We start from the raw sequence: 72,089 nt of genomic DNA on the forward strand, positions 1-72,089 counted from the left end.
GACACGTGTTGATGCGCACTTCCTAGAATCTGATGGAATGAAAAGGATAGCCATTTCTGGAGAAAGAGGGTCACACAGTTTTCTAATTGGATGGGAATCCCCTACAACAGCTGTTGTGCAGCAGGTAATACTTCCCAGTTCTATAGGACCCACAATTTTGGTACGTTTGACATCTGTTTGGTCCATCAGGCACGCTTTCTCATGTTCATCCTATGACCCAAAAATCATCCCAATTCACAACTCGAGCGAGTCACACCACAGGGAACAATGTCAAATCACAACTAAAACTTTTAAGTCATATCGTGTGGCCCACCTGGGTTTTGTATCAGTCTGATTTTTAGAGTGTATATTCATCCTGGTGCTGCACACCAGATGAATGGATTGGATCGAAAACTTTCCCAGTGATGGCCCACAATTAAACGTATGGTTGGCATCTTCTACCCATGGTTACATCACACATGTGACCCACTTCAGTTGTTTGTTAGACTGATTTTTGGCACCAATGACCAGGGCCTAACATCGAGTAGCATTTGATGGACGGATTGGATGTCACAGGCACAACATACTTGCCCCATGGAGCCTGGGTGTTTCACCTGCTGCCTACAATCGAGGACTCGAGTCCAAGAATTGCCGGGATAAGAATGGATTGGCATGGCTACTTGAATTTTGTAAAGGCGGTTGGTGATGGAACGGCCTCTTTCTTTCTTTTACAAGTAACTTTACCAAAAAGAAATATTCCATACGGTCACAAGTTTATTGGAAGCGGATTAGCAGTGACCGTGGACACGTAGAGATGACAGTGACCGGGCCTGTGTGGGGTCCACATAGTTGTCCATGACAAATCCACTACGTCCATCTGTTTTGAATGACCATGATATGATACGATTCTAAAAATCAGGCAGATCCAAAACTCATATGGGCTACACCAAACGAAAAAGTGGGAACCGAAACCTCCACCGTTGAAACATTCCTTGAGCTCACTATGATGTTTATATGCCATCCAAACCGTTCATACGGTTATGACCACTCAGATAAACTGTAAACAGAAATATCATCCTAATACAAAACTTCTGTCAACCCCAGGCGTTCAATCCCCGGTATCGTCCACATGAGTATTATGGTCTTGCAAAGCAGATTGACAGAATGGATTTGTCACAGACGTCTATATGGGCCCCACACAGTCCTGATCACAAGAATATCTCTGCCTGGGTCACAGGCAATCAGCTTGGAAGTTTATCAGAGACATGATACCCTAGATTTAGGGGTGGCGATGTGTTTTGGCTGGGTCGGGGTCAGCTCATGCCCGACCCATTTACTAAACTGACCAAGAATTGTAAGGCAAAAAACCCGAATTCATGATCCATTTATTCACTTCTAATGGGACGCAACCCGTGTAACATTTATCAAGCCTGACCAGATCTAACCTGACCCATTTATCTCTAAATGGGTCGCGTCAAGCTAGACCAACCTACTATGACCCAATTATCAGTTTTAAAAATAAAATATGAGGCCAATGCCATGCACTGCGTTACCCAGCCAATACATAAAAAAATAAAAATAAAAATAAAAAAAATCATCTATGCTTTTTATCTTTATTGTGTTTGGGATTTCGTCGGTACAGGTCTGATTGGGTCATCTAGCCCATTCCATTGATAACCTATATGGGTAGGTTCGATTGAGTAGGGTTCAACCAAGGCTGAACCATGTACTCAATCCGTTCACATTTCTTGCTTGAACTTGACCTGTTGCCAATTTATTTATTTATTTATTTTCGGAAGAGGAAATGAATATATTATATGTGAAGAAGCATTACGAAATTTTGGGTGGCCCCAAGACAAAAAGAAAAAAGGTCTGGGCCGCTTATCATATCCATATATAAAAAAGAGAAACAAAAATTCCCCCTATTCAAAGACATGATCAAACATTAGCCTCTCTAATCGCACCCGAATCAACCTTATCTAAAATATATATACCTCTAATATAGCGAATTAAGTAAATCATTAATATACCTGAATAAATCATTCCCTTGAATCGTTGCCCCGTCCCTAGCCAGCCCGTGATCTGCTGGCCCATTTTAGCTAGGCCAGAACCTACCTCAAAAGCTGGTTGGGCCAATTGGCCTACTAAGTAACTGACACAAAGAAGAACATAAAGAGATAAATAGAGAGATTACCGGCTTTCTCAAGTGATAAAAACCTTGAATCCACGAGAATATCTTATTGAATCCGTAAAAATAAAGAGATAAAACTTAATGTAATTTTTTATTCAAACAATGTATAATTATTTTTTATTATTCCATTACATCACTAATAAATAAGAAAGAATAAACTCTAATTCGTAATTACCAAAAATAAATAAATAATCCTAACCGTAATCAAGAGTCCTAATTCAACTAAAATAAAATTTATCCAAAATAATAAATTTGGACAAAATAAAAAATCTAGATAAATCTTACTAAATGAATCCTAGCACGAATATGAACAATTAAAAAATAAAATAAAATCCTTAAACTCTAAAAACAAGTAAACATGACAAAAATCAAAATTACTAATAACAATATATATATTAATTTTCTTTTTAAAAATAACTATGCACATTTTCTTGCAAAATGAACTGATGCGACCTGCTAGAGTCTGTTTACTTCAGATGGCTTGTTACAGTAAAGATTATTGGGTTGTGTGTCCCGTAACAATACCTGATCAAAAGTCATGACCAAATTACAGTTCACCTTTTTCTGGTGGACCCATGCTAAGAATGTGCCTGTGCCAGGTCCTAGCTACGTCACTAACCCAACCTATTCCCTCCCCTAACAGACTGAAAGAACCATACTATGGTAGAGCCACCTCTCTACGTTGCTGGTTATCCAGCAATCTAAAGCGTACGTCCAACTAGGGAACCTCACTCATCGGAAGATATATAGATGAGCTTCCAAAAGTCACACTCATCGGAAGAACATAGCCATTAGTTATCTTTACTTTCAAGCACTTAATGTTGAACAGTTTTGGTTTCTCTCCGGTCTATTGAAGGGCACTGTTTAGACGGTTATGATCATTTGATCTATGAATATTTGAATCAATTTCCATACATAGTGGGTCTAATCAGATGGACAATTTGCCATCTAATTTAGAAAGATGGATCTACTATCATGTCGACTGTATCATCTCCCTTTTGTTAAGTGGGTCCATGGTTTAGTGGGTTCTAGGACCCACCATTGATAGATTGTGGCCAAAGAAACTCCCTGATGCAACATTACTGACCCTTCTATCACGTACATAAGGGTCTCCATTTCCAAAAGAAAAGCTGAGATTGGACAACCAAGGTCATATGATGTTTCATTCATCAGTGGAATGCCACGGAGTTCTATGGTAATATTTCACAATGCCGTTTTCATTAATCCGAGCATAGCATTCCAATGTTCAAGCACTACAAGAGTTGTGAGATTTCTAAGCTATCATGATGAATTTACAGTACTTTTTAAACCTTTAATTCTTTAAATAACATATCACTATTTATTTTTTGATTTAGACATATATTTCTGAGAAAGAGCTGGTTGCACAAACTTTCATAGCAAAGATAGACCAAAGAAGAACTGACTGAAGGTGGAAGTGATCCAGACTGTCAAAACCTTAAATTAGTAGTATCTCGCAAATTAGGGTGAGTTTTGACATATTACATATGATTTTGGGTAGAAGAACCTACTTAAGCCAGCCAACCCCGCTGTGCTGGCTGTGCATGCCAGATTTGCGAGATTCCATTAGGTTGATGTTTAAAAGTCTTGTTTAATTTTGTTTTTACTATAAATAGTAAGTTTTAGTTCGAGAATAACTTTTGATCATTTGAGTTGTAGAAGTCGTGCCCAACATGAAAAAGGCTTAGAAAAGTTAGGAGAATAATTAGGTCAAATTGGACACTTACTATTTTTTACCGAAAATCATAAAGTCTAATAGGAAAAGAGGCCATCTATAAATAGTAAGATTACTATTTATAGTAAGTCACATTTTTAGGGTGTTTGAGTTGGAGTCTAAGTCTAAAACTCTATCCTAAGTTTGAGTTCTTTATTTAAAAAGTTGTAATATCATTTTTTTTATATCATCAATTAAATTATTTCGAATTTATTAGGAATTAGTCATGCTTTTATCCCTCGTAGATTCAACGAAGCTCTGTGAGGAGTCCAGAAAGCCTTGTGGATTCAGAGTAGTTATCCCATAAGGAAGACAATGATCGACCTCATCACGTCCTTCCCCACGTTAAGTGGTATTAAAGCGAGGACTTCCCTTGGACCAATGACAACTAACAATGGAATGAACTACAATCATGTATATGGTAATTTGGGAACTCATTATCTATTGGAAAGAATAGAAACTTTCCATCTAGAGAGTTAATTGACCATGTAAGGGTTTCAGGCAACCTTTAATTGTATTGCGGATATGTTAATTCGATCCCGAGCCCAAGGCGATGTTTAGTTGCCTGTGATCACTATGCTACACAACCCCATTTTTCGTAAAGAGCTTCCAGAGGCAAATTGTAGGGTTATCTCAAATGAGTTAAACTCCAACGACAAAGACATTGGTGGTGTCGTTGCCCGATGGTCGATTTGTGATGACAATCGACTATATCATGCTGAAAGAGACTATTGAGGTAAGGTCGAGGTTCTCAATTTTAATAGCTTATTGTGAATAGAAGACTTCCTCGTTTGGTTAGTCTAAATAGAGCGATTAGACATGCCGGAAGAAAAGAAATTGAAGTTGATTGCGTACAAATTGAAATTCGGTGCTTTTTCATGGTTGGAGAAATTACAGCTCTCACATGCCTGACAAAATAAGGTGCCCATCCGATCATGAACGAGGATGGGAAGCCTTCTTCAATCATGATTCCTCCCTAGTGATTAGGAGCATGTGTTGTTCTAACAATACTAAAATTACCAGTAGGGGAATTAAACCATCATAGATTACATTGATGAATTCCAGTGATTTTTAACGTGGAATGATTTCTTAAAGATTGAATCGCAGAAGGTAGTGCGATTCATAGGTAGTTTACGACCGATAATTTAGGATTGAGTTCATATGCACTTAGTTACAACCATGGATGAAGTGGTTTAGTTGGCAGGTAGGGCGGAAACCTAACTTGCAAGATCTCTTACTTGGCCTTATCCTTCGAGTCGGGTGCCTATGAAGGGTTGCATACAGGATTCATGCTGGGCGTCTTCAACCTCATACAACCACAAAATGTGACATGAAGAGCGATCCATGTAGGCCTTAGCATGCGACGCCCACAAATGAGGGTCCAAGCAGAATTCTAAATCCTTATGGTTGGCCAAGGCCGGACTAATATTGTTTTCACTGTGGCCAACCAGACCACTATTCCAATGCCCTCAATGCCCCACAATCCACTTGGCTATTAAAGGGGGAACTTAAGGTAAGACAGTGGAAGAGGACCCTGAATTTGATAAGAATAAATAATCCACTGAAGGAGCTGACGACGAAGAATGGTTGGCCGAGGATCATGGCGAATCCTTGGTCTTGAGGCAATTATTGTACACTCCAAGGAAGGAGGTGCACCCACAATGGCATAATATATTTTGCACGCAGTGTACTGTCAACAACGACGTCTATGATGTAATCATATACAATGACAGTAGCGAGAACATCATCTCAAAGGTTATAGTCGACACGTTATGACTACTTACAACAAAGTGTCATTCTCCTTACTTGATTGGTTGGATAAAAAAAGGTGAACGAGATCAAGGTAATTGAATAATAATTGAGGTTTCAGTCCATGCCCGAGTGGTAGACTCCGAGAACTCTCAACACGAGGTCTTGGGTTCGAAACCCATATGTGGTGAAATCCTACTATAGCGTGTGTGGGTGTGTGGCGAGTGCGTGTGTAAAAAAAAGGGTAATTGAATAATACTCTATCTCATTTTCAATTGGTAGGAATTATAACGACTAAGTACTTTTTGACTTGGTCGAGATGGAAGCATGCTAAATATTGCTCAATTGACTATGGTAATCGGACCGTGATACGACTCACCGAGGATGAAACAATGTCTATGTCTTCATTAAGGGCGGTCGTAAAACGATACTTGCCCCTATGGCACCAGAGAACCACCTCGAAGCTTCTAAAGTGGAGGGAAGCTCCCTTCTGACCATTCAGAATTTTGTATAGGAATCCAATGAAACTGTTAAATGTACGCCATGGTGGTAAATGACGAGGAATCTAAGCCCTTAAACATTCCTCTAATTTTAAGACTATTGCTAAATGAATTCAAAGAAATCTTACTTGAAGAGTTAATTGATTGATTGCCTCTTATGCAGACATGCAATATCACATAGGCCCCATCCCTGGGGTTGGCTTACCTAATTGCTCGTACTATCGGATGAGTTTGAAAGAGTGTGAGATATTTCAGGGGCATGTGAATGAATTGATTCGTAAGGGTCTTCTAAGAGAGAACATGAGCTCATAAGCGATGCCAGCTTTATTAATGCTGAAGAAATATTGGAGTTGACGTATATGTACTGATAAGCGGGCAATTAATAAGATCACCATTAAATATCGGTTCCTGATACCTTGGTTGGACGATATACTTGATATGATAGAAGGTGCTAAGGTGTTTTCTAAACTAAATTTGAGGAGCGGGTACTATTAGATTAGTATCTGACTCGGTGATGAGTGAAAAATAACATGCAAGACCAATGAATGGTTGTATAATTGTCTAGTTATGCCCTTCGGTCTATCGAGCACACCGAGTATTTTTATTCGTCTAATGAATTAAATGTTGAAGCTATTTATTGGCCGGTTTGTGGTAGTATATTTTGATAATGTCCTGATATATAGTCAGGATTAGACAGAGCACATAGAACATCTCAAGCAAGTGCTACAGGTTCTGCCAGTTAACAAGTTGTACCTCATCTTGAAGAAGTCATGCCCAACATAAAATTGACTTAGAAAAATTAGAAGAATAATGTGGTTGGATCAAATTGGTCATTTACTATTTTTCGTCGAAAATCATAAAGTCCAATAGAAATAGAGGCATTCTATAAATAGTAAGGTTACTATTTATAGTAAGTCACATTTTAAGGGTATTTGAGTTGGAGTCTAGTCTAAATCTCCGTCCTAAGTTTGAGTTCCTTATTTTAAAAGTTGTAATTTCATTTTTTATCATCAATTAAAATGATTTCAAATTTATTAGCAATTAGACCTTTTATCCCTCCAGAATTTGAGGAAGCTCTTTGAGGAGACCAGAGAGTTCTATAGATTTGGGGTAGTTATCCAACCTTGTTACGTCCCTCCCTGCATCAATTTCACATGGAACTAGTTGTAGATGAGAAATTCATACAACTAATTGGGTGTGGTGTCACCATCATGTGTGCATGGCATACAACCGGTTGAGCATGGTCACGCCACCTGGAAAATGACAATTCAGAAATTGAGCCATTCTAACCATCAGGTGGGCCCGCACGATGAATTAGGTGGTTGTCCGTTGGTTTCCATGGTGTGGCTGATCTCATTGTTGGATCTTGCCTGATTTTTGCCGCATGTAGTTTTCATGGAGGGTGAACGTAATTGGCGAGTTAGATGTCATACACAAAGTTTTTTTATAGAAAGAGAATTTCATTGAAAAAAGGGGAGAATATACAACGGTACTCACAATTAGGGCAGGCCTAGGACAAAAAACCCAAACAACCCACCTTATTTATTTATGAACGAGGGTTTGTTTTTTTTTTTTTTTTTTTTTCTTTTACCGTGGTATTTGTTATTCTTATTATTATTTAGGCCACAAGCAGTAGGCTGATCACTATACAAGCACAAATGCCCCACTAGTACTACAAATGGTTGCTTTGTGAAAAGTTGGTCCTTGTTAAATGTGTTCTTGAGAATCTTCGACAATGGACATTCGTCTTCTTTAAATGTGTTCATGAGAATCTTGGACAATGGACATTCCACGTAAGGAAGATTGGGATCTGCTAGTGTATGATGAAAAAATTGATAAAAAACTGACGGGAGCGTAGCACCTACCTTTGGAGGTACACATTTTTATATAATTTGATTGTCTGCCACATGTTGTTCGGATATATTACATTAGATTCTAAATTAAATTAGTTCAGATCTTACATTATCTAAACAAATTTTAGGATAATGTAGGATCTAAACTAGTCTGATACAGGATCTAATGTAATCTATCCTATCACCATATACATGGAATACTTGTAGGATGATCCAAATGAGGCATTGTGTTCTTAGCTTAATAAAATTTGGCTTTGATTGTGATGGTGTAATGTTACGTGGAAGAGGTCCCTGATGTTATGTATTTGAGTGCATGTCTTCTATCTTTGATGCTTCTATTGGATACCATTCCTTTTTGTGATGTTAGGGTTGTTTCTGAGTAAGCCTGTCAACAGGCCAGGAGGCCCAGATTTTGAGCTCTTTGGGCTGAGCCGGACGGCCACCCCTATTCAAACACTACCAAAAAAACGGGCAAAGCCGACGGACTTTGGGGGGTTTTAGCTACGGCTAATATCCGTCGGTATCACCGACGGCTTTTAGCCGTCGGTGAAAATCGATAATCCGTCGGGGAAACTTCAATTTTGGATGGTGGACGTCCAACCGTCTACCGTTTTCCCATTTTGTGGTCGCCGTGAGACTTTTTTAATTCTCATTTTTGGTGGCGTAGCCCAAAATGATGTTGTGAAATGTATGGACGGCGTGGATGAAGTATATCCATCATGGTGGGGCCCATAGATCCCTCCCCTTTCCAAAGGTATGTTTACCGTTTTTTGCTTTCTGTAAAAACTGTGAGTTTTAAGCAGAATTTAAAATAGTGGTGATTCCTTTATAAAAATAATGGTAATTATATAGAGTTATCCAGACCATTCAAATAATCCGTTTGGTTGTAAGTGATTAATATTTATAATTTGTTATGTAATATAATTTTAGGCATGCAGAAAATGGTCCCTCTTGCATGTACGACTATTAATAGGCGTTTTGTTATAAACAGTGGTAGACGCACAGAATATCGGATTTGAACTGTTTATCCGATTTAGAAGAGGAATTCCGAAATAACGAGCGCTCATCTGCTCTTTCGCCATTTTCATCGAGCGGGTCCCTCTCAGAGCTCTCTTTTTTCCCATTTCATCGAGCGGGTCCCTCTCAGAGCTCTCTTTTTGCCATTTTCATCGAGCTTTCATTGAGCGGGTCCCTCTCAGAGCTCTCTTTTTGCCATTTTCATCGAGCGGGTCCCTCTCAGAGGTCTCTTTTTGCCATTTTCATCAAGCGGGTCCCTCTTAGAGCTGCTTGCGTTTCTATCTTCTAAATGTGATCCGAATCTCAGCAATGGAAGCGTTAGATCAAAGATTGAAGATCTAAACTGGGATCCATGCGGGAGTTGCTGGGAGATTCACGGACTGATGCGATTCCCCAGTAGGTTTTTGCTTTTCACCCATGGACTTCTTTGATAGGTTTCTAATTTCATCAGGAAGTGGGCTTCCTGACATGGAGGGCTTGTGTTTGAGCTTGTTGGCTGTATTTCTAGCTTAGTGTAGTCTTTTCTCTTTTCAGTTGCTTTTGTTTTTTGTTTTTTGTTGCCTTTTGGCTGTTGTCTAATAAAATCGTCACCTTTCAAAAAAAAAAAAAAACTGTCATGTGGGCCAGAATGTTAGAAAGTAGCAGACAGCGTAGAAAAACATGCCAAGTTTTTTTTTTCCCTGTGACTTTCCATTTGTTTCATAAACTGTGGCCCACATGATCAATTTAGTAGCCTTGAATTTGGGTGAGGGCATCATATCTTGTGGGATCCACCTGATGGTCGACTTGAAATTGGGTGGTGCACATATACATCGAAAACAGGCTGTTAGTTGGCCCCTTTTAACCGTCCACTGTCTTGTACACATGCTGCTTGATGATCAGCAGGCAAAAATATGAGCTACTAAACATTCATCATGGGGCCGGCATGATGAATAGCGTGGAACTACATGTAGGTGCTGTTGTAGGCATGGGTGGGATAGTTATGCATATGCCAATCTGCGGCTAGGAATATTTATCCTCAATGACCTGACTTGAGAAACCTGACTGATGTGTTGGTGTTATTTTATTTTGGTTTGCAGGTGAATCTTGCCTTCTGCTAAACTGGTGAACCCTGAACTAGTGGCACGGTCAGAACCAGTTGCTGAGTTGCTTGATTTGGATCTGAAAGAGTAAGTGACTTCACTTGTGCTCCTGGATAGTGTTGCTAGACTTTTGGTGCCATGTACAAAGCAATTTAAATTGCTAAAACCTTCAGAATCTCTCTCAACTTGTTTACCCAGAGGCCAGAGCTTCTATGTGAATAACCAAAACTCTGTGACCTCACCTTTTTGCACCATTGTTTACTTTACTTTTGATTTGATGGAACATGGGCTTTTCCATCTTTGGGAAATTGGGTCTCTCTGTAGATGTGGTTGCAACTAGTGAAGTCAGTATTTTGTTGGCATTGGATCCCTCAAAGAATTTGCACAAAGAATCAATTCAATAGCAGGCAAGCATAGGAGCTTAAGATCGTGACATTTCATTGAGCTGGTTACGTTCTGTCATCACTTATTGCTGTGTCCAGCATTTGGTATATTTGCATTCTGTGAATAGATTCCGGCGCCGATGCTGTAATTCACTAGTATGCAGCCAAGTTTGCTATCATTAGCTAAATATAGCTGTGAGGTTTGTTGAATGAGGAAAATATGCAGGCCTCACCATGGATGGCCCATGGGATAAAAATCCGTACAGATTGGGAGATCCAAGAACTATGTTATTTGGCCCTTTTTGTGGTTGAATGTGAAGGATAGTAGTAATTCTTTCTTGACTGCCTATTTGTTGGCAACTACTACAAGGGTTGGGATTTCTCCAATCTGGGAGATTTGCTGAATGGGACATCCATAGTGCAGCCCCGGATTTCGACTATTGGGATCAATGAACTAGGGACCACATTTTAGCACTCTTACAATCTGAAAACTTGAAACAGTTTTGCAACACTCAGCCTGCCACTTCAGAAATGTTGTAATCTTAATGTTGTTTCAACCATGTGTCTTTTCCTTTGGGATTAGATTGCTACAGTATGAGGATGTATTAGATGTTAAACGCCGAATACGGAATTAGTTATTCAACCTTTAATCACCACACACATGGTAGGCATATAAAAGATTCTGAATCTTGACTGTTCATCTTTTTTAGAATATGTGTAAATTTATTTTTATTTTTATTTTTTTGAGTAGGCAACAACATAGCCATTAGCCAGAGCATGGCATTTGTGTAGGAAGGTGGACAACCATGGAAAAGAAAATGATTTCCCCTGATATGATAGTTTCCCTGTTTGGGAAACCAAAAAAAAGGGGGTAATCAATTTTGTTTCCTAGATTTTATAAAAAAAATGAGTAAAATCATTTCCACACACAAGCGAAAAAAGAAAAAAAGAAACCATTAAATGTAGATTTTCAAATGTCATATTGACTTAGGGAAACATCAAGGAAACATGGAAAAAATGGTGGAATTTTTCAATGATAGTTTAGGAGATGCTAACATACACATTTGCATATTTAAGAGTCGAATAATAGCAAAAAATAAGTAAATTTGTATATTTAGGGATCAAATGATAAATTTCCCTTTAATGGGGGGAGTAAAAGCATGCGTCTTTGATTCGAGGAAACATTGGGGAAACATGGGAAAATTGGTGGATCCATCCATACATCCAACGATGCATGCACATGCATAGATACAAACACACATTCATGATCAATCCATCCATCCATACAATCATTCATGCATGCATGCATGCATACAATGACACATACATATGTATACACATGCATGATCCATTCTTTTCTATGGTTAGCATGAATTTTATTTAAAGAAAAAGAAGAAAAATATCATACAACATCCATCAAGTAAATGGAGAAGAATGCCTAGATGAACATAGTTGAGATGCACCTTATTTTGCTACCCTATTTGCCTGATCATTAGCCTCCCAGGGAATGAGGTTAAATTTGGTGCTTACCTAAGCTAACAATTCTCTAATCTGCTTTGGCTGTTCTTCTTTTTTCTTTCATGCCAAGGAAATTGCACTCCTTGAATCACCTTCTACAATCAGTTGATGGTTCTCAATCATTCTCCTGATGTGTTTAACGAATTATCCTTTCTCTTCAACATATTAGTAGAGTTTGACTCTTTTATTGGCAAAAAAAAATTCTGCTAACAAAACTTCTAGAAATATAATTTTCCAGTGTTAAAGAGAGGGCAACTTGGACGACCAAGCCGCTTTTTTTTCCTTGGGTTCAAATAAGAACCCATATTGAGTTACAAAAAGGAAAAAAGGTAAATCAAGAAAGGGAAATGCAAATATGGTACCCAAAAACCTTTAGGGGTTATAATTATTCTTCGACATCATGGTTTTGTTTGATACTTGGAAATTGTAACAAGGTTTTCCTAATATCTGTTCACATGTTAACACAGACAGCTCTCCTTTTTTCTGGTATATGGTACACATGTATTTGATTATTTCCATTTAACATTCGTCAATAATAAGACTTGGATGATTTGTTAAGTGGACAATTTGAGTTGATCTTTTAACATTTCCATACAAAACAACCAAACAATGGAATTAGTATTGGAAACTGTTAAATGTAAATTTTCACTTGTTATATAATTTGAGTTGACCTTTTGACACTTTCATAGAAAACAACCAAACAATGAAATTATTGATAGATTTTGCAATTTTCTATTTCTTGAAGATTTCATAGGGGTTTTCAACATCCATATTTTGAATTCTCTCTACCTAAACAGGTTTGGATAAACCAGTTTTCCCCAGTTGGTATTTAAAATTTTACTTCCTTTTGGAAGGCTGACTTGGGTCCCTTGGGGTCTTTTCCATAGTAGAGGTTTTCAAATCATTGTACCAACAACATGTGATCTTATAAAAGGCTAGTTTGCCCTTTCTATTTTCCTTCATTAAAGTCCATGTGCATTGGTTGAAACTAAAAGGGAAATGCTTTGCTAGAGGGATTCATCCAAACTTTCTCACTGGGTAGGATGGTAAAAGGGAAAAATATCAATGGACCTCATTTAAATGCATGGTTCTTAAATCATAGAGGGACTTTTTGGCATCAAATCTTATTTCAATCATGACATGTACATTTATATTGCCGAAAAACAAGTTCATTCAAGAAATTCATGCTAAGGGAGAGAACCCTTCCTCCAAGAGTATTACATCCTATTTTTGTTTGAGGCCTTTTGTTTTAAGGTGTCTAAGATGTAGTGGTTTTCTTATTTCTTATTTCTTTTTTCTTTTTTATTTTTTACAGGGGTTGTCGGCTGGATTGCTTAGGCAAGCTACATACACAATAGCACGACTTGGGTCATTTAGGTGAAGCTCTTACACATGAAGTACAAATATGTTAGATTGTGTATGGTGTTTTTGAGATAAATATGTTTTCTTGGTGCTAACTTCTTTAAAAAAAAGAAATCATCCCTAATTCTTTTCTTTTTAGTGTAGTGGTCAACTTATTTCAAATATTAATGATGCATTTTGACAACGTAATGGATTCTGTGGTGCATTAAATGCTTCCATAGAATGCTAAATGCCATTTTAATCAAATCAACCATATATCTGTGATGTTTTGATATAGCTTGAATTGAAAGATGGTGCTTGTTTTGTTTCAGGAATATAATCTTATTTGTTAGACGTTCACTTCTCTTGCTGCAGATAAGAACTTGCTTCATCAGGTATAATTTGTATTAATTCAACTTATAACTCCTCAGAACCCGCTCTGCTGTAAGATATTACAGTGTATGACGGTTCCCAGTAGGTTAAGTTGTAAGTTGTTACATAAAGTTGGTTGGATATCTTTTATTTTTATAAATGTTGTCAATAGTTAGTTGGATGATGAATTAGGTGTATAAATGTGTGCTTACCTACTGTCTTGCTTAATTTATATTTATATTTCTTCATTTATATTCTTTTGTATTAATTCAACTTGTAACTCCTCAGAACCCGCTCTGCTGTAAGATATTACGGTGCATGACGGTTCCCAGTAGGTTAAGTTGCAAGTTGTTACATAAGGTTGGTTGAATATCTTTTATTTTTATAAATGTTGTCAATAGTTAGTTGGATGATAAATTAGGTGTATAAATGTGTGCCTACCTACAGGTGATATCCAATGGACTCTAGGGAGTGGATTACTCTACATTACCCGGACCCACAATTTATAGATGGTATGATGAGCTTTGTGAAGTTTGTAAAAGAACATCTTCCTGGTAGAGAAACAATTCATTGTCCATGTACCAGATGTAGATGTTTACGTTTACCTTGCACAATCGATGATGTGGTGATAGATCTGATTAAATATGGATTTAATCCAACATATAGGGTGTGGAACATGCACGGTGAGCCTGAATCACCCAAGTGTACCGAACGCACTTCTCACCAATATCATAGTGTGGCAGACATAAATAACATTGTCAATGCGGTTGTTGAAGACCTCGGTTGTAATAACCTTGACCAAGTTATTCAAGATGAACCCAATGTAGCCCTCGAAGCTGAAGACATTGTCGGAGATGCTTCAACCAATGAGTTTGAAGCAAATGTACGAGATGCGATGACTGAGCTCTATCCTGGTTGTCACAATTTCACTGTGCTAACTTTCATTGTACAACTTTTTAAATTAAAGGTGAACCATGGATGGAGTGAACAAAGCTTTACGGCTCTTCTTCAACTACTCCAGAATGTCTTGCCATCCGATAATAAGACCCCAACTAATACCTACCAAGCGAAGAAGATCATTACAAAGTTGGGTCTTGATTACCAGAAGATTCATGCATGTCCAAATGATTGCATGTTATACTGGAGAGAGCATGAGACGAAGATTAGTTGTCCAAACTGTGGTACTTCTAGGTATAAGACCCATGTTAATTCCAAGTTGAAACGAGCTAAAGTACCTGCTAAGGTGCTAAGGTATTTTCCATTAACACCAAGGCTACAAAGAATGTACAGTGTGCCATGGGTGGCAAAGGAGATGACCTGGCACTCAACTAGAAAAATGCAGAGTGGAAAGATGGGGCATCCGGTGGACTCCAACACATGGAAGTTTCTTGACAACAAGTATAGGGATTTTTCAGTAGAGTCTCGCAATGTTTGATTAGGTCTAGCTACAGATGGGTTTAACCCCTTTGGCACTCTCAGCACGTCGTACAGTTCCTGGCCTGTTATGTGTGTGACGTATAACCTTCCACCAAAGTTATGTATGAAACCGCAGTTTACTATGCTCACTTTGCTCATTGAGGGACCACGACAGCCCGGGAAGGATATCGATGTTTATTTGGAGCCATTGATTGATGAGTTACAAGACTTGTGGCGGAAAGGGATCATGACATTTGACGCATACCATGGAAACATGTTCAACATGCGTGCCATCTTGTTGTGGACAATTCATGACTTTCCTGCATATGGTAATGTTTCTGGTTGTAGGACTAAGGGTAAGTATGGTTGTCCTGCATGTGGTCCCCACACAGATTCCTTACGATTACACCATGGAAAGAAACACGTTTATATGGGTCACAGACGGTGGTTGCCTCTAAACGATAAAGCCAGAAAAGATACAAGTGCAGGAACCTTCAATAAGAAGGGGGAGTTACGACCACAACCGATTCGTCTGACTGGGGTTGAGGTGGAAAGCATCATTTCGAAACTAAATGTGCAGTGGGGTAAGATCGGAAAGAGGAAACAAAGTGGTACAGGAGGACGGGAACAAAATGATGATGCAGAATCAACATGCTTCTTGAAGCGATCCATATTATACGATCTGGAGTACTGGAAGGATATTCCCGTACGCCATAACCTTGATGTTATGCACATTGAGAAGAATGTATGTGAAATCCTTATTGCACTAATGTTGAACACAACGGGCAAAACCAAGGATGACGCTAACGCACGCAGAGACTTGAAGCGGCTAGGAATTAAGAAGCGTTTATGGTTAGAAAATACTGATGGCAAAGTGATTCAAAAACGAGGTCCTTTCTTCCTTCGAAAAGAAGAAAAAAAACATTTCATCCAGACTTTACGTGAGCTTCGTGTTCCGGTTGGTTTTAGTGGGAATTGGAAGAACATCGTAAAGGAAGATAGTGTTGATTTAAAGGGAATGAAGTCTCATGATTACCACGTATTGATGCAACATCTGCTTCCAATTTTGATCCAACATGCATTCAAGGATAATAAGCCTATGCGCACTATAATTAGAAGCTTCAGTACATTTTTCAATGCCCTATGCTCGCGAATCATAGATATTGAAATGTTAATGGCTCTCGAGAAGGGCATGGCTAGGACTTTATGTGAGCTTGAGATTACATGTCCTCCTTCAATTTTTGTTGTGATGATGCATCTGCCTATCCACTTGGCTTACGAGGCTCGCGTATGTGGTCCTGTTTACTATCGATGGATGTATCCATTCGAAAGGTATAATATGATTTTAATATGAATAAACTGATCCAACATCTGCAATTACATTTTCTAATGTGTTATTAACTCTTTTAGGTTCATGAAGACGTTTAAGGCGTACGTCCGCAATATGACACGACCTGAAGGTTGTATAGCAGAACGATACATTCAAGAGGAGACACTTATATACTGCAACCAGTATAGAGGGAAAAATAACACGAGCCTCTTGGAGAAATTGGAAAAGCGGTTAGACGGATCAATTTCATTCATGCCGAAGTTACAAGATATTGTTGACGACTTCGATGTTGACGTGGTTGGCCCAGTTGGCCCTGGTCAAAGTGTCGTTTTAGAAGGTATTGAGTACGAACAGGCTCGCACCTGGGTACTGAAGAGTCATCCTAACTATGAGACATGGCAAGGGTACGAACTGGACTTAGCTTGTATGTATGTCTTTTTTTTTTTTTTAAATTTCAAATTTGATTCAACAACATTGTAACAACATTTATGAAAAAAATTGTCAATTTTGTAACAACCTTCTTAACTTGCAGGAGATATGCAAATTTCTTAAAGCAACGCAATATAGTTGTTGGGACTAGGACTAAGGTGGCGAGTGATGATGAGTTCATACCTTGGTTGAAGAAACAGCTAGACTTGAGTGAATCAAGTAATGAAGTCTTCAGAGATATAGTTAGGGGACCAAAGGCTTTTGCGATGCAGTACAATAAATATTGTATCAATGGTTTCCTCTTCGTCACCAAGGAATACGAAGAGAATAAAATGAACCAGAATAGCGGTGTTAGCACAGAGAGTATGACCACCTTCCGATCTAGTGCTAAGGATAAGAATCCAGTGGATGAATCTGTACCTTATTACGGAGTCCTCCGCAAAATCATCCAACTGGAGTACCGAGAAGGGTACAAGCCAGTTCTACTAAAGTGCGATTGGGTGAAGGTGACGCACCAAGGTGTTTCTTTCGATGCAGTAGGGAATTTGAGACTGGTGAATTTGTCTAATCTTCTCAGTTCAGACCAAGTGGGTGATGAGCCATTTATTCTTGCGGAGCATGCCGTGCAAGTTTTTTATTCTAGAGATCCAAAACATCCTAATTGGCATGTGGTCTTGGAGGTTCCAAGAAAGATTTTCGTTGAAGATGAGACAAGCATTTTATCAGAAACACGGGTTGTAACTGAGGCTGAAGTAGGACCTGATCTCATCGAAGTAGACATGGGTGGCGAGTTGTTATTCAATGACAGTGAAGATATTTGTGTGGTTGTTGAAAAGAAAAAGAAAAGAAAGAGAGCTGGGAAAAAATCCTGATTTGTTGGTTATATTATGCATGTAACGAAACGATTTTGATTTATGCCCTTTTTGATTTTTCTATTATCATATTAATGTGATAGAAAAAATTTATGAATTAATTTACTCGTCTCTTTATTATACTTGGTACTTTGCTATTTGGATAGAAAATTTTATAGTAATTACGTTACAAATTAGATCTTAAAGATGGATCTAGAGGCAGAGCCGCTCGGGGATGCATCCTATAAAGATGCCAGGGGTAATAACATAGCTCTTGTTATCCGTTTAGATTTAACATTTCTTTTAAAATGATCTTTCACTTAGAGGCACTGTCATTGGGCGCAGAGTCGCTAGGGGATGCAGCCCCTGAAGATGCTAGAGGTAATAAGATAGCCTTTCGTAATTGTTTAGATTTAAAATTTCTTCTATATTGGTGATGATGAAACATGTGTGTAGCTATTTTTCTTTTTATGCCAGGGGTAATAACATAGCTCTCGTTAGCTGTTTAGATTTAACAATTCTTTTAAAATGATCTTTCACTCAGAGGCAGAGTCATTCGGCGCAGAGCCGCTAGGGGATGCAGCCCCTGCAGATGCAGACCCTGAAGATGCTAGAGGTAATAAGATAGCTTTCCTTAATTGTCTAGATTTAAAATATCTTTTATATTGGTGATGATGAAACATGTGTAGCTATTTTTCTTTTTATGCCAGGGGTAATAACATAGCTCTCGTTAGCTGTTTAGATTTAACATTTCTTTTAAAATGATCTTTCACTCAGAGGCAGAGTCATTCGGCGGAGAGCCGCTAGGGGATGCAGCCCCTGCAGTTGCAGACCCTGAAGATGTTAGAGGTAATAAGATAGCTTTCCTTAATTGTCTAGATTTAAAATATCTTTTATATTGGTGATGATGAAACATGTGTAGCTATTTTTCTTTTTATGCCAGGGGTAATAACATAGCTCTCGTTAGCTGTTTAGATTTAACATTTTTAGAGGCAGAGGCATTCGGCGGAGAGCCGCTAGGGGATGCAGCCCCTGCAGTTGCAGACCCTGAAGATGTTAGAGGTAATAAGATAGCTTTCCTTAATTGTCTAGATTTAAAATATCTTTTATATTGGTGATGATGAAACATGTGTAGCTATTTTTCTTTTTATGCCAGGGGTAATAACATAGCTCTCGTTAGCTGTTTAGATTTAACATTTCTTTTAAAATGATCTTTCACTCAGAGGCAGAGTCATTCGGCGCAGAGCCGCTAGGGGATGCAGCCCCTGCAGATGCAGACCCTGAAGATGCTAGAGGTAATAAGATAGCTTTCCTTAATTGTCTAGATTTAAAATATCTTTTATATTGGCAATGATGAAACATGTGTAGCTATTTTTCTTTTTATGCAGGCAGGTCTTCATCTTCATCGTCTAAGAAGAGAGGTCCTACCCGAGGTTCAGAATTACATGAGAGGACTTCAGTGAAAAGGGTCATTGGGATTAATGAATTTGGGCAACCGAATATAGGGGATGCAAATCAGATCGCATTCAATTCAAGCATTGGTGTTCTCACCCGTGCACACATTCCGATCACCTACACAGACTTTCGGTTGGTGCCTCCACAATACATTCAGAGGGTCAGTGATATCCTGGCATGTAGTTATGAATTTCAGGATAACCAAGAAGCGTGGTCACCATACATTCGTGATCGCTGTAAGGCTGCTTGGAGAAATTTCAAGAACACTTTGCATGCAAAGTATATTAAGGACAAGGATCCTGCAGTTGTGAAATCTTATCCTGCCCCTATTGGTGTCCCTATTGAGGATTGGATGATCTTCGTGGATTATTGCAATACTGATAAATTCAAGGAATCAAGTGTAAGAAATGCATCCAATCGGGCCAAACAAGTTGGCCCTTCTACACTTGGTCGGCGTAGCATGGCTGCCACACGTCATGAGATGGTACATGTCCTAAACTAACAAAGTTCTACTTTATTTATGCTGATTATTTCAATTTATTAGTTGTTTAATTCCATTATTTATGTGTTTTGGCATGGATGTTATGGGGAAAAGGCAATTGAGAGGAATCTTACTACTGATGCCGAGGTTGGTAGGGCTGAGGTGTACATCCGAGCCCATACAACAAAGGAAAACAAAGTGCAGTTTCCAGAAACCTTTGTAAGTGCAACCCTTGTACATCCTTTCATTATCCATGTGAATTTTAAATGCTTCTTTCCCGCACTATAATTTTTCTTTTGGATGTTATCATAGGAAAAAATAAAATCGATTCAAAGTAGTAATCCCGCATCTCGGATGACCAGTGTAGATGATGCCCTTACACAGGTATATATGCATGTCCTTCAAATACTTGAGTTTATTTAGACTTATGCATTCTCTGATAAATCTAATTGCAATTCTGTTTACAGTCAATTGGGAGTGATAGTAGAGGGCGCATGCGGGGGATAGGTGGAAATGTAGGCAAGATTACATTGAAGAAGACAATGCCTATTGTACATAAGCTCGGCGTGGTGTCGCGGGAACGAGATAATTTGGTAGATAAATTAGATGAAATGCAGAAAAGCCTAGGAGATCTCCACCAGAAGTTTCAATGCTTTGTAGATAAGCAAGGGGAACAAGGGGATGTGGCTCCACCGACAATTCCTCCATTTAAATCTAGTCATGCATCGTCGGTATGTATGCGTTTCTCTAATACTAATTTAAGCTTATGATTATATGCACTTCCATTTAAAAATACTAATGACATGTTATATGTGTACATGTAGCCTGATTTGGTAAATCTTGGCAAGAGATGCGATCTCTGTGATTGGAAGAAACGGGTAATTGCTCGTGGTGAGGTGCATGCAGTGGATCCAAAAACCTGTGTCCATGGAGCAGAAATGGGCGATGGAAATTTTAGTGTTGTCCTGATGGAGATTATAGCTCCGCAATCAGAGCTATGGAAGGAAGATGGTTATCATGATACGCTTGGAGAGGTCGGTGTAGGAGGATTTGTCGTATGGCCCAAGCTATTTCTAACCATCTATCCATGATGTTTATGAATATTAGACATTACAATAACTAACACAATTAACTTTTATTTTTAAACTATACAGTAACATAGACAGATGCATGCATATTATGGAATCGAATGAATTTAACACTCACTTCAGATTACACCCACATATATTGAATGGAATGGATTTAACACCCACATTTATACATTGATATATTTGGTTGGCATTTCAATTTTCAGCCTCCATTTGAGGAATTGAAAGATTTGTAATAATTTTCACTTCTTTAAGTGTAATTTGCACTTGAGAGAGAGAGAGAGAGAGAGAGAGAGAGAGAGAAGTGTAGGGAATTTTCATCATCCATGGCAGCTGTTGCAGAGAATGCGCCACCAGCAGGTGTACAGAAATTACACTTCAAACAGAGTATCATCTGCTGTAGTTACTTCAAGGGTAAATGGTTTTACTCTGGCTATCTTAAAATCATTTAAATAGCAAGATGCTGATGCTAGAGGTACTCTTATTTGCAGGATCTGGTTTTGAGTGTTGCAGGATCATCTGGTGAAGTTGCACTGGCTGGTTCTCACCCCAAAGGTACTATTACATTTTTTTGATGCCTCAATTGCTAAGTACACATTAGGGACTGATCTAGTTTCCGTTGTTGCAGGTTGGTGTAGGTGTCACTTCAAGGGGAGTTAACCAGATAAGTTTATATTTTTCTTTTTGGTTGCATTTGAGTGTCTAATTACCTGCTTGCCTTTTTTCTTTTCTTCTTTCTTTCTTTCTTTTAATTGTAATTCTCTTTAAATGTTTTAGATCAATAAGGGACGTCCCTGTATTCAAGGAACGGTTTCAACATGACAATGAAGGTAAACTTAACTCTAAATATCACCTTTATAATCAGAATTTGTGCTCTTTATTGTCTGTTTCCTCTGGCCAACCTCAGTTTTGAATTTGGCAGCCAGGTGAATCTGAGGGGAGCACATGATAAATGTTTTGAAGGTCACTTACAGAATACGTGGGCCCTGAAGTGAGTCTTGGAGGTCAAGCTTAACTTACAAGCTTTTTTGTGGATCCTGTTTCCATTTCCTACGCCAAAGGCAAACGGGAAAGAAGTCTCCTTTTTTGTTTTCATATTAAATATTATGACTTCGCTTAGTTTAGTTGTTGTAGTTGATTCCTTAATATTGCAGTCAAATCTGACCAGTTACTTTGCTGATACAGGAGATTGATGTACTAACCAAACAACGGGTTGAAGAACTGAAGGAACAAGTGAAGAGCATGCTCTCTGATGTCAATGATTGTTTGCAAGAATTGAATTTAATCAATGAAATTCAACGTCTTGGGGTTGCCTATCACTTTGAAGCAGAGATTAAAGATGCATTACATAAGATGTATGATGCCCATATTAACGGCAATGATGTTAGCGATGATCTTCATGCCACTGCTCTTTGGTTTCGGCTCCTAAGGCAACAAGGGTATAATGTGTCATCTAGTAAGTTTTTTTTGCCAACACTTAATTTCATCATTCTTAGAAATATTGTATACATACATGAGTTTATGTAGATATGTATATATGTGTATGCATTTACTCATTTCATTCTTCTCTGCGTGTACACATGTGTGCACAAATACCATTTTCATGTTTGTACAAATTTTGCTTGACTAGAAGTCCTGATTATGGAAGCTGATTGGCTGGTGTACCACACACCACCGACCTGGCTGGTGTGTTGACATTACCAAGTTCTGTTGGTCGCATCACGAGCTCTGTATTATATCAAAACTGTCAGTCCATTTGGAGAGCTCATCATAACTCTTGAGTCTAAAAATAAGACAGATCCAAAAATCAAGTTGACCACACTGCAAAAAGAAGTGGATGATTGAACATCTGGCATTGAATCCCTTTTGGGTGTCACAGAAGTTTTGGATCAATATGATATTTATTTTTCCTCTTCTTCCTAGGTCTGTGTGACATTATGAATGTATTGAATGGAAAATAAATGCTAAGGTGGGTCCTATGAATGTTTTAATATATTATCCAATTATCAGGTGGACCACACCGAAAATAGCAGTGGGACAATGATTCTCACCGTAAAAACATTCATAAGGCCCACCATAGCATTTATTTTGGGATCATCATCCAAAATGATATCTCCAAATGATGAACAGTGTGGATATAATAAATACATCATTGTGGGGTCATGTAACTTTGATCTCATTTGAACCGTTTTTACACCTAGGGGCGTAAGAGGTCGTCTTTGAGCCACACGTACCCACACCTTTTAGCAGAATGTTTTCCTTCAAACAAGACCAGTGTAATTTGCTTGAGAGTTTTCAACGGCGAGAGTTTAGTCCCCATTGTGTAGTCTGCTTGATCCTTGTATCTAGCTGATTTTTGTTTTTATATCCTAAAATGATGCTAAACAATGGATGGACAGTGTGGATAGGACGCATATATCATGGTGGCCACTCAAAGCTGCTTACTGTTCTAGTTGGAGATGCGCCCATCTGTTTTGTTAGCTTATTTTAGGACATGGGATAAAAAATGAGCAGAATCTAATATTCAAGTGGGCTGAAAAATGTGAGGATTGAACGTCTGCTGATGAAATATTCATGAGGCTGCAGAAGTTTTGAATTAGGGTAATATTTGTGTTCTCATTTCATCTCAATGGAATTGAGGTTATGAACTGTACGTATGGCATTTAAACATCACTGTCGACGAATCCTTACTCTTGCTCGAGGTAGTCTCTCGAGAGTTTGGTTTAAGATTACTTAATCACTTCAGCTTAAAAAGTAGAAACCAAGATAAGTAGTCATGTTTGAAACAAGAGTCATCACTCATGTAAATATGCATTTCTTTTAAGACAGTGATTTGATTTTATCGAAGACAATTGAGTTACATAGGTATTTAATGTATAAGTGGCTATAGGATGAAGGAATGGCAAAATCAGTGTCGGCTTTGAGCAGAATCCTTGCCTATTCAGATAAGACATTTATATTGCATTTTGTGAATATAAATCCCTTTCATGAGAAAAGAAAATGTATGAAATCCCTCCTCAAAAGAAAAAAAAAAAAAAAAAAAAACTGTATTCAATACCTTTAAAAGCCATGACCAATGAAATGTGATTCTTGAATCTTGATACTTTGAGTTAAAAAAATCAAGCTTTTCTAATTATTAGCTTCCTTTTTTGGTTGATCACATTTTGATGCAACTTGGTTATCAAGGCAATGGTTAATCACATTTTGATGCAGTTTGGTTATCTGGAGCATAAATGTGAGCACGCATGGAATCAATTTCAAAATTCTTAATATCTTTTGTTTTGTTTTGTTTTGTTTTTTTTTTTCATATTGGCCATCTCTAGACTATTTTTTTATATGTATAGTAACTCAGTTACTGAAAAATGTAGATCTTTAGCATTGATTAGATAAGTGCTTATATTTTGGTTTAGTGCAGCAAAGATCATGGCTTGTCTACTCACATCTCAAAGGAGGAAAAGATGCAGGAAAATCTAAAGCCGTTGTAGGGTTTTTACAGGTGAAATCTAAACAACAGGAGCAAACCTCAACTTCCTTTAAAATGTCTTATCATGTTCTTTAAATATTCTAAGTTGTCTTTTCAAGGGACTGAGGAGCATTTTAGATAATTTTCTGATAGTGGTCATGGACCCCACGGATGCTGTAATGATGGTTGAAATGAAAAACTGTGTACAAACAGCTTCAACCAACCAGGGCTCAGGATTTGAACAAAATTGCATATACTGGGTCCCACCAACTGAACAGTTTGGATTTATTACTTGTAAATGCACAACGGCTGGGAGTGCATTCTGCCAGTGATTATATTAAATAACACCAGCTTTGGATCGTGTACGGAAGCTGATTGTGTGTAGGTTCTCTTGAACCAGGTCCCACAATCTTCTCCTGCGTGGGTTGGGAGGTCCGATTGAAGCAGGTCCCACCTCTCGTAGGGACGGGATTGCTGAGTGACCCAACCTGACTCTGTGGGACCCACTGATGTCTGTGTTTTATCCGTGCCATTATTCGTTTTGCCAGCTCATTTTACGGCATGCATCGAAAAATGAGGCAGATCCAAAGCTCAAGCGGACCACACCCCAGAAACAGTGGGGATCGAATTCCTACCGTTGAAACATTCTTGTGGGCCACAAGTTTTGGATAAGCTTAATTGCCTACTTTGTTTGTAATAGGGTGGTACATTGAAAGGATATACCCACCATCATTTGAAACTATTGAGAAGAACACACATGCGTTATATCTAAACTGTTCATTTATTTTGTAACCTCATTATATGGCATGGGCTTAAAAATGAGGCAGATCCAAAACTTATGTGGCCCCAAAGAAGTTTTCAATGGTAAGTATTCAATAGCCGTTGCTTTCTATAGTGGGGTCCACTTGAGCTTTAAATCTACCTGATTTTTTGGTCCATGCTCTAAAATGATCTCGAAAAATGGGTGGATGGTGTGGATAGCCCACACATCATGATGGGACCTACACAACTTGCTAACATTGAGTGAAATTGGCACGGGACCCAATACGATTCCATCTAACCTACTTCCTAGCTATTCCACTCTTCCCAAACATAGAGTGGAATTGGCACATGACCAGATGCAATTCCATCCCACCTAAGCCCGTGTAATCCAGCCGGACAAACAGGCCCCTAGGGTAGTAGAATGTTTCTTGTACATTCTCTTATGACCTTCCAAATACATTGGTGTTTTCAGCGAATGGCACCAGCAAAGCAGGCCAAAATGATGCAAGAATTCCAGAAGCAGTCAGCACAAATGGACATTACGGTAATTTTTGTTGATACTAATTCCTACTCGAGCTTTCAATACTCATTATATTTATTAGCTTACCCTACATTTCGATGCACGTGTAAATTGAATTGTGAATATTTCATTTAGTACTCCCAGCGAGGAAATTGCCCTCAAATTTAGAACATGGTACATCCCACATGGATACAACATACATGTCATTTGCACGATGAGTGCAATGATAAAATAGAAGGTATGCATATTGACACAGGTATAAAAAATCTCAATGGATGAAGTGTCCATAAGCTTTTGACGCTTTATAATATATACGCATTATTCTGGAGACATTTTGTGGAAATACAGAAATATGAGAAATATGAAAAGAAACAGATATGTGGGTTATCAGAATCAAAGTGTCCATGAGGTTGTCGAAGTTTAGTAGAAATATTTAAGAAATGAAAATGCATGTATTGTGACACATCACAGCCTAATTGTCCCTGAGGTTTTTGTGATGTCCATGTGGTCATCATATCAATGCTCCAGATCACTTAACCATCTGTCCCACTTGCATAGATCATTAGAGTTGAAGTGCCTGGAAGGTTCTTGCAGAATGCATGGTGGGTCCATCAGATCAACTGCACGTCCCTAAAATTATGGGCCCCCCACTTGTACTCTTTGTATCAGAATTGAAGCGTATGTGAGTTTTTTGTGGCATCCATGTTAGGGCCCATCAGTTGAATGTTAAAGCCAAAGAGTTCAAGAAAACCCCCACAGGGATTAAACTAATGCAATTTTGTTAAACTTCTCTCTTGTTTCTTTTTTTAAAGCATATATCCAATCCAAATATTTGGAATTTGGATGATATATTTGATTTTGATTTCTTCCTTTTCTATTATTGTGTAGACTTGCCTTCTCCAATAGGTTGGTTTGTTCAGAGCTTTGGAGAAATGGGTATATTTAGTTTTGGATGTGTGTGCTGATTAATTCACATCCATAACTAGATATGCCAATTTCTCCAAAGCAATGAACTAACTCATTTGAGTAGGAAAAGTCTACACAAAAGAAGAAATCAAAATCATATATATCATCTAAAATTTTTATTTTTTATAAATTTATGAGAATCACCGACGGATTTTAGCCACCGACAACGCCGACGGTTTTTAGCTGCCGACAACACCGACGGATTATAGCCGCCAATAACACCGACGGATGTTAGCCGCCGACAACTCCGACGGATGATAGCCGCCGACAACGCCGACGGATATTAGCCACCGAAAACACCGACGGATTATAGCCGCCGACAACGCCGACGGATATTAGCCGCCGAAAACACCGACGGATTATAGCCGCCGACAACGCCGACGGTTTTTATCCGTCGGCGAGCATTGCCGACGCACCCTTTACCGACGGACCATGCGACGGCTAAAAGCCGTCGGGGAAGGTCATTGCCGACGGCTTTTAGCCGTCGGCGTTGCCCTGTTTTTTGGTAGTGAAAAATTTGATTTTTCCAGGCCCGAGCCAGGTCCATTGACAGCCTTATTTCTTGAGAAAATAGGGTTGGAAAGAGCTTTAGCTCTCTAATCCACGTTTTTATCCCAAAACTTCTAATAAATGGGCTTTTCCTCCCTAAGTGTGGTTGCTTAATTTTATCTTTCAGTGTTTATTTGTATGCCAACAATGGTTAAATTCAAACATTATGATTTTGGTTCATGAAGCATTTACTATTGAAGTTTTTTTTTTTTTTTTTTTTTAAAGTTAAAGTGTTTCGATATGGTTCTATGTGTTGCACATGTTCAAAATGACGTGAAGGTACCTTGCATCCAATTGCATGGATCTACTCCGGTTGATGACTTCATAATATATTCATTGCGTGTAATTAATAATATTGTATAACTTTTTCTTTGGAATTCTTCTCATTTAACTAAATTTAAACTCATTGCTAACTTACACTATGAAGTACGTACTTAAAAAGATGTGTACGTACTCTACACAAACTATATCACATACGAATGGATGAAGTGTTTATAAATTTTCTCTAGTTTTAATTGGGCACTCGGCCAAACTTCAAGCATCGTTCACCGTAGACACTGAATAATATGGTTAAAAATTTAGAAATAAAAAATAAGTATTCAAAGATGAATATGTTTGCATACAAAATATTTTTATTTGAAAAGTTCAGGACACACACACATACTTGAGAAGGGAAAAATATATATGGCAAGTCATATACCTTAAAGGTAAGTATTTTTCTAACTCCATTTTATTACACCTAAAGAAGTTTAAAAATCATATTACATGTATTTTATACATTTGGCATCGTAAATACACAAATTAAACCACAACATTTTGAAATATATACTAAAAAAATGGTTTTTTCAAAAATTAAAAAAAGATGAATACATGTATAATATGCATATTTGCTAACTATGTTTAGACTTCTATGGTCACAGAATTTTTTGGAATTGTTAGTTGACATTGTTGGGGATTTGTATTGTGGAATCACACAGATATGGATCTAAGATAGCAATCCAAGAGCACCAAGCAAACACGAGAACACAAAGATTTATTGTGAAAAACCCTTTCCGAAAAAAATCACGGTACAAAGTGACAGAATTTCACTATAAAAATAGAAATTATAAAGAGAAATGACTTACCCGATTCGAACAACTTCGAATCTCACCCTTACTACATCCTTTAGAAACCCTAAAACCTTTGTAGGAATCCTTGGAACCCCTTTATAAATCCTTAGCATACCTGAGAATGACCCCTAGGGACTCCTATTTATAGATGGAAAAATCCCACTTATGCACCTCTCTAGAAACCGCTTCAAATTTAAGTAGTCCACGTACAAACCGCGTACCATTTGCATAACCCTCGACTAGTCGAGCCTGGGCTTCGACTGGTCGAGCGTCCCAAAATTTCCAAATATGTCATTGCTAACTTTGAGTCGAACAGGCTTTAACCAATCAAAGTGACTTTCGACTAGTCGAGCCAGTCCCTCGACTGGTCTAGTCGCGCGGTAAACAAGATTTAAGATATTTGTTTTACAACAATCTCCACCATATCTTCAATCTTTAACCGTGTAGCTTCTTGACATATTCTCTTATCTTTGCATCATATCATACCTTCTCATACACATTCCGTCCTTCTTTTACACCATCGCCAAGCCCAGAGAAGTTGCATAGAACTTGAACTTCTCTATAGGAACAACTTTGGTGATCATGTCTTCCGGATTCACGCTGGTGTGAATCTTGTCCAGTATTACGCTTCCTTCCTCAAGCATCTGTTGGATAACATGGACATCCAACTAATTGCTTCACCCGCTAGTACAAACGAGTAACCTGAAGTTGACTTTCTGGAATTTACACCGCCTGCGTAACCTGAATCCACATACCCAACTAACTTTGTCCCTGTCTTCCCAAAAGTAAAGATGTAGTCTTCTTATCATCTCACTGCTGCCCAATATTGCTTGTCGGGGTATTTGCTTACAACATCAATAGCCTATGAAATAACTAGTCTAATACAGATCATGACATGCATTGACAACCACATTCGAATAAGGCTCATGAGACAAATCCTGCTTTTCCTCATCTGTTTTGGGACATGTCCTGAGGAAAACTTGTGCAGAGACGTGTAGGGAATGCTCTCCGACTTTGCCTGATCCATTATATCCTTGATCAATACCTACATAAGGTATTTTACATGTGATTACCAAAACCTACTCCTCTTTCAGTCTCAATGCTGAAAATGAACTTTGCAGCCGCTCGATCCTTCATCTTGAATGTCTCACTTAACCGATTCTTTAGTACGTTGATTTCAGACATGTCATGATTGATGATCTATATGTCATCAACATATAATACCTAACTCATCATGAAAGAATTAAATTTTATACCACTACCTATGTAACAGGTCGTACCACGACCTCCTGCAAACTTTTTTCTCAACTCCTTTAAATTTCGAACTGCTCTGGTTGCTTCATATAGATCTGCTTTTTCAATTTTCCTTTCAGAAGTACAAACTTCACATCTATCCTTCCAGCTTGAGATTACATTAGCCAACCAACGTCAATCATGGATCTAATAGACACCTGCTATACCGTCGACGCGAATATCTCTGAGATGTTGATCCCTTCTCTCTAAGTATAATCCTTCGCTACCAACCTCGCTCTTTATTTATGTTGTATCATCTTGAAGATCCACATGTATCCAACCGTTTCCCAGCCCAATGGAAGCTCTGCCAGCTCCCATGTGTCGATCTGGTACAACGAGTCCATCACATCGCTCATAATCAATTTTAACTTCTTAGCACCAGGCTCACCTAGAGTCATTTGAATAGAAGATGGATCCCCTGCGATATTGGAGTCGTCCATGTACCTCGCTGATATCCTGCGATTATGTTGTATGATTCTTCTCACAAGTGGCTGCTCCACCTGCTCTATATCCCTGTCTGCGCGTCTCAACCTTCTTGTCCTGCCCGCTCATGTGGCCATGCCCAACATGCCACACACGTGCAGAGGTGGAATCCGCTACAACCACTGCTGCTCTACCTTTTGAAGTGCTCCCGATCAACCCGTAAATATTATCGAGTCGTTGCACTTTCATGATTACCCATGCCCCTTAGATACTTTAAGAGCACTATTAATACATGTGAACTTGTAGCCCATTGCCTCAAGTACACCAAGAGAAATCAGATTCTTCTTCATGTCAGGAACGTGCCTCACATCAGTCTGGGTATGCTCTATCCCATCAAACATCTTGATGCGCACTGTACCAATAGCTATAACATTACAGGCAATGTCATTACCCATAAACACCTGTCCATCATCACACTCCTTATAGCTGGCGAACTAACTCCGATGAGGAGCCATGTGAAAAGATGCTAATGTGTCTAGAATCCACTTGTTCTTACGATCATTGTAAAAGTGTCTGATTGTAGACACAGACAAAACATCACCATCATATCCACTCGATCCATTTGACGTGGTAGCGTTGGCCTCCCGGTATGAAGCCTCAGAATCTTTTCTCTTAGATTTAGGATTTGTACAATCCTTCTTCACATGTTCTTCCATCCCATAATTTTAGCACTTTAACTTATCTTTGCCTTTGCCCATGGACATAGATCTTGACCCTGAAGATCCTGTACCTTACTCAGAATTCTTGTCCCTCATAATCAGTGTATTGGAAGATGTTTCCATGTCATCATTTAGCTTTCCCATGGCCTTCCCTTAAAGGTCTGAGATAACGGTATCGACACTCACAGTATTATTCGTGGTACACATTGTGTCCTTGAAATATTCATATGATGCTGGAAGAGAATTCAGCAACATACATGCTTATTCTTTATCTTTCATCACTTCCTCCATATTTAGCAATTTGCAAACTAATTTATTGAAGTTGCTGATGTAAGCCTCTAAATCTCCACCATCTGCCATCTTGAAGTTATACCATCACGCAAACAGAAAGGAACACGGAGATTTAACATGGAAAACCCTTTTAGGAAAAAATCATAGCACAAAGTGACAAAATTCCACTATGAAAATAGAAATTACAAAGAGAAAGAACTTACCCGATTCGAACAACCTCGAATCTCACCCTTGCTATACCATTTAAAAACCCTAAAACCCTTTTAGAAACCCTTGGAACCCCTTTAAAAAGCCTTAGTATACCTGAGAATGGCCCTAGGGACTCCTATTTATAGATGGGAAAACCCCACTTACACACTTCACTAAAAACTGCCTCAAATTTATGCAGTCTGCGCACAAATCGTGCACCGTTTACATAACTCTCGACTAGTCGAGCCTGAGCTTCGACCAGTCGAAGGACCCCTTCAACTGGTGGAGCCTGTCCCTCGACTGGTCGAGCATCCCAAAATTCCCAAGTACATCGTTGATGGACTTCAAGTCGAACAGGTTTCGACCAGTCGAAGTGACCTTCGACTAGTCAAGCCAATCCCTCAACTCGAGCAACACGGTAAACAAGATTTAAGACATCTATTTTTACAGTAGACATGATATTCTCTAATGTGTTATATGTTGTCCTCAGTGTCAATCTAGCAAGTAGCAAAGAAAACTGCGTTATACTTGAATTGTGTTGAGTTTTGCTTGTTTATTAGTTCCATCATCATTTAAATGAATGGTTTGATTATTCACAATTTATTTTTCATCATAATTTCTATATCCGGTAATCAATATCTATATGATTCTTGCATTTTGTAGAAAATTTAACTTTTAGAACTACATTACAAGAAATTTTGAAGAACGTCTACATTCTAGTTTTATGATTTGTATTATTTATAGCTAGGAATTGGTTAATTTGGGACTGTTGATTTTGTGGATCCCAAATCATTTGATTTCCATGAGTTTTTGTTTGAAGAATTTTATTTGTGGGTCAGTTTTAAGTTACTGTCACATTTTTAGGCCAGTGCTTTAATGGCCGCCTAAGTTGATGGTTGACATAGGATTTCCTGCAAAGCAGAAAAGTGGAATATGTTTTTTTTTTTTTTCCCCTTTTTTATCTTCTCGATTGCCTATATTTCGGGTCAAACTTCAAATGCTACAATATTGATTTACGCCAAAAACTATATTTGGTCACCACTAATTTTTAAGCCTATAGAATTTGATTTTGCTTCAATTACTAAGCATCTCTAAAACACTCTTATTTATTGTATGAGAAGACAACAACCTTGACAATAATTGTATAAAGAAACAACGTATGTTTCAGTGTTTTTCTTACTATTTTGTTCCATAATTTGTATTGAACCAATGACAGAGGCATTACAATCTTCAACTTCTTCAAGCCAGCTAGAGCATGTGGTTTGATCCCATCAGTATGGTCACCTGGGTTCAATGTTAGAGATGGTTACTTGGTTGACAGAACCTGGTGTGGCACCCACTGATGGTTCATTTGGATTAGCAACAACTTTCCTTATGAAAAATCCTGGCTGCGTGGGTTGGGAAAGTGCCATCGAGTCACTTCCAAGCATGAGAACTACAGATGACATGGTGGGCCTATCCACCGCATCTTCTTGAACGCACAATAGCCCGATATGAATGCATCTGAGAGCTTCGCTGGCAGGACATGTTTCTATGATCAATGGATCCATTAATTCCAAGCATTTTCCTTCACACCACAGTTTCCATGCCTGCAATTTTACATTTTATGGAATCCTAATTAAAATGATTTAATGCTAAAATCCCTTTATCGGAAGAGATTAGAGAATTTTGGAGTAGCAATGGGCCCAGCCTGAATTAAGGACCGACTAACAAGCATCTTGTGCATGTCCCCAGGTTTGGAAACCTTTTAGCACGGTGTCCTGGCAACTGATGGTTACTTGGCCGGTGCAACCTTATAGGCGAGTAAGTTGGGCCTGAGAGCATGGGCTTGCTTTGATGTACTATTACTAAATGGGCCTTCTATGGCCTGGACCACCCACATTCTAACTTGGCCCATTGCCACCTTTGATTAGAATATAAGAAAAGGGAAACTCACATATGTAAGGATGGTCTGGGCATTTCCAGGCAAATCTACACTGGTGTTCCTTTTCCCACTTACAATCTCTAGCAGTAGAACGCCAAAGCTATACACATCAGACTTTGCTGAAAATAATCCTACCATTGCATACTCAGGTGCCATATATCCACTGCATACCATTGAAGTAGCGTTGCATGTGTTAGAAGTGCTAACACACTGAGAGAGAGAGAGAGAGAGAGAGAGAGAGAGAGACGCATGCCACTATTAATGATCTATGTACCATATAAAATGCTGCTGGAAAAATCTTGCACATGACTTCAATCTAACGATCAAGCAACAAATGCTTAAAAAGACAAAAAGAATTTCTGCTTACCTGTAACAAGAAAGAAAAGAAAAAAGAAAAAATAAAAAATAAAATTTTTTAGACTTACTAAGTTCCGACGATTCTTTTAGTACTTTCTTCGCTTTGGTTTCCTCCAAAGATCCTGGCCATGCCAAAATCTGAAATTTTGGGATTCATTTCATGATCCAACAGAACATTGCTAGCTTTTAAGTCTCTGTGTATGATTCTGAGACGAGAGTCCTCGTGAAGATAGAGAAGGCCCCGTGCAATTCCACCAATGATGTGAAGCCGTTTTCCCCAGTCGAGTTGAGCACACTTGTTCCGATCTGGTGGTAAGAAGACAAAATCAGAACGTATTTGCACATGCTTAAAGCCTCTTTGGTGCATTGCTTTCATTTCAAGTGTCCTACAAAGATTACCCTAAAGAAATTTCTCCGTGATCGTAAAAACTCAGTGACAAAATCTTATGAGTTTATAAATACATGAAAGCAACCTAAGAAGCCATATAAAATTTCATGTCGAAGGAAAGCTTTCCTTGACACACAGAAGAAACCGCAAGTGCTGATTCTCTTCCCTTGTGATAATATATAGACGTACCTACAAATGCATCCTATTCATCGTGTTTCATTTCCTCCATGCACAAGCACTTTCATGGTGTTGGCCATATCAATGTAAATTTGCATATGTATAATTTGGTGGCCACTAGTTGCACCCCACCCTTTCTTTGTACATTTGGTAATAAAAATGGTATAACTTTATACCATTGCCATTGCCAAACTTAAAGAGAGAAAATATATTTATCATGATAGCAAGGGGAGAGAGAGAGAGAGAGAGAGAGAGAGAGAGAGAGGAAACTAAACCAAAGAGAAAGACATCAAGGCTGGTGTTGGGCATGTATTCATAGATGAGCAGTTTCTCTTCTCCTTCGATGCAGCAATACAAGAGTCTCACGAGATTCCTATGTTGAAGTTTTGCAATCAATACAACTTCATTCTTGAACTCCTCTAGACCTTGTCCTGAACTTCTTGAAAGCCTTTTCACCGCTATTTCCTTCCCATCCAGTAACATGCCCTATTATAATTTACATACAAAATGGCTTCATTAGAAAACTTAGATATTGGTCTGCTGTTTAGAGGATACACCTTCCAAGTTTGGTTAAAAAATGTTATTACCTTGTAAACAGGGCCAAATCCACCTTCTCCAAGCTTTTTGGCCTCTGAAAAGTTATCAGTGGCTAATTGTAAAGATGACAAATCGATCCAAGGCAATTCATAATTGTCTGCATCAGTTCTTCCACTTGGGGGGCCCAAATCACTCAATAAAGCTCCGTGGCTATTTCCCTTTATCTTCTTCACTGGAATGAGTAGTGAACCATCAATTAATGCGTAGTTGCATTTGAAAATATTAATCAATTTTCTTTTACAAGAACTATGAAACGTTTGTGTTGCGCAGCATGCTAACAACGCTAGTGAACCGAGATCCAATCTCCGGTCGCACCCACAAAATAATAAACAGAAAGAAATATAATCTAGAAGTAGAATCAAAACATACCAAACAAACCACAAGACAGAATATACGTGGAAAAACTCCAACAAGGGTAAAAAACCATGGGTTCAAACTTCCAGTGTGAATAAAACGGAATTACAAGCAATATACTAACTTTTTCTCCTTGGATGTATAGAAAAAACCCTTTGCATACACCTTAAAATACCCTAGAATATGCCAGGGACCCCTATTTATAGTTTAGGCAACTTTCCTTCCACACTCTTGCGAAACTGCCTCAAAGAGGTCCTCGACTGGTCGAGCGGGCCACTTGACTGGTCGAGTATAGGCCTCGACTGGTCGAGCAACATGGACCAAGAAAAATATCACACACTAGACTTTGAGTCGAGCGAACCCTCGACTGGTCGAGTAGCATGGTCCAGATGAGGCTTCACACCTCAACAATCTCCCACTTGGAAACACGTCGCTATAAACTTTCGTCTTCTACATCCAGATTGCACCACCTCCCCGTCTTCAAGCTTGAAGACTAATCAAAGCTGAACAGAGCTTTACCTTCTCCCGTGTGATTACCTTGGTCAGCAAATTCGCAGGATTTTCACTTGTATGAATCTTCTCTAGAGCAATCGATCCATCTTCCAGTAACGAACGTATGAAGTGATATTTGATGTCAATATATTTGGTCCTTGAATGAAAGACTAAATTCTTAGACAAGTGTATTTCACTCTGATTATCACTGTACAGCTTGCAATCTGCTTGTTTTTTTCCAACTCTTCCATGAAACCTTGCATCCACACCATCTCTTTACACGCTTCTGTAGCTGTAATATATTTTGCTTCCGTTGTGCTGATGGATACTATCTTCTGTAACTAAGAGACCTAACTGACTGCAGCACTACCCAAAGTAAAGATATACCCTATAGTGCTTCTTCTATTATCTCCTGCCAAATTCAAATCTACGTAACCTTGTAGCTTGATTTTTGATCCTCCATAACACAACCCTACTTCCATAGTACCTACTAGGTATCGAAGGATCCACTTCATACCTTTCCAACGTTCCTTCCAGGAGTTGTTCATGAACCTACTAACAACTCTCACTGCTTGAGCAATGTCTGGCTTCGTGCTCACCGTAGCATATATGAGACTCCCAATAGCTGACGCATATGAGACTTTAGCCATGTAGTCCCGTTCTTCCTGCATCTTCGCACCTTGCTCCTTAGAAAGCTTGAAGTGGTTAGTTAATGAAGTACTAACTGGCTTAACACCTCATATACTGAATCAATCAAGTACCTTGGATATATACCTTGCCTATGACAAAACTAGTTTCTTATTTTCCCTGTCATGCTTTATCCTCATACGTAGGATTTGTTTTGCAGCTCCTAAATCCTTCATAGAAAATTCTCTAGATAGTTGTCTTTTGAGATCTGAGATGTCATTCATACTTGATCTAGCCACAAGCATATCATCAACATACAGAAGAAGGATGATGTACGACTTATCAAACTTCTTCAAATAGCAACAGTGGTTTGCATGACATCTCCTAAAACCGTTTCCCACATGAAATTGTCAAACTACTTGTACCATTGCCTCGGAGCCTGCTTTAGGTTATATAAACTCTTTTTCAGTCTACACACCTTGTTCTCCTTTCTTGGTACTACATATCCTGTCGGCTGATGCATATATATCTCTTCTTCAAGGTCCCCATGTAGAAAGGCTATCTTAACATCTAGCTGTTTTAGATGTAAGTCCTCTGTAACCATTATACTCATGATCATGCGAATCGTAGACATTTTCATCCCTAGTAAAAATATTTCAATGAAGTCGATACCTGCCTTTTGTTGGAACCCTTTCACAACCAATCTAGCCTTGTACCATTTCGAACCATCGTGCTCCTCCTTCAGTCTGTAAACACACTTGTTTTAAAGAGCTTTCTTACTCTTAGGTAGAGTGACTAGCTCTCCCACGTATAATTTGACTCTAGAAAGTCCACCTCATCATCCATGGCCTTCTTCCACTTAACCCGTGTATCTAATTGTAATGCCTCTTCAAAATACTTTGGTTCACCATTATCTATCAGTAGTAAATAATGTAATGAGGTGAGTATTGGACCTTGGGTCACATCTCCCAAGTAGAACTCCTCATAACTGGTGTCTGCGGCTCTGCCTCATTATGCTCTTGTGCTTGCTCATCCTGTGGCACTGTAATACCCTTGTCCGGTAACTCTTCCAACTCTTTGAATTCTTTCTTATCGGCCATATTTTGTTACACATTGTCTTTATGCATTACTTTTTCATTGAAGACTATGTCTTTGCTTTTGATGATTTTTCTGTTCTCTGTATCCTAAAAATAGTAGGCAAAATCATGTTACCCGTAGCCTATAAATGTGCTCTTCTTAAACTTCGCATCCAGCTTGTTTCTGTGCTCTACATCAATGTGAACATATGTGTGCAACCAAATACTTTAAGATGTACAAGGTTCACTTCTTTCCCAGTCCACGTTTATTCTGGTAGCCCACCATCTAATGGTGTTGAGGGACTTCTATTGATGAGATATGAGGTAGTATTTATAGCATCTGCCCAAAATGTCTTAGACAATCCTGCATGTAACCTCATGTTCCTGTCACACTTAAGGATAGTCCTGTTAATGCGCTCAGCCACATCGTTCTGCTGCGGTGTCCATGGAATCATTTTCTGATGTTTGATTTCATTTGCTGCACAAGACTCCTCAAACTTCTTATCACAGTATTTTTTCCCATTATCTGATCTGAGATATTTTACTATTTTTATATCTCGTTTTCTACCATTATTTTTCACTTCTTAAATACATCATATTTGTGCTTTAAGAAATAGACCTCAGTTTTCTACTATCATCATCAATAAAAAGAAACAAAATAACGTGAACCACCAAGAGATGATACCTGTGTCAGTCCCCACACGTCAGTGTGTACAAGCTCCAATAGATGTGTCTTTAGAGTGCGTCCTATTTTCTTAAAGCTTACTCTCTTCTACTTGCTATATACGCAGTCCTCACAGAATTCCATGTCAATAGACTTTAGCCCTAGTAGCTTCCCTTTTGACAATAATACTTTCATTCATTTCTCACTCATATGTCCCAACCTCTAATACTATAATTGCCCATTCACTCCAGTTGATGCAACTGCGAGTGAACTATATGATACTGAAGTCACGTACAAAGTACCTTCCTTCTTGCATCAAGAAACTACCAAGGCACCTTTTGTGATTTTCTAGGAATCACTAGTGAATGTCGTCACATATCCGGTATTGGTCAATTGCCTCACTGAGATTAAATTCCGTCTCAAACTCGGTACATGTCTGACATCCTTCAATTTCAAAACCGTTTCGTCTTTCTGACTTATATGAACATCTCCCTTTCCAACAATATTGCATGGCTCATTATCACCCAGGTAGACTCTCCCGAAGTCACCTGAAATATAATCACGCAGAACTTCCTTACACGAAGTAGCGTGAAATGAAGCACTTGATTCTATGACCCAAGACTCATTCATCACATCAAGAGACAAGATCAACGCATTTGTGTCACTCTCTTCAGATAGATTCATTGAATCCTTCCTGCCTTGAGAGCTTCCTTCTTGTTTCTTAAGCGCCATGCAATTACGTTCCATGTGCCCCTTCTTCCCGTAATGCCAACACTCGTCTTGGTCTTTCGGTCTCTTGGACTTCTTCCTTACTTAAAACGTCCGCGTTTATTGTTTTCTTTGTTTAGCGATCTTCCTTTTCCTTAAACATTTAGAGCATTCCTTGAATCCTCTAAAACTCCTAATGCCTTTATTCTAGATTCTTCGCTTAGAATTAGACCGGCCACATCATCGAATTTCAGCTTTATCGACCCTGAATAATTGCTCACAGTAATCACCAAACCATTCCAATTGTCTGGCAAATTAGACAAGATCAATAACGCGCTGACCTCATCTTAAAAAATAATGCTAACGAATTTTAATTGGCTCATGACTATATTAAACTCATTTAGATGTTCAGCCATACTCCCACCATCTGACATCTTCATGTTGAATAGCTGTTTCATAAGATGAACCTTTTTGGATGCTGAGGGTTTCTCATACATCGTAGCTAGGGCTTCCATTAATTCTTTTGTGGTCTTTACCTTGGATATATTGAAGGCGACGCTATTAGACAAAGAGAGTCGGATCGTTCCTAAAGCCTTCTGATCCAATAAAGACCATTCATCATCTGTTATCTTCTCCGGTTTCTTCTCTTTTCCTCCTAGAGGAATATAAATATCCTTCTAATACAGATAATCCTCCATCTGCAACTTTTAAAAGGAAAAGTTTGAACCATCAAACTTCTCAATTCTAGTCTTTCATACTTCTTTCATCACTCTCACTTGAATTAAATCAATAGCTCTAATACCAGTTGTTGCGTAGCACACAAACAACGCTAGTGAACCGAGATCTAATCTCCGGTCTCAACCACAAAACGATAAACAGGAAGAAATATAATCTAGAAGTAGAATCAAAATATACCAAACAAACCATAAGACAAAATATGCGTGAAAAAACCCCAACAAGGGTAAAAAATCACGGGTGCAAACTTCCACTGTGAATAAAACGGAATTACAAGTAATATACTAACCTTTTCCCCTTAGATGTATAGAAAAAACCATTTACATACACCTTAGAATACCCTAAAATAGCCATAGGGACCCCTATTTATAGTTTAGGCAACTTCCTTTCGCACCTCTGCGAAAACCGCCTCAAATTTATGTAGTCTGCACCAAATCCGCACAAAATTTGCCTAACCTCGACTAGTCGAGAGAGGTCCTCGACTGGTCGAGCACCACGGACCAAGAAAAACATCACACGTTGGACTTTGAGTAGAGCAAACTCTCGACTGGTCGAGCAGCATGGTCCAGATGAGGCTCCACACCTCAACAGTTTGTCTCTTCGTACTGGTATTTCTAGAATTAATAGAACCATTCAATCATGGTCTCACTTAATAGAATAAAAAGATCTAATCTGCAATTTATACTGTCCATCTTGTGGGGCTCCCTTTAATTATCGACTCATAAGGAATGAACAATTGAAAGCTATTATAAAAAAAAAAAGTTTTAAAAAAAGAAGTCCAATTGGTGATTTAAACTGCTCATCATTTGTAGGGTTGTTGATGTGTTGGTTTGGTTGGGTCCTTGAGAACCCAAATCTGGATTGACTGGGGTTCGGATCTTGCTGGGTTTGGGTCCTTTCAGTCATGAGTCTCTTTTTTAAGATGCAAATTTAGTTGTGTTCAAGTACCCATTAGGACTGATACCCAGAACGATTTCTTTCATTTAGTTTTTAAAATTTTTTTCTTTTACACACGCATCTGCAACACACCCACGCACGCCGTAGTGGGATTTGACCACCTATGGGTTTAGAACCCAAGACCTCGTGTTGAAACTCATTAAAGTCTACCACTCGGACAATAACTGGAACCTAATTGCCTTCAAATACATATTAATTCTTTGGACATTAGTTTTAAGTCGGCCTAAGTTTAGGTGCTCATCAATTAAGGGCATTCATGGTCAGGGACTATATGAATGGATGGATAAGATCATACATGTGACTTTTACACTTTCATAGTGCAAATAGGAAATCTAATTACAACGCTATGATAAGAATGTATAGCGAGAGAGAGAGAGAGAGAGAGAGAGAGAGAGAGAGAGAGAGAGAGAGAGTGGTGATCTCTAGCGAACTAGATAGCTGGAGACCTTAATTGTGGTCTGAAGTAGTGCGTATCTCAAGTTGGCCCACCACAATACTTATGTGGTATCCACCCCGATCTTCATGTGTGTCACTCCATATTAGGCTTAGGTATCAAATATCAGCCCCATCTTCTAGGCAGACGGCCATACAAAGGGAAACAATTTGGAGGGTGCCACTTTATTATTATTATTATTATTTTTTCTAAAACCAAAAAATTATATATATATATTCCACGGAGGGACCTTTACAGCTCATTCGGGCCCGGGCCAGGCGAACAAAAAGACACCCTAGCTACGGCCTATTGTAAAAGTAGGAAACAAAACAACTATAAACTTGGGCCTGGCCCAGCTCTAGAAGGGGCCCAGATAGCCCCGAGGCACACTTTGTCTAGAAAAATCAAGCCTCTGATTCGAGGGAAACCTCCCATGTCACAAAGGAATGTAACTATAAACTTGGGCTGCAACCTCCCATGCACAAAGGAATGTTGCAACCTCCCATGTCACAAAGGAATGCTAGAGTGAGGATCCCAACCGGGCCATCCTGTCCGCTGGACTATTCCTTGCCCTGAGAATGTGGCTACACGAGAAGGACTCACCAGCCCTCAGCCTATTGATACTCCTGATCCAGTGAACCCACCTCCAAGTAGGATCCAATGAGCTGTTAAGGAGGGCCACCACTAGCCTCGAGTCAGATTCAATCTGAATCATGTTAAAACCGGACTCAAGGCATATCAAAATGCCATTGTAGACAGCCCTTAGTTCGTCTTTAGAGTTAGACCTGATATCATAGCCCACCGAGAAAGCGAAATAGAACTCCCCATCTTCTCACATGCAGATGCCCCCTCCACCTGATTTACCCGGGTTGCCCAAGGCAGAACCATAAACATTCAACTTGATGAAACCTCGGGTAGGCCTAGCCCACTTGACGATTTGGAGCATGAAGGAGGGCAATAAGGGAACTTGAAAGCCAAGCCTTCTAAACCAAAGGAGGAGATGGTAGGAGAAGCCGCTAACCGAGCAGACCCGCATCTACAGCCACCACTTAATCTTAGCAATCACCAAGGTAGCACCCGGTTGAACACCCTCAAATTTGGCCTCATTGTTGGCCCGCCACAATTCCCATAAGATTATACATGGAGAAAGGCCGTGAAGGATGTGGATGTGTGAGGAGGGGGATAAGAGCCACTATTTCAACACATACCAAAGAAGAGATGAGGATGACGAAACCTACAACTCGGAGATAGACGAGAAGACACTCCACACTCTGGACGCCAGCTCGCTGGACAGGAAGACATGCAGCAAGGATTTCATCGTTGGCCTGGAGTTCTAGTCAGAGTGCCAGCATGAACACATTGATGCAAGCTGAACGCCTTTGCCCATGATCCGCTCATCCACTGGCACTGTGTCATAAAGCAACCTCCAGACGAATAGGGAAATCTTGGGGGACAGATTATGGTGCCAGACCCATTTGGCCCACCCAACAGGCGGCCCACGATCTCTGGCTATGGGCCACGTTGATTTAACCGAGAACTTTCTGGAAGGCTCTAGCGGCCAGAAAGGGGTGGCTGGAACATCTGCAATGCAGAATCCACCCAAAAAAATCATATATATAATCCGTTACGGCAGGAAGTTGAAAATGATGGATGGAGGGAGAGGACCGTCCCGACTGAGAAAGCTGTTGATTCGCAAATCTACCAAATCCGGGGTAATAGGCCATGTGGTCAGGTTGGCGAGCAGGTCGAGGCCCATCCAGTTGTCAAACCATAAGCTGGCTGTCCCTAAGCCCACTGAAGATTAGGCTGTATGGGAAAGGAGGGGTAATAGGCCGCGTGGTCAAGTTGGCGAGCGGGCTAAGGCTCATCTAGTTGTCAAACCATAAGCTGGCTGTCCCTAAGCCCACTGAAGATTGGGTTGTATGGGAAAGGAGGGGAAACAGGCCATGGATCGACTTCCACAAAGGGGAAGCGGCATACGAGTTAGACACTGCAGGGACGTTGGACAAACTGGTGTCATATTTGGCTCTCATGGCTGAACACCACAGACTAGACATGGGCCCAAATTTGACTGCCCAAGCCATCTTAAGGCGGAGGGCCTTCACCACTTCTTTCAACTTCTGGAAGCTGACCCTACCTTCTTCCTTAGGCCTGGAGAGATCATCCCAATGCTTCCAGTGAAATTTGCACTTTCCATCAACTTAGCCCCAGAAAAACTCAGCAAACTTCTTATCTAGATCTTTCAGGATCGACTTAGGAACCACTGAAGCCGCCATGTCATGGATGGGAATGCTTCCCAAGGCATGTTGAACTAGGACTCGTCTCCCAGCCTGGGAAAGGCATCTCGCTTTCCAACTAGTGATTCGACCCTCAACTTTCTCCACCAGCGGCTTAAAAGGAGCACATCTGACTCTCTACACGATTAACGGGACCCCTAGATATACAGGATAGGACACCGAACGCGATATACCCAACAACCATTCAATGGCCCTAACCTTGGCGGTTGGGATCTTGACCGAGAAGAAGAAGGACGATTTACTCTTATTAATCTTTTGACCCAAGACTTGCTGATAGGATGCGAGAAAACGATTCATTGCTAGAAGGGAACTTGCACCACCGTTTAGGAATAAAATGGTATCGTCAGCGTAAAGCAAGTGGGAGATCCTCGTGCAGCCTTGGCCAAGTTTGAATGAAGAGCACTGCCCACTGTCCAACAAACGATGGATCCCCCTACTCAACATGTCCACCGCTAGAATGAACAGACTAGGAGGTAATGGGTCGCCTTGGCATAATCCCCTGGAAGACTGAAAGAAACTAGCCGCCGCGCCGTTTATCAAAATTGAGAACCAACAATTGTTCTAGCACTTTTATGCTAGCTCAATCCAGGAGGCACCGAAACCTAACGAGGACAAAACCTGCTTGAGGAACACCGAATCAACTCTGTTGTATGCCTTCTCCATGTCAAGCTTAATCAGCACATTCCTACCATGACAATTTCGGTTGATTTCTCTGAAGGATTCCTGTGCCATCGCAGCACTTTCGGCTATGTTCCGACCCTTAATAAAGGCCCCTTGCTCTGTAGAAATTAACTTAGGCAGAAGACAGCTCAACCTTGCAGATATAATCTTGGAGAAAATTTTGTATATGCAGTTACACAGGCTAATCAGCATGAAGTCTGAGAGCTTCTTCGAGTTAGGGACTTTGGGGATAAGGTAGATATCTAATGTAGTGAATGCTCTAGAGATATCCCCTCCCCGAAAGAGGTTCTCAGCTGCCATATGAATATCGGCACTAATGATATCCCAGTAGGAGATATAGAACGTACCTGAGAAACCGTCAGGGCTAGCCGCTCCATTGAGAGGAAGGGAGCGCACCGCCTGCTCTATCTCCTGGAGAGATGGAAGACTCATTAAGGTTACATTGTCGATTGCTGAAACTAGCCTGGGAATGGAGGAAAGGATCGAATCACCCATAAAATTGGTAGCCGCTGGACTCACTATGAACGCCTCTTGGAAGTACCTAATTGCTTCAGCTTGAATAGCCTGCTGATTCGATACAATCTGGCCTAAATCTAGCACGATCTCTTTGATGGCAGATTTACGGATGTTACCTTGAGCGATGGCGTGAAAGAATTTTGAATTCCTATCGCCCTTTTGAGCTAACTAACCCTAGCTTTCTGTTTCCAAAATATCTCCCCTCTTAGCTTTGAGCCAGCCAGCTTCCTCTTGGCTACTAGAAATTCCTGCTAAAGATTATCAGGAGATGAACCAAGGGGGATTGCGTGTAACTGTTGATCAGCCTCTTTCAGCAGACGCTCAGCCTGCTTAACCTAATCAAAAATGTCACCGAACACTATTTTGTTCCAAACTTTCAGGGCCATCTTCACCTTCTTAAGCTTAAATAAAACGTTGAGCATAGGCTGAGGGGAGCTGACTGAGTTCCAAACGAACCTGACAATGTTTAAAAAGTCATCGTGGGGAGTCCACATTCTAAGGAACTTGAATGGCTTCACCACCTGATTAACTGGCTGGTTCGGAAAGCGGAGGAGGAGAGGAGCATGGTCGAAGGTTGAGCGGGTGAGATGCTCCACTCTAAAGAGTGGGAAGATGTTCTCCCACTCCCGGTTAAACAGCACGCAGTCTAACCTGGCTCAGACTGATCTAGACGACCTCGATTGGTTATTGCACCACGTGAATCTATTACCAGAGAAGCTGGCGTCAATCAACTCGACTGCATTGATGACATCCGCAAATTCTGCAACATTGGCATAATCAAAAGGCTTGGAACTCCTTCTTTCCAACGAGGTGGCCACCATATTGAAATCCCCTCTAACGGTCCGTGGGCCTGAGGAAGAACCAGCAATATTTGCCAAATCTAACCAGAGGTTCCTTCTGAGGCTTCTAAAACACTTGGCGTAGATCACCGATAGCTGGAACTAGCCTTGCATAATATGAGAGCTAACAGACAACGTTAATATTTGGTTAGAAGCTGCAGCGATAGAAATCAGAGTTGGAGAGTTGTAGAACACCCAAATCTTCCCACCTACATCCCCATTAGAGATGGAAGAATGAAAACCCAACTTAAGCCCAATGGCCACTCTCCTCTCCTCCCTGATCATCGGTTCAAGAATCGCAAGGATCAACAGATTGTGCCTAGAACTTGGCTATGGTGGGGTGGTTTCCCACTCCACGGGCATTCCAAATAAGGACACTATCCATAAGCAAACTTTCTTGCCTTCGCGATCTTCTTTCTGGACTTCCTAAGTCTGTGTTTCCAGTCACCCGAGGGACCAAGAAGAGGGCCCTTCCATGATTTCCTGACAACCTCATTTTCTTGCTTGTGGTTGTCTGGGGATCAGCTTCCTGTGATTGCCAAACTACCAATGTGATGTGAGCAGGACAGGCCGTCTGAATGGTGCCTTTGTCTGGCTGAAGAGGAAGTAGTTCCTGAGAGGCAACAACTGCATTCACTGGACTAAGGGCAACTCCCGATGATCCTAAAGGACTCGAAGTTGGAGCTACCTTCTCGAAAACAGGTGAAAGGTCAACCTCCAGACCCAAAAATATCTCAGGGAGGCGCGAAACGACCTTTTCCCTAACACTGGACAGCCCAACATCCATGAAATTTGGAACAAAGGATGAGATGGAAGAGCCTGAGGAAGATTGGCCTAGCTCGTCGGAGAGCACGGAAGTATGTGCTGGAGAACCCCCTTCAGACTTGATACTACAATGGCAAGAGGTGAGATGGACAGGGAAGAAGCTTCCCCTGTACCCATGCCTAGCACTCACCCTTAGAGGGCAGGAGGGAGGGCCAGTTAGCGACGCAATTCTCCTATAGGCAGATTCATTTTGGATTTGCCCCTGTTCAGAAGTCATTGAATTCGTCTGAGGCAGCCCAGGAGTTGGTATTCTGGCATTGAGGAGAGACTGCTCTGATGTCGCAATGCAGCTCGCCGGTGTTCCCTTGGCACTCCCAAAAATCAGAGAGCTACCAAGCTTGGCCTCCCTCTGGTCTAGACAGATGGGTAGAGAAGCTGTTAAAGAAGGGGTGGGGGAGTAGTACTGGGAGGCCTTGTTGGAGGGAGCAAGCCCTGGGAGCTGAAGAGGTGGAGTTGGTGCGAGCGGCACCACAGCCTCATTGTGACAAATAGATGACTGATAGAATGAGGGAGGTCGATCTGAGTCTGATATGAGATTCGAATGGAACGTCTTCACCACTCAGTCCTTAGTCGAATCTTGGTTTCCCTGGGTTTTGTTCTACATAGAGGGGCTGAGGGGAATAAAACTCTCCGATTCTGCATAAACTGGGAAGATCTTACCCTCCACAACTAGTTTCAGCACACATTTCAAATCTGTCCCCGGCCGAGGTAGGATTTTGACCCAAGCATATACCTGAAAAAGCCCATATCTACTACCGGCGTCAATCTGAATCACCCTCCCGAAGTAGTTGGAAAGATTAATAATTACTGCCTCGAACCAGGCATGCATTGGAATCCCGAAGAGACGAATCCATATTCCCTCTCTGCTCGGGTTTATGTCCTATGACCACGGTTGGATCGATTGAAGGCCCATACACTGTTGCAATGCAGAGTCAGCCATGGAGTTGAACAGCTCAGATTTGGTTTTAAGGACGATCAAGAATTATGCCTGAGATAGACGTGCGATATCAATGGTCGAAGCCCTGAACTTGGATGCTCTAAGTCAAACGGAGTTGCTGAAGCTTCAAACCAATAGCCCCTTTATCCGCCACAGTGGTGAAAACCTCGCATTCACCAGCACTTTGATGGGCGACGGGGACCCTTGAAGGTGCCGAGTCTGTCGGGACTGGGCCCTTGAGCTTTTCCCCATGCCTGTTGGCGACTACGTCGACAAAGGAGGAGCCGTCACAGTGAGATGGTTTGCTGATAGGAAATTTGTCCGCTTTAGGGGGCTTCAGCGGAATGGTGCTCCTAGGCTTGGCCTTGCGCACTACGACCACTCTGCCATCTATTTTCTTGCCATCAAGGACTCCCATAGCCGCTCTCGCCTCATCTTCATACAGGAAATGCACAAATGCATAGCCACGAGGTTTAATGGAGTTGGGGAAAACAGGAATATATGTGTCCATAACCTTACTGTATCATGAGAATATGGCGAGGAGGTCAAAATTGGAGCAGTTGAACGGCAGATTGCCGATGAAGAGGCTATGTTTATCGTTTTTCCCAGATTCTGTGCGATCAGGGGATCTTCTCCTCCTTGATCTTCCTCTGCTATGGCTTCTTCGGAGATGAGCATATCTAGAGGGGGCCCTGCAAATAGGGCCCCCGGTGGCATCCATGGAGGACGAACACGAACGGTAGGGCACTCGCTATGTGCTAATACACCATTTCCAATCATGTGATCAACCTGAACCATGGATGAACATAAATTTTAGGCTTAAGCTTAAACTTGGGTCAATCACTTAATGGTTGGAGTGTATTTGGAAATTATATGATGGTGGGCCCAACCCTACTGGACAACCTTTTTATGCGGAAGCTTTTGCATTCATGTAAGTTATGGAGTGAGGAAGCCACATACTTAATTGTGGTGCGAAGACTGTGTGGAGCCCACCATAATGTATGTGTTTTATCCATGTTGTCCATCCATTTCTCTAGATCGTTTTAAGGCATAAGTATAAAATTGAAGCATATCCCAAGCTCAAACGAACCACACCACAGAAAATAGTGGGAATTGAATGCCAACAGTTAAAGACTTCTTGGGGGCCGCGCAGAAGTATTGGATCAAGCTGAAATTTGTGTTTTCTCTTCACCCAGGTCTGTGTGACCTTATGAACAGCTTGGATGATAAATAAACGTCACTATGAGTCCCATGATGGTTTCAACCGTGGATGTCATTATCTCCACTGTTTTCTGTTAGAGGTCGACTTAAGTTTTGGACATGCTTCAATTTTTTTGGCCCATGCCGAAAAGGAGTTGGAGAAACGGTTGGATGGAATGGATAAATAACCATACATCACAGTAGGCCCCACAATGTCTTTACAGTGACCGACTCATGCACGATCTGCCCAAGGCATGGTCGCGCGTGGATTACATGAATTACATGTAAGCTTTGGTTGTCAAGTTGAGGTTGGCCCCGTTATATATTTTCAAGATCCAATCCATCCAACAGGTGAGTGACCTAATTTTAGGCCTAATGGTGAAACATGAGTACCATCCTTGATTCTGGTAGACCACATGATTGAAAAAAGTGTGCAGGGGAAACTTACCCTCAAAACAGTTTCCCTGGTGTGGCCCAATTGAATTATGGATAAGAGTGAAATTTTATCCCTGGCCCTAACATGGGACGATGCACTGATGGACGGAATGAAGTTCATGTGCACATCAAAGTAGGGTCCACCTGCACCGGTCAATGCACCAGACCGGAAATTGCCTATTTACGGCGGAAGCGGATTGGCTGGTGTACCACACACCAGCTATATATCTGCTGTAGATACCTGTCGTGCGAAGACGAGCACCGACGCTCCTCGAGCTCCGAGTTGTACGAACGGTTCAAAGGAGATCAAAGTTACATGGGCCGTACAATGATGTATTTATTATATCTACACCATTCATCATATTTTCGATATCATTATAGAGCACTATTTAAAAAATAAATCATATTCAAAACTCAAATGGACCACACCAAAAATAGCAGCGAGGTAATGATTTTGACTGTTAAAAAATTCGCAGGGCCCACGATAACGTTTATTTTCCATCTAATCTGTTCATAAGGTCACAAATACCTGGATGAATAGGAAAAACAAATTTCATATTGATCCGAAACTTCTGTGATTCCAGAAGGATTTCAATGGTAGATGTTCAATCCCCCCACTGCTTTTTGCAGTGTGGTCCACTTTAACTTTAGATCTATCTTATTTTTCGGTTCAAGCCTTAAGATGAGCACGCTAAATGGATGGACGGTTTGGATAAAACACATACTTCATGATGGGACCACAGAAGTTGCTGACGTCAATACATCAGCTATATAACTGGTGTGTGGTACACCAGCCAATAAGCTTCCATTTACAGTCAGGATGGCAGGATACTGCCGGGCGTTATGTCCCCACTATTTCGTGTGGTATGGCGCACGTGAGTTTCTGGTCTGCGTGATTTTTAAAGTCATGTCTTGCTGTGGTCTTTCAAAACAGATGGATAAAGTGTAATTGTGATGGACATCTCTAAGGCCCGACATAGGCCCGGGCAGGTCACAGGCAATCCGATCCCGTCCATTTGTTATTCAAGGGCTCACGCGCGTCAAGGGAAACAGTTTGGCACACGAATGTTGTCTGTACACTATTTTCAATCGTGTGGCCCAACAAAATCACTAAGGGATTTGGGTGGGCCAAGGTGTTATATGCAAGAATGATGGCCAAAAATTAGGGCCACAACATTTGGGCTTGTCCGGAATTTTAACTCATCACCCCCTGGTCTATTTAAAACATAGTTAAAACCTACTGATTCAACTCAAAACTTGGCCAGATCTCCTGGAAACTCGGTATTGGGTTAGACTCGGAAAGCCACGTTGAGTTGACTCGATGGCTCAGTTGACTCAACATGAATCCAACTGAGTTACCTGCATATATATATATAGTACTGACCCCACTGTAATGTACGTCAAACATCTACCCCATCAATCAGATGCACCATTCCATGGTGGGTCACAGGCTTAAAAATCAATTCAATCCATGACTTGGTCAGGCCACACCATATACAATAGTTGAGAGGGATTACCCTCCCATTAAAACATTCATAATCACTTATTGGGCCCACCGAGATGTGGTTCACAAATCCACCCCATTCATTGTGTGTGTCCCACTTATATATATATATATATATATATATATATATATATAATGATACAAGGTTGAAAACCCGCAGCCTCACCAACACAGAGGAATTCCTTAACTAAGTTTTGTTAATTTTGCTGTTGTTTAGTTATGTTTGATGTTATTTATACGGATCTCCTGTTCTTCTTCTTCTCTTGGTGATATCTATTAACATTACTATTATTATTAATTTATAATAATAAAATATCAAATCAAGTCAGGTTGAGTTTTCAAGTCAACTTAACCCGGTTGAACATCAAGTTGAGTTAAATTTTCGGGGTTTTGAACTATGATTTAAAATTTTGAAATTTCGTCAGTGTCAGCCCCAGCATAGCCAATAGTCAGCCTTGAGGATATTACCAGCCAATGAGTTTTTTCTCTTCTTAGTTAGCAAACAAGCACTGATGGTAAGGAGAAGCACCACAGCAATAAGAACAACGATTGGAACGACAATATCAACCACCGTACGAGATGAGTTTCGCTTGCTTCCTGCACAAACAAGAAATACTCTTCATGCATGGTAAAGTTTTTCATTAGAACCAACAGACATATCAATAAGAGATTAAAATAGAAACAAACTGAAACAAACTTCCTATGGATACAACCTTAAAAAAAAAAAAAACCTACGGATACATCCTTGGTACCGTCACCCACCCACACACACACACACACACACACACACATATATATATATATATGGAAAAGGTACTATGCGCTCGACCTCACGGGTCCGTCCCATGAGGTCAAGCTGTGTGGGCCCCACCGTGATGCGTTTTGAACATCTACCCCATCAGTCAGATGCACCATTCCATCGTGGGCCTAGGTCTCAAAAGTCAAGTCAATCCGTGACTTGTGTCGGCCACACCACATACAGAAGTGGGGAGGGGCCGTGCACCATTAAAACCTTCATAATCATTTTTTGGGTCCACCGAGATGTGGTTTGCAAATCCAGCCCATCCATTACGTGTGTCCTACTTGGAGGAGGGTTCAGACCAAGTTTCAGCAGCATTCAAAACTCAGGTGGGCCTCACCAAGTGCTTTATATGTTTTAATGGTGTCTTCACATGATTTTAGATGGTATGACCCACCTGAGTTATGTATACGGCTGATTTTTGGGATATCCCATAATTTAGAGGGGACCCATCAAATGCACGGTGTTGATGGTCGACACGCATCACAGTGGGGCCACACAGCTCGACCTCACGGGAGCCTTATCGTGAGGTCGAGCGCATAGTACCCTTTCCCAGATATATATATATATATATATATATATATATATATATATATATATATATATAGGAAATGGTTCTATGGGGTTGAGCTCATAGGAACTTCACATGAGGTTGAGCTGTGTGGGCCCCATCATGATGTATGTCGAACATCAACACAGTGCATTTGATGGGTCCTCTTTAAATTATGGGATATCCCAAAAATCAGCCATATAGGTAACTCAGATGGGCCATACCATCTAAAATCATGTGAAGACATGGCTAAAACATATAAAAGCACTTGGTGGGACCCACCTAAAATATGGATGCATCTGAAACTTGGTCTGACCCCTCATCCAAGTGGGACACATATAATGGATGGTCTAGATTTGTGAAGCAGTTCTCAGCGGGCCGAACAAATGATTATGAATGTTTAATGGAGGGTAACCCCTCTCAACTTTTGTATGTGGTGTGGCCCATAAAATTCACGGATTGACTTGATTTTTAAGCCCTAGGCTCATCATGGAATGGTGCATCTGACTGATGGGGTAGATGTTTGACAAGCATCACGGCGGCCCACACAGCTCGACCTCATGGGACGGACTCGTGAGGTCGAGCGCATAGTACCTTTTCCTTATATATATATATATATATATATATATATATATATATATATATATATATATATATAAAATCTTATTTTCCATCTGTCTCCATAACTGATGCACAATTTAATGCAATATTTTGCAATTTAGTCTTAAAGTATATAATACTGTATATTGTATATTGTATGCATTTACTACAATCACTCTTTTTTTCTTTTTTTCTTTTTTTTTGGTTTTCACTTACTACAAGCACTCCTTCACAGACTATTTAAAAAATTTCCTAAATTAGAAGATCGCAGCAACCAATCTTTGACCTTTCCCTGTGCTTCTATTCTAAAACGTTTATTTACATATATATCATAAATTGGAAGGATCAGACCAGATTATGGAGGTGATTTTTCTTGTCTAGCCCATATACTCTGGGGACAAAAGGACCAATGGTCTTGATCAGTAAGGCCATGTTTGTTTTACGCTTTCCTGCCTGGATTACAAGGATAACCGTGAAGGGGGAAAAAAAAAAAAAAGATAACCGTAGTGATTACTACCAGCATCTCGTTTGGCTTAAGGGATAAAAATGACTGTCCAAATACCGCGTTTTCCACCATCAGACGATAGGATAAGGATTGGGTTATTTCCAACAAAATTTTGGAGAGAGGCAGATGAGGCCTGTGATGGTTCGTCGTTATGGTAGTCCAGAACACAGACACTTGAAAAAAAAAAAAAAAAAAAAAAATCTTTAATTTCGTAAAACAAACGGGGCCTTAAAAATGGGTCCCACTTGTACAAGCCTAAATCTGAGGGGACGAGGATCGTATAATTACTCCAATATAAGAAACACAAAAAATTAAATGAGCGGCTGTGATTAGCCAGAACGACTAAGAAAAATCAAGGGGAGAAGACCCGAAAACTTACCCATGGTTGTTGTGTTAGTTAAGTTGTCGTAGAACTTGTACATCTCAAACCTCAAATTGCAACTTGGTCCAAGAACTCTCCCACCTTGTTTTCCATCACAGCATTCCCGAATACGAGAGATTGCACCTTGTAAGCACACATAGCAATCTCTCCTTGACAAATCGTTTGTGCATTGCACAAGCCCATATAACTTTTCGAAGTTAATGAAATTCGTTTCATTGGTAGCATACATCCGTATGGATTGGTCTAAAGCCGCCTTCAAAGCAAGACCATGCATCATCTGGCCCAAAATCAGATTAAACCGACCTGGGTGGAATACATTTTGCGTATTCAACACGTAATACAGTGGTTTATTATCAGACAACGACGAGATTCCTTTGTTGGAGTAGCGCAAGAGACACGTATCATACCATATGATTGCAGTCCTATTGGAGCACATTGAGATGATTTCTTGGTGTGCGGTGTTAAGGCAATCAAGGCATTTGTCGGGTTTAATGTCGCCTCTACATTGTGCAAGGCCGTAAATTCGGTTTGGGTTTTCACCGATCGTGCGATTGGCGAAGCCGGTGAGAGAAGCATTGGAGGATAGAGAAGAGAGGAGGAGATTGAGGTTAGTCCTAAATGTGCTATCAGCAGCGTAATTGGCTGTGTTTGCACAGAAGGTTCTGATAGGATATGCAGTGCTAGTAGGGAGATGGAAGATGAAGTGTAGAAGGGTCGAAAGGAGGAGAAATTCAAAGGGTCTTGATAGGAGGATTGGGATCAACATCCGTCGGGCTTCTGAGGTGGAACTACAGCTGAGAGAATGGTCATGGGGCTTTTGAAGAGTGATGAGAAGGGTTGGTTTCTGACGAGGGTTGCGGTTGGTTGATTTTAACTTGGGAATTTGACCGTACTGACCTCGGCATTTGGTCAAATTACCTTGGGTGGTACTACATTTCAGATATCCCAAGAGTAGCCTTCTGACAACTTCTGGATAATGTTTCAGACGAAAATGCCCCTATCCTTGGTTCAGAAGTCGTACGGTCCTGGAGTAAATAAGAAGTTGTCTTCTTTTTCAAAAGAAAGTGACAGATTGGCTACTCCCCCTGCCACCAGCCAATGGCTGGTGCTCGGTGGTCTATGGGCCCCACAACCATGTATGTGTTTCATCGAAGTTGTCCATCCTTCTTGCCATGTCATTTTAGGGCTAGGGCCCAAATATCAGCTCGATTCAATGCTCGTGTGTCCTATGTAATAAAAAATAATGGTGACTGTTGAAACTTTCCAGGCTCACCGTGATGCTTGTTAGAAGTGTACCTTGCCCATGTCGAGACTTTTTGGGCCCACGGCGAGCTGGTTGACAAGGTGGATGGATCGGATCACCCCGTTGTGAGCCTTAAGCTATGGTACTAATAGTTTGGTGGAAGAGGAAGTGAACACATGGATATCACGATCCATGCAACATGACAACCATGACCCTTATAACATGACAATTACGACCCATGAAAACAACGACCCATATGGGCCCACATTTATATGTGTATAATCCATGCCGCCCATCCTTTTTGTCATGTCATTTTAGGGGCAGGGCCCAAATATCAGCCTGTTCCGATGCTCGTGTGGGCCAGAAAATAGAAAATAATGGTGACTGTAGAAACTTTTCAGGCTCACTGTGATGCTTCTTAGAAGTGAATACTACCCAAGTCAAGACTTTTTGGGCCCATGGCGAGCTGGCCAACAAGGTGGATGGATCAAATCACTCCATTGTTCAACCTTAATCTGGTCCTTTATGACCTAATCAACAGATTGGATGTCAAATAAACAGAACAGTGGGCCTAAGGAGGATTTTAATGGTGGATATCCAATCACCATTGTTTTCCTGTGGTGTGGTCCACTTGAGATTTATATCCCTCTCATTTTTGGTATAAAACTCTAAAATAATCTATAAAAATGGATGAACGGAATGGATGAAACACATACATCATAGTGGGGCCCATAGAGCATCAACCACCAGCCACAGGGCTGGTAGCAATGGGAGCAGCCAGCCCGTTTCTGTCCTAGATATGGACGCGGATTAGCTACTGGGGCGCGGATTGGATATCGATAGGTTGAGTTGCGAGACTCACTACTAAACTGACATCACCAAGTTCTGTGGGCCCCACCATGATGTATATTTTGTATCTCACATTGTCCATCCATTTGGAGAGATCATTTTAGTGTAAGATCCAAAGAATGAGTTACATACAAAGCTCCAGTAGACCCCACTACAGAAAATAGTGGGGAGAGTGACACCACCGTTAAAAGCTTCTAAAGGCCACAAACGTTTTCAATCAAGCTAATATTTTTGTTTTACCTTCTTTAATGTCTTTGTTAACCTTTGAACAGGTTGGATTTCGAAAAAACATCATGGTGGGCCTTAAGAAGGTTTCAACAGTGAGCATCAATCTTCTACTGTTTTCTATGGTGGGGTCCACTAAAGCTTTGGATCTGCCACATTCTCTGGCTCATGCCTTAAAATAATATCTCCAAATGGATGGACATTGTGGATACAACACAAACATCATAGTGGGGTCCATAGAACTTGGTGACATCACTTCAGTAGCGAGTGGTCAACCTATGTTTGTATGACCTAATCAAGAGATTGGATGTTAAATAAACAGTACAGTGAGCCTTAGGAGGATTTTAATGGTTGATATCCAATCAATATTGTTTTCTTGTGGTGTGGTCAACCTGAGATTTATATCCCTCTCATTTTTGGTGTAAACCCCTAATAAAGGATCTATAAAAATGTATGATTGGAATGGATGACATGGTGTGGCCCACATAGTAGCAACTACTAACCACGGGGCTGGTGGCAAGGGTTGTAGCCAATCCGTTCCCGATTATATACAGATAGGTTGAGTAGCGAGTCTAGATACTCAACCTGTCCACACATGTTGAGTAGCGAGTCTGGATACTCAACTTGTCAGTAGCAACCCACATCTGTTTTTCTTTCCCTCATGCAAGCCTTTTCCCAACATAAGTTGTGCTCGAGAGAGGAAATCGGATTGAGCACGCAGTTGGGCCTACCTTGAATGTATGTGGTCTATCCACACCAACCATTCGTTTTTCCATCTAATATAAGGGGTTGAGCCTAAAATTAAAGCATATCCAAAGATCAATTGGATTATACCATGACCTTTGATCCATTTACACTACCAAAAATGGATTGTGGTTGTTATGTGTCGTAGTTGTCATGTTATATGGGTCGTAGTTGTCATGTTATGGGTCATGGTTGTCATGTTATATGGGTTGTGGTGCTCATGCCATATGGGTCGAAGTTGTAATGTGGTAAGGGTCATAGTTGTCATGGGTCGTGGTTGTTATGGTCATAGTTATTATGTTATATGGGTCGTGGTTCTCATGTGATACGGGGCACGGTTGTTACATATTCACTTTCTTTTCTACCAAATGAAAGGATAACCATTGGTACCATAGCCTAAGGCCCACAATGGGGTGATCCGATCCATCCACCTTGTCGGCCAACTTGCCTTGGGCCTAAAAAGTCCTAACTTGGGCAATGTCCACTTCTAACAAACATCACAGTGAGCCTGGAAAGTTTCAAGAGTGGGCGCCACTGTCACCATTATTTTCTATTATGTGGCCCACACGAGCACTAGATTAGGATGATATTTGGGTCCTAGCCCTAAAATGACACGACAAAAAGGATGAGCGACATGGATTAGACGCATATATCAATGTGGGCCCATATGGGTCGTGGTTTGCATGGGTCGTAGTTGTCATATTATATGGGTTATGGTTGTTATGTTATGTGGATCGTGGTTTTCACGTGTTCACTTCCTTTACTACCTATCCATTGATAAAATAGCCTAAGACCCCCAATGGGATGATCCGATCCATCCACCTTGTCACCCAACTCACCGTGGGCCCCAAAGTCCTGACTTGGTCAGTGTCCACTTCTAACAAACATCATAGTGAGCCTGTAAAGTTTCAACAGTCACCATTATTTTTTATTATATGTCCCACACAAGCACTGGATCAGGCTGATATTTGGGCCCTAGTTCTAAAACGATATGACAAAAAGGATAAATGGCTTGGATTATACATATATATCAATGTGGGCCTCGATGTATGGTCAAACTCCTGGGTCATGATTGTAATGCAGACGGGTCATGGTTGTAATGTGGTAAGGGTCGTGGTTTTCATGGGTCGTGGTTGTTATGTTATACGGGTCGTGGTTGTCATGTTATATGAGTCGTGGTTGTCATGAGTTGTAGTTGTCATGGATCGTAGTTATCATGTTATATGGGTCGTGGTTCTCATTTTAGGGCCAAGGCTTATAAAATGAAGACTACAACCCATATAGTAGGACAACCACGACCCTCACCTCATGACAACCATGATCCACTTGATGCGATCTATGCTACTATACAAATATTGTTTGCACAACTATGGCATGACTTGCACTAACTTGGTGACTATATAGGATAAACATACATAAGATCCTTACTGTCCATTAGATGAAATGATTTATTTACACCGTGGATACTAAATTTCATTCAAATATAAATATTAAATGTACCATAACATGGAGAATATAGTAGAATTTTGAGTAAAATTTTCAATATCAATTGTTATCCATGGAATAGCCCACTTGACCGTTGAATCATTCTCATCTTTGGGTCTCAATCTAAATATAAGGTGGGGCATCTAACAGACAGTGTGGATCTTATCCTCATGAAGTTATATCGTACAAAGTTAGAAAAGTAACATGTCTATCCGTATCAAAGCTACCTTGGTGTTTTTCGAATATGAGATGACTATTGATAGATTGCAAGAGTAGGAAATGCAGACTATATGGGTCGTGGTTGTCATATTATACGGGTCGTGCTTGTCATGTTATATGGGTCGTGGTTGTAATGTGGTAAGGGTCATAGTTGTCATGGGTCATGGTTGTCATGGGTCGTAGTTATAATGTTATATGGGTCGTGGTCACTACAAAAAAACTGGGCAAAGGCTATGGATAAAAGCCGTAGCCATAGACCTATGGCTACGGTTTTAGTCCGTAGCATGACTATAGTTGTAGGTGCCGTAACAATAGGTCTTAAACCTATTGCTACGGATTTAATCCGTAGCTATAGATTACAATAGCTACAGATATAATCCGTAGTAATTATTTTTGTAGCGAAAACCACAAATAACTACGGATATTATTTGTAGCTAAAAGTCCATAGCAATTGCCAAATTTAATAATGGCTACAACTGTCAGATTACTGGCTACGGTCAATATCCGTAGTTATTTCGTACATTAAAAATATTTATATAATCATTTGTTCATTCAATTACCACTTGCATAATCATTCATTCATTCCATTACAATCAATTACAATCATTCAATTACAATCAATTATAATCATTCATTCATTCAATTACAATCCTTCATTCAATTAATTACAATTACAATCAATTACAATCCTTCATTCAATCAATCACAATTACAATTACAATAATGCTAAAAATACAAATCTTTGGCTTCATTAGAGAAATTTGCCCGACTTCACCCTGAAATTTCAATGATAAAGAATTAAAAGAGAAGATATATTTTGATAATATGATATTTTTTTCACAAGTAAATAGGCCTTTTTTAGCCATCAGCCCATCACCCACCTGAAGAATAAAAAACTAATTGTTGTCCAAGTCCACTCCTTTTCCTTTCAATTTTTTGGTGACCTCTGTAAAATTACTTCCACAGTCATTTATGTAGTACTTTGAAGAGTTGTCTCGAAATCCAATTCTAGTAATAACAAAGTTACTTCCTGCAACAGCTTCGTATATTCTATCATCCTACAAATAGTCATGGCATTCATAAATCGGAATGACCATTGGGGGGGAAGAAAGACAAAGTGAAAGAAGTACATCATGTATAACCATTTTTTTCTTAATAAATTAATAAAAACTTAAAGAGATGAATGAAATTGAACAAAGGAATGGTCTCACCATATGGTTTGTAGGGCTAAAATAAACGTCTGGACGATTTCTGCAAGGAGGACCATCGGTAGCCACAAGTACCCACTTCCCAAGTGGAATAGATACTGACTATGATTATCTATGACCTGAAAAATGTGCAAGCAGAGCTGACCATCATGAAAAGAAAATCTCCATTTGCTTGTCAATTACAAGTAGGACATGCTAGTGATTAGTGGCAATGCCTCGAGTTCTAGATAGTTTCTAGGGTATACAGTGCATCATGTTGCATAGAGAAAAGATCACCATCACAAAATAATCTAATGATGTTCAGACGCAGCAGGTTCATCGCCTGCTAGAAATGTGCACCTTCTTGGTAGAGCCCACCTGAGGAAGGCAAAGAGGTTTGCTAAGCTCACCTGCATGTGTAAGTGAGCTAATGCACACACTACCACATGCCGGCATGGCAGACAGGTGTAATATCTAAGCTATCCATCAAAAGGGTAAACTATAAATTCCGTATCCCAAGAATCAGGTCAGTCCTCTAGTCGGGCCACAATCAATTGAACGAATCTATAGCTATGAAAGACCTGTCTGAAGTTTTCTAACACATCCACTTATTTCTAATATCATAGTTATGAAAGACTTGTCTGAAGTTTTCAACTGAAGGTTTAGGTTTAGGTTTTAGGTTTTAGGATTTGAGAATAGGTTTAGGTTATAAGTATAGATTTAGGTTAATGTTGTAGGTTATAGATTTAGGTTATAAGTTTATGTTAACGTTGTAGGTTATAGGTTTAGGTTTAGGTTTAGGTTTAGGGATTTGAGAATACATTTACGTTTTAGGTTTAAGTTTAGATTTTACGTTTAAGTTAAGGTTATAGGTTTAGGTTTAGGTTATAAGTATAAGTTATAGGTTTAGGTTTAGGTTGGGTTATAGGTTAAGGTTTAGGGAATTGAGTTTAGGTTATAGGTTATAGGTTAAGGTTTTGGTTATAGGCTAAGGTTTTGGTTTAGGTTATAGGTTAAAGGTTTAGGTTATAGGTTTTGGGATTTGAGAATAGGTTTAGGTTAATGTTGTAGGTTATAGGTTTAGGTTATAAGTTTATGTTAATGTTGTAGGTTATAGGTTTAGGTTTAAGGATTTGAGAATACATTCAGGTTTTAGGTTTAGGTTTAGGTTTAGGTTTAAGTTATAGGTTATAGGTTAAATGTTATAGGTTATAACTTTAGAGAATTGAAAATAGGTTAAGGTTTAGGTTTAGAAAATTGGGTTCGGGTTCGGGATCAGGTTTAGGTTTGGGTTTTCAAGTTTAGATTTAGGTTAAGGAGTTGAGATTAAGATTATGTGTAGGTTTAGGTTTAAGGATTTGAGAATATATTTAGGTTTTAGGTTTATGTTTACGTTATAAGTTTACATTAAGGTTATAAGTTTAGGCTATATGTTTGTGTTAGGTTTAGGTTTAGATTATAGTTTATAGCTTTAGGGAATTGAGAATAGGTTAAGGTTTATGTTTAGGAAATCGGGTTCAGGTTTGGGATTGGGTTTAAGTTTAGGTTTTCAAGTTTAGGTTTAGGTTTAGGTTAAGGAATTGAGATTAGGATTATGTGTAGGTTTAGGTTTAAGGATTTAAGAATACATTTAGGTTTTAGGTTTAAGTTTAGGTTATAGGTTATAGGTTTAGGTTTACATTATAGGTTTAAGTTAAGGTTAGGTTATAGGTTATAAGTTTAGGTTATAGGTTATAGGTTATAGGTTAAGGTTTAGGTTATAGGTTTTGGTTTAGGTTAAGGTTATAGGTTTAGGTTTAGGTTTTGGTTTAGGTTATAGGTTTAGGTTAAGGTTTAGGTTTAGGTTATGGGTTATAGCTTTTGGAAATTGAGAATAGGTTAAGGTTTAGGTTTAGGAAATCGGGTTCGGGTTTGGGATCGGGTTTAGGCTTGGGTTTTCAAGTTTAGGTTTAGGTTTAGGTTAGGAAGTTGAGATTAGGATTAGGTTTAGGTTTAGAGATTTGAGAATACATTTAGGTTTTAGGTTTAGGTTTAGGTTTCAGGTTTTAGGTTTATGTTATAGGTTTAGGTTTAGATTTTAGGTTTAGGTTAAGGTTAGGTTATAGGTTATATGTTATAGGTTAAGGTTTAGGTTATAGGTTTTGGTTTAGTTTAAGGTTTTAGGTTTAGGTTTAGATTTGGGTTTAGGTTTGGGTTATAGGTTATATGTTATAGGTTATAGCTTTTGAGAATTGAGAATAAGTTAAGGTTTAAGTTTAGAAAATCGGGTTCGGGTTCAAGATCGGGTTTAGGTTTGGGTTTTCAAATTTAGGTTTAGGTTTAGGTTAGGGAGTTGAGATTAGGATTAGGTGTAGGTTTAGGTTTAGGGATTTGAGAATACATTTAGGTTTAGCTTATAGGTTATAAGTTTAGGTTATATGTTTAGGTTTAAGTTTTAGGTTTAGGTTAAGGTTAGGTTATAGGTTATAAGTTTAGGTTATAGGTTATAGGTTATAGGTTATTGGTTAAGGTCTATGTTATAGGTTTTGGTTTAAGTTAAGGTTATAGGTTTAGGTTTAGGTTTAGGTTATAGGTTTAAGTTAAGGTTTAGTTTTGGGTTATAGGTTATATGTTATAGGTTATAGCTTTTGGGAATTGAGAATATGTTAAGGTTTGTGTTTAGGAAATCAGGTCCGGGTTCAGGATCGGGTTTAAGTTTGGGTTTCAAGTTTAGGTTTAGGTTTAGGTTAGGGAGTTGAGATTAGGATTAGGTGTTGGTTTAGGTTTAGGGATTTGAGAGTACATTTAGGTTTTAGGTTTAAGTTTAGGTTTTAGGTTATAGGTTTAGGTTATAGGTTTAGGTTAACGTTATAGGTTATAGGTTATAGCTTTAGGGAATTGAGAATAGGTTAAAGTTTAGGTTTAGGAAATCGGGTTCGGGTTCGGGATCGGGTTTATATTTGGGTTTTCAAGTTTAGGTTTAGGTTAGAGAGTTGAGATTAGGATTAGGTGTAGGTTTAGGTTTAAGAATTTGAGAATACATTTAAGTATTAGGTTTACGTTTAGGTTTTAGGTTTAAGTTAAGATTATAGGTTTATGTTAGGTTTAGGTTTAGTTATAGTTTATAGGTTACAAGTTATAACTTTAGGGAATTGAGAATAGGTTAAGATTTAGGTTTAGGAAATCAGGTTCAGGTTTAGGTTTTCAAGTTTAGGTTTAGGTTTAGGTTAGGGAGTTGAGATTAGGATTAGGTGTAGGTTTAGGTTTAGGAATTTGAGAATACATTGAGGTTTTAGGTTTAGGTTTAGGTTTTAGGTTATAGGTTTAGGTTTTAGGTTTAGGTTAAGGTTTGGTTATATGTTATAAGTTTAGGTTATAGGTTATAGGTTTTGGTTTAGGTTTAGGTTATAGGTTTAAGTTTAGGTTTAGGTTTAGGTTTATATTATAGCTTATATGTTATAGGTTATAGCTTTTAAAAATTGAAAATAGGTAAAGGTTTAGGTTTAGGAAATCGGGTTCAGGTTCAGGATCGGGTATAGGTTTGAGTTTTCAAGTTTAGGTTTAGGTTTAGGTTAGGGAGTTGAGATTAAGATTAGGTGTAGGTTTAGGTTTAGGGATTTGAGAATACATTTAGGTTTTAGGTTATACGTTTAAGTTATAAGTTTAGGTTTAGGTTTTAGGTTTAGGTTAAGGTTAGATTCTATATAGGTTATTAGTTTAAGTTATAGGTTATAGGTTAATGTTTAGGTTATAGGTTTTGGTTTAGGTTAAGGTTATAGGTTTATGCTTAGGTTAAGGTTTAGGTTTAGGTTATAGGTTATATGTTATAGGTTATAGCTTTTGAAAATTGAGAATAGGTTAAGGTTTAGGTTTAGGAAATCGGGTTTGGGATCGGGTTTAGGTTTGAGTTTTTAAATTTAAGTTTAGGTTTAGGTTAGGGAGTTGAGATTAGGATTAGGTGTAGGTTTAGGTTTATGGATTTAAGAATACATTTAGGTTTTAGGTTTAGGTTTAGGTTATAGGTTATAGGTTTAGGTTTAGGTTAGGTTATAGGTTCTAAGTTTAGGTTATAGGTTATAGGTTATAGGTTTTACGTTAAGGTTTAGGTTATAAGTTAAGGTTATAGGTTTAGGTTTAGGTTTAGGTTATAGGTTTAGGTTAAGGTTTAGGTTTAGGTTATAGGTTATATGTTATTGGTTATAGCTTTAGGGAATTGAGAATAGGTTAAGGTTTAGGTTTAGGAAATCGGGTTCGGGTTTAGGTTTGGGTTTTCAAGTTTAGGTTTAGGTTTAGGTTACGGAGTTGAGATTAGGATTAGGTGTAGGTTTATGTTTAGGGATTTGAGAATACATTTAGGTTTTAGGTTATAGGTTTAAGTTATAGGTTTAGGTTTAGGTTTTAGGTTTAGGTTAAGGTTTGGTTCTATATAGGTTATAAGTTTAAGTTATAAGTTATAGGTTAATGTTTAGGTTATAGGTTTTGGTTTAGGTAAAGGTTATAGGTTTAGGTTTAGGTTTGGGTTTAGGTTAAGGTTTAGGTTTAGGTTTAGGTTATAGGTTATAGGTTATATGTTATAGGTTATAACTTTTGGGAATTGAGAAGAGGTTAAGGTTTAGGTTTAGGAAATCAGGTTTGGGATCGGGTTTAGGTTTGAGTTTTTAAGTTTAGGTTTAGGTTTAGGTTATGGAGTTGAGATTAGGATTATGTGTAGGTTTAGGTTTAGGGATTTGACAAAACATTTAGGTTTTAGGTTATAGGTTTTGGTTTTGGTTTTAGGTTTAGGTTAAGGTTAGTATAGGTTATAAGTTTAAGTTGTAGGTTATAGGTTATAGGTTAAGGTTTAGGTTATAGGTTTTGGTTTAGGTTTAGGTCATAGGTTTAGGATTAGGTTTAGGTTATAAGTTTAGGTTAAGGTTTAGGTTAAGGTTATAGGTTATATGTTATAGGTTATAGCTTTTGGGAATTGAGAATAGGTTAAGGTTTAGGTTTAGGATATCGGGTCCGGGGTCGCAATCGGGTTTAGGTTTGGGTTTTCAAATTTAAGTTTAGGTTTAAGTTAGGGAATTTAGATTAGGATTAGGTGTAAGTTTAGGTTTATGGATTTAAGAATACATTTAGGTTTTAGGTTTAGGTTTAGGTTATAGGTTATAGGTTTAGGTTTAGGTTAAGGTTAGGTTATAGGTTCTAAGTTTAGGTTATAGGTTAAGGTTTAGGTTATAAGTTTAGGTTTAGGTTTAGGTTATAGGTTTAGGTTAAGGTTTAGGTTTAAGTTATAGGTTATATGTTACAAGTTATAACTTTTGGAAATTGAGAATAGGTTAAGGTTTAAGTTTAGGAAATCGGGTTCGGGTTCGGGATCGGGTTTAGGTTTGGGTTTTCAAGTTTAGGATTAGGTTTAAGTCAGGAACTAGAGATTAGGATTAGGTGTAGGTTTAGGTTTAGGGATTTGAGAATACATTTAGGTTTTATGTTTAGCTTTAGGTTTTAAGTTTTTGGTTTAGGTTATAGGTTTAGGTTTAGGTTTTAGGTTTAGGTTAAGGTTAGGTTATAGGTTATAAGTTTAGGTTATAGGTTATAGGTTAAGGTTTAGGTTATAGGTTTTGGTTTAGGTTAAGGTTATATGTTTAGGTTTAGGTTTAGGTTATAGGTTTAGTTTTATGTTATAGGTTATATGTTATATGTTATAGCTTTTGGTAATTGAGAATAGGTTAAAGTTTATGTTTAGGAAATCGGGTTCGGGTTTGGGATCGGGTTTAGGTTTGGGTTTTCAAGTTTAGGTTTAGGTTTAAGTTGAGATTAGGATTAGTTGTAGGTTTAGGTTTAGGGATTTGAGAATACATTTAGGTTTTAGGTTTTGGTTTTGGTTTTAAGTTATAGGTTTAGGTTATACGTTTAGGTTTAGGTTTTAGGTTAGGTTATAGGTTATAGGTTATAGGTTATAGGTTAAGGTTTAGGTTATAAGTTTTAGTTTAGGTTAAGGTTATAGGTTTAAGTTTAGGTTTAGGTTTAGGTTATAGGTTATATGTTATAGGTTATAGCTTTTGAGAATTGAGAATAGGTTAAGGTTTATGTTTAGGAAATCGAGTTCGGGTTCAGGTTCGAAATTGGGTTTAGGTTTGGGTTTTTAAGTTTAGGTTTATGTTTAGGTTAGGGAGTTGAGATTAGGATTAGGTGTCGGTTTAGGTTTAGGGATTTGAGAATACATTTAGGTTTTAGGTTTAGGTTTAGGTTATAGGTTATAGGTTTAGGTTATAGGTTTAGGTTTTGGTTTTAGGTTTAGGTTAAGGTTAGGTTATAGGTTATAAGTTTAGATTATAGGTTATAGGTTAAGGTTTAGATTATAGGTTTTGGTTTAGGTTAAGGTTATAGGTTTAAGTTTAGGTTATAGTTATAGGTTTTGGTTAAGGTTTATATAATATTGTATATACTATATATAAAATATATATTATATTATATAAAATATATGATGGTTGGCCTTCATGTGGACCCCCACCATGAGGCAGGTGCTGCATCCAATCTATCCATCCATTTTAAAAAGCCTATTTTATGGCATGGGCATAAAGAATGAGCCGGATCCATAGTCCAAGTGGACCCCACCTTGGCATGTTGTGAGGCCCATTTGTTGTATTAGGGGCCCATGGTTTAAGGCCTATTAAGATGTATTGGGGCTTATGGGTTGAGGCCCATTTGATGTACATTTGGGGCCGTATTGGTGTGGCCCATTTGATACACACAAGGCCCATGAGATTAGGCCCATTTGATGCATTTTAAGGCCTACAGGTTATGGCCCATTGCAATGCACATAAGGCCCATTGGTGCGGCCCATTGATATGGCCTACTTGATGAATATAAGGCCCATGTGATACGACCCATTTGATGTATTTAAGGCCCAATGGGATGTACCTAAGGTCCATTGCAATGTGCAATCCCAACATGGTTTATGTAATGATGTTTATGACGGTCATGCCTTGGGAGCAATGTTGGTTTGACGTTGACATTGCAAGCATAATGTTGGTTAAATGTCCACATTACAACTCTCCCTAGGGCTCATTGTTTGGCCCATACTTGTTGTGTGCAGGACATCTAGGCTATCTGCGTTGTAAGGATAGTGTATTACTTTATAACATGTATAGTATAGCTCCATAACTCATGATCATACGCATCATATGTATGCTTGGTATGAGAAGTGACTGATCATAACATATGCCTTCGGGTAGATTGCTTAGGGGCTCCCGGATAAGGGGTGTTGCCCTACATGAGCGCATGATACGCACAGGATTGCTGTATGACTAGATAATATGATTCATGCATTCGCATTGTGTGATATGGTTACTATATGCCCTAACGACATCAGGACCATAGCCTCCACTGACGTATCGTGGTTGGCAGGATTGGATACCGAAAATATTGTTCTATATGGGGTGCTATAGATATTCCTGGGTAAAAGTTCCTAAACCCTTATGGTACCAAGAGGTTGCTCCAACGTCTAAACCGAGTGGGTACATGAGCGCCGAATGCTGATTATCAGACGGTTGCATTTTCCACTGTGTCGTGGTCTGTTGGAAGGGGGTGTGGCCTTACCCGCCCGAGAGTAGGGGGTAAATCTAGGCTGAGTCTGACTAGCTCGAGGAATGAGTCCGCTGTTGACGAGCCGAGCCCGATATTGGTAGGCGGATAGTGAGGTTTTTTCCACTCACCTTATTGCGCGCGATGGGGTAGCAATCTGGCTTGGAGTGTACTAGACCTCGGTGATATTTCATATTTTAAGTTGTATTGATATGTGGACTTAGATGAGGATTTGTATGCTTGAGTTGCATTTCGTATTGCATGGCCTTGGTATGGCCGACATCATTCTTTGCATCGCATGGCCTTGGTACGGCTAATGGTATTCTTGGCTTTCATCAGCATGTTCCGCATTACTCTGATACTGCATAACTGCATTACCACCTTGAGCACACACTTTCACCACCCTCTATGCTTTTTATAAGCTTATGCACGACCGTCGCGTGCATATGACGTTTGATCGTAGCAGCGCTACGGCTCGGGCACATGGCTGATTATTTTAAAGTTTTGTTCATCATCATTGTGTTTCCCCTTTTATGCTCATTGTACTTTTAAAGTTTTTGATCATAGTGAAAATGTGATGGAGTTTTTGGTTGTTGTTTGTGGGTTATACCTTTGGTTATGCTTATTACGAATCAAACTGGTGTAAGAAAATCCTCATCGTAGCATCCCAGGATCGGAACCTGGTGAATGGGCGCTAGGAGCCGAGAATGGGGTTCTACGTTGGCTGTCGGCGTCGGATTCGGCGATTGAAAATTTTGTGAGCCCGGTTTTCGAATTTGGGGCGTGACAGTTTAGGTTTAGGTTATAGGTTATATGTTATGGGTTATAGCTTTTGGGACTTGAGAATAGGTTAAAGTTTAGGTTTAGGAAATCGGGTTCAGGATTGAGTTTAAGTTTGGATTTTCAAGTTTAGGTTTAGGTTTAGGTTAGAGAGTTGAGATTAGGATTATGTGTAGGTTTAGGTTTAGGGATTTGAGAATACATTTAGATTTTAGGTTTAGGTTTAGGTTATAAGTAGTTGAGATAAAAATTTTAGCCACATACAAAAAATATTGAACCTAGTATTATCATCTACATACTAGTAACATACAACCAATATTGGGCCACCATACCATAAGCTACAAGAATTTCATGTCCCTTTAATCAAGGTATCCTCCATTGATAACATATATATATATATATATATATATATATATATATTCTAAGTTGTTTATTTTCATTCACATTCGCAAATACAATACCTTTTCATGATTCAAAGAAGGGAACTCGAGGGTTTTCCTTACCTTCCATTGTATACTTACAAAGTGCAGATGGCCCCTAAAACACACATAATGAATAACTGTAATCATAATGATAACTATTGTGAATGCACTATGATGGAAAAACTATTATTATAGATAACTATAATTATAATACAGATATCATGCACACGATATCACGAACATATTGTTGCAACAAATAAATGTAATTATAATCACATCATATATTGTTTGATGAACTACACATGTGCATTCTTGACAAGAGACGTACCAGATGCTTGAATCTGAAATATGCAGCTCCAATCCTCCCACATGCAACATCCATCTTAAAGAATGTGCATAACCGTCATGCTTGAATAATCAATACAGGAATGTACAAGTAAAATCATAAAATCAGAAACACTCATTACATTTTCAGGATCTCCTCAGTTAATGATCTCATTCTAAAGCCCTTCTCCCTCCTCCTTTACCCGAGCTTAGGACTGGCAATCCAAGGAGTTGCATTGGCGGAGTTAAAAAAAGGGCTTAGGCTACATTTGTTTTTCAAAAAAAAAATGTTTTCATAAATACTAATGTAATGACCAAATGGAGCCTAAGACTATAAATACATTCAAATATATAGTATAAAATTCATTCAATATTTTATTTTTTAAAAAAAAGTGCCAAATTAGTAGATGAAAAAGAGCTAGAAATGCTCAACAGAACCGACTCATAACTCCACAATTCATTCAATGTGCCTTTGTATCAAGCATGCACTGCCAGAGTATCAATTAAACAAAGAAAACAGAAAATGAAACATCCCATCATCTATGATTAACTAAATACCAGATAGAAATTAGCTAACAAAATGAATCAGATGGGAGTCCTATGTAAGGGACATGTTCATCCCATGAGGCACACAACATATCAACCAATGGGGCAGACATTTTAGTCCCAATACTACATACACCCAACTACCCGTCTATAGAATAACCCACGATATAAAAAAAGCAAACAAGCACATACACAAACGTTATTATGTATATGACAACAGATCCAACAACACACCTTAAAAAAAATTCAAAAAACACAAAACGAGAGGGATTCTTATCACCTTAGGAAGTATTTAATGGTGGGCGTTCAATCACCACAGTTTCCTGTGGTGTGGTCCACCTGAGATTTGGCCCTAAAATGAGCTGAAAAAAAAATGAATGGCCTGCATACACATTATGGTGGAGCCCACAAAACATTTTTAGATTTCAGAAACAGAGAGAGGGGAATGCAGATTGAAAGATTGAAAGAATGCATAGGGATTAAAGGATTCAAGGCGACATGATTAGTTTCCATTCATAGGGAATCATAGGGATTAAAGGATTGAGCATCCAAACGCAACAGATTTCAGAAACAGAGAGAGAGAGAGAGAGAGAGAGAGAGAGAGAGAGAGAGAGAGACTAACTGTACTTCTTCTTCTTCTCCTTCTTGCGGCGAAAGGGGGTTTTGAAAATAGAGAGAGGGGAATGTGGCCAAGTGACAGGGAGAGAGGGTCAGGGAGAGCGGGAGATCAAGAGAGGGCAAGGGAAAGAGAGAGGCTGAGTGCGAGAGAAAGAGATGGAGAGAGATTGAGAGATGGTTTTCGTCTACTATGCGCGGGAGAAATGGGCAAACGGACGGGTTTTGGTTTTTGGGAGGGCGCTTTGGGTTTTGGAGGGACGCGTGACGGACGGCCCCTTTGTGACGTTGGGTTTTAGGACTGTGGGCTCACTATGATGCATTTTATATATCCACTCCGTCTATTAATTTTAAATTATTATTTTAAGTGCTGATAAAAAAAATGAGTCAGATCCAATCATTAAGGAGACCACACAACATATTAACAGTAGAAATTTAATTTTCATTATTTCTTATGGTGTGGTCCACTTACACATTTAATCTACATAATATTTGAACTCATCCACTGGAATTATATATCAGAATTGATGGATGGCTTAGATCAAGCACATATATTCCAATGGACCGAATGGAGCCCCTAAAGCACCAGCTATGTTTAATAAGGTTTAGGTGAGGAGGTACGCTTTAGATACAGATCAATTATGCTTTAGCTACGGATTAAATCCATAGTAAAATTGCTACGGATTTAATTCGTTGCTAAAAGCTTTCAAAGTCCATGGCCTTTGCTCAATTTTTTGGTAGTGGGTTCTCATGTGCTATGGGTCGCAGTTGTTACATGTTCACTTCCTTTACTACCAAATGAAAGGATAGCCATTGGTACAAAAGCCTAAGGCCTACAATGGGGTGATCCATTCTGTCCACCTTGTCGGCCTGCTCGCCATGGGCCCAAAAAGTCTTGACTTGGGTAGTGTCCACTTCTAACAAATATTACAGTGAGCCTGAAAAGTTTCAACAGTGGGTTTCATTGTTACCATTATTTTCTATTATGTGGCCCACTCGAGCTCTGGATAAGGTTGATATTTGGGCCCTAGCCCTAAAATGACATGACAAAAAGGATGGACGACATGAATTATACACATACATCAATGTGGGCCCCATTAGTTTGGTCCTTGTCCATGCACAAAAAAGGGTTCCATGCACATCACTTTCTTGACATTAAATATGATATAACTTCTTATTCCTTAAAAAATCATACAACTACTGAAAGAAGGACAAGGGCATTTTGGTCCAAGTAATTTACGGAAGCATGTCAGAAGGCCACCCTTAGAATATTTGAAAAGTTGAATCTCGTTAGGGAATTTAACCATACATCGAGGCCAGTACAATCGATTTCCCTTTTAACTTTTAAATTTGGGTCATGTTTGGGTGGAATCAAATCCCAATAGGACCTAAGTCAGCAAATACTCAACTTGACTGGACTCAAAAAAGTTTTGCTCGGTTAGGTCATAAGTGGGGTTAAGGTGGGGAGATATGAAAACAGTCAGGCCTAATTGATGGGATCATTTTTAGTTGGGTTAGGGTTAACAACTGAGTTGCCAGGGTTAGATTTGGTCTAACCAGAATTGAAGCGAACACCGACAGGTTGCACGGGAAGAGTTATTGAGGAATTATATGACCTTCTGCCCTAGTGTATTTTCCTTGTGTAACAAGAGCACATTTTGGACATTTATATCCATGCAATAAGAACATAAAGCCAAAAACTTTGAATATTCAAATGGCATGGGAAAACATTAGTGTCTTACCTACGAATGGCATGGAAAATTTTTCGTAGGTAAAAGGTTCATTCACATTTTTTTACCTACGAATCATTTCGTAGGTAAAAGTTTCATCAATAGTTTTTACCTATGTCAAAATTTATAGGTAAAAAGTCTTACCAGTGCTGATGAACACAAAGTACACAGTTTTTACCTACGAAACGTTCGTAGGGAAAAGTTTCGCCAACAACGACCAATTTCGTAGGCAAAACTCTTAACACGGTTTGTACCTATGAAAAATTTCATAGGTAAAGGTAACTTTCGTAGGTAAAAGTCTTAACACAGTTTTTACCTAAGAAGTCTTAAAAAGTTTTTAGCTACAAAAAATGTCGTAGGTAAAACTCTTTTTAGTTTTTAGCCACGAGCAATTTCGTAGGTAAAAGTCTTAACACAATTTTTACCTACGAAAATTCTCGTCGGTAAAGCTTTTATCATCAGTACAAGTCTTACCATTGCCTACCCTTTTACGCCGGTGAAAGCCTTTACCCTCGGTTTTTTACCAACAAATTTTTTCATCGGTAAAAGTAAAATTTCCTGTAGTGATTTTAAGTGAAGCCATTTAAATTTCATTATCATCATTTAAGCCTTATCTCTATTAATTATGGTTGGCCACATGAATCACGTTTTGCCATTTCAATCCGGGTATATATTCAGATTGTAACCACAAAAAGTCTATATTGACTTAGACCTTGCCACATTCATTTGAGCAGTCTACTTGAACTCTCTTTTTCTCACAGGAAATCCATACCATGTCTTAGTTAAGCTGGTTCATGTTAGGACTTTGGCTCAAGAGACAGGTCGTAAAACTCAAGTGGATCATTGTCCAGGTGATGGATTTCCCATCTTGGAAGCATGAGTACTTTTCGCAGAGCACAAGTACTTTTACCACAATTTCTCCTATTAATTTTCTTTTATACTTTTCCTAATGCTCTCATCGTGTTCGATGTGCTACTTTCCCACTCAAGTGGGGCTTTGGTTTTGTTTTTCAACCCGCGTACACAGCGTTGATGGGACCTTTTCCTGAAGCGCCTTAATTGTAAGGCTGTAGAAGATTTTAGTCTCGTAGTTGAACGTAGATTGATGCTGCATTCTTTCTACCTCCTATTGGCAGGCCACAAATTGAAAGTTCAAGATGTGCCAGCAGGGAAGACTTTAGAGGCGTGGTCCATCCATGATGGGCCCAACAGACTGTAGCCATACTCGCTGCTTACACGTTTTTTAACCACTTTCGAGTGGGCGTGATCTTTTTTATTCCTTTTTCTTTTTGGTCCTTTTGACTCAAGTGGAGCCACTTACATGCAAAAGCATAGACTTTGAAGTAAAAAAGGAGGCTGGAATCACTTGACCGAAGAATTTAAGTCACATGCTTAGAGGCCAAATTATTCGTTTTAACCGTGTGAAGTACGGTTGCAGATGTCCTGTACGCCCGGCCACAGGCAGTTCCTGTACTCCCTGCTTACACGTGTTCGAAACCAAAGTACACTGACCATACCATCGTTCATATTACTCCTCTATTTCTGTATCGTTTTGGGTGGAAGCCC

The 72,089-nt window shown here is 39.4% G+C and overlaps 3 protein-coding genes, 1 long non-coding RNA gene and 1 other non-coding gene across 6 annotated transcripts; 3 read left to right on the forward strand and 2 right to left on the reverse strand.

Moving 5' to 3' along the window:
- The first annotated feature begins 10,087 nt into the window (after nt 1–10,087).
- On the forward strand, nt 10,088–13,582 carry LOC131238065 (uncharacterized). The gene is made up of 3 exons (XR_009167490.1): nt 10,088–10,190; nt 13,320–13,381; nt 13,511–13,582. It is a non-coding gene; the product is annotated as an uncharacterized LOC131238065 (long non-coding RNA).
- Nucleotides 13,583–15,563: 1,981 nt separating this feature from the next.
- Nucleotides 15,564–17,764, forward strand: LOC131225949 (uncharacterized). Its single transcript, XM_058221602.1, has 3 exons — nt 15,564–16,465; nt 16,544–16,867; nt 16,996–17,764. The coding sequence occupies exons 1-3, from the start codon at nt 15,564–15,566 to the stop codon at nt 17,762–17,764; spliced, it is 1,995 nt and encodes a 664-aa protein (XP_058077585.1).
- A 186-nt stretch (nt 17,765–17,950) lies between these two features.
- On the forward strand, nt 17,951–20,884 carry LOC131226024 (uncharacterized). The gene is made up of 11 exons (XM_058221712.1): nt 17,951–18,002; nt 18,068–18,124; nt 18,288–18,359; nt 18,521–18,592; nt 18,734–18,805; nt 18,967–19,038; nt 19,132–19,682; nt 19,794–19,898; nt 19,992–20,063; nt 20,147–20,410; nt 20,504–20,884. The coding sequence occupies exons 1-11, from the start codon at nt 17,951–17,953 to the stop codon at nt 20,768–20,770; spliced, it is 1,656 nt and encodes a 551-aa protein (XP_058077695.1). The 3' UTR covers nt 20,771–20,884.
- An 11,231-nt stretch (nt 20,885–32,115) lies between these two features.
- LOC131238076 (cysteine-rich receptor-like protein kinase 44) lies at nt 32,116–53,429 on the reverse strand. 2 transcript variants are annotated; one of them, XM_058236175.1, is made up of 7 exons: nt 52,608–53,429; nt 50,243–50,371; nt 34,485–34,666; nt 34,173–34,383; nt 33,401–33,638; nt 32,988–33,138; nt 32,116–32,640 (listed from the first exon to the last, which is right to left on the reverse strand). In XM_058236175.1, exons 1-7 carry the CDS (start codon nt 53,374–53,376, stop codon nt 32,332–32,334), a joined length of 1,989 nt encoding a protein of 662 aa, XP_058092158.1. In that variant the 5' UTR covers nt 53,377–53,429; the 3' UTR covers nt 32,116–32,331. The 2 variants fall into 2 exon arrangements, with proteins under 2 accessions (XP_058092158.1, XP_058092159.1); XM_058236176.1 differs by having other exon boundaries at nt 50,243–50,367; nt 52,604–53,429.
- Nucleotides 53,430–68,159: 14,730 nt separating this feature from the next.
- Nucleotides 68,160–68,264, reverse strand: LOC131223634 (small nucleolar RNA snoR99). The gene has a single exon (XR_009160590.1). It is a non-coding gene; the product is annotated as a small nucleolar RNA snoR99 (small nucleolar RNA).
- Nucleotides 68,265–72,089: the final 3,825 nt, after the last annotated feature.

The sequence above is a fragment of the Magnolia sinica genome, chromosome 1, assembly GCF_029962835.1.
Source record: "Magnolia sinica isolate HGM2019 chromosome 1, MsV1, whole genome shotgun sequence".
NCBI lineage: Eukaryota > Viridiplantae > Streptophyta > Magnoliopsida > Magnoliales > Magnoliaceae > Magnolia > Magnolia sinica.

Bases quoted from the DNA above. Each gene is read 5' to 3' on its own strand.
- LOC131225949 (XM_058221602.1), top strand. From the start codon at position 15,564: ATGGGTCACAGACGGTGGTTGCCTCTAAACGATAAAGCCAGAAAAGAT. The intron at 16,466-16,543 runs GTATAATATGAT...TAACTCTTTTAG, and splicing joins TGGATGTATCCATTCGAAAG to GTTCATGAAGACGTTTAAGG. The intron at 16,868-16,995 runs GTACGAACTGGA...CTTAACTTGCAG, and splicing joins AACTATGAGACATGGCAAGG to GAGATATGCAAATTTCTTAA.
- LOC131226024 (XM_058221712.1), top strand. From the start codon at position 17,951: ATGGATCTAGAGGCAGAGCCGCTCGGGGATGCATCCTATAAAGATGCC. The intron at 19,899-19,991 runs GTAAGTGCAACC...ATGTTATCATAG, and splicing joins TGCAGTTTCCAGAAACCTTT to GAAAAAATAAAATCGATTCA. The intron at 20,064-20,146 runs GTATATATGCAT...TTCTGTTTACAG, and splicing joins TAGATGATGCCCTTACACAG to TCAATTGGGAGTGATAGTAG.
- LOC131238076 (XM_058236175.1), bottom strand. From the start codon at position 53,376: ATGTTGATCCCAATCCTCCTATCAAGACCCTTTGAATTTCTCCTCCTT. The intron at 34,384-34,484 runs GTAATAACATTT...AAATTATAATAG, and splicing joins GATTTGGCCCTGTTTACAAG to GGCATGTTACTGGATGGGAA. The intron at 33,639-34,172 runs GTTTAGTTTCCT...TCTTACCACCAG, and splicing joins CCTTGATGTCTTTCTCTTTG to ATCGGAACAAGTGTGCTCAA.